We start from the raw sequence: 68,566 nt of genomic DNA, 5'->3' as shown, positions 1-68,566 counted from the left end.
AGCCCCAAAAAAGCAGTTTCCAGGCTCTCGGCCTCACATAGAAAGGTGCTGGCTCAGGTAGTAAACGGCCATCAACTGTGATTGGATGGCCATCAGCTGTGGCTAGATGGCCGTCAGCTGTAACCAGTGAGCCATTGGCCACTAATATAACTGCTGTGGCTACGCTAGCAAAAAAAATGGGGGATAGCAAGAAGATGGTGGCTGGCAAGTGCGGACTGCTGTTAGGCATATTATGCAGATCCTGCTTCCTGTGTCTCCAGCCCAGCCGCCAGCGAGAATATATTGGTTTGACTCCCCTATCTATGGCTCCATGGGTGTTCCTTTTTGGCCTCACCAGGTCCTGCGTTCTTATGTGGGGAGCAGGAGCAGAGACTCCGTGTCGTGCGGGGTGTCCGGCGGGGCGGCCTGCGGGGTCTCTGTTCCCGCTCCCCACATAAGAACGCAGGACATGGTGAGGCCAAAAAGGAACACCCACGGAGCCATAGGTAGGGAAGTCATACCGCTATGGTCTCACTGGAGGCTGGGTTTACACGACGTGCGATCTGCTGTCCGCTTTGCTGCCAACCGACCAACTGTCCTCGACTCTCCTTACTCTCCTTCAGTCTCCTCCTTCACTCTCCTCGGCTCCCCTCCATAGCCGAGGCAGTTATATCAGTGACCAATGGCTTGATGGCTACAGCTGATGGCTAAACCAGCCACAGCTGACAGCCATCCACTATCCGAGCCAGCACCTCTCCACATGAGGCCGAGAGCCTGGAAACTGCTTTCTGGGGCTCTGTCCCCACACTCCACCCCTACAGGTTCTCGCCTCATAATCTACACAACAAGCGTCTTCTGCGAGGGTCCCTGTGCCATAATAGACTATTGACACCTACGGACGAAAAGAAACGGTAGTCTTAGGAACCAATAATGGCAAATCCCTTCCATCTGGGAGGATACACGCTAGCTTTTTGTCCTGGGAAAGGAGGGTCGCTGCCACTGGCACCTTTCCCGGTTTATGGTACCAGACTTTTATGGCAGTGCTTGGGATCCCCTGCATAGTTTCAACATGTAACAGTACAGGGGACCCCATAATAGGCCATAGTGAGAGCACATAGGTTCCCTGCAAAATCATCCCGGTATCAGGACCTCCATATACTACAGTCACTTGCGGTGGCCACTCAGCCACCACCCCTGGCATCACTTGCAAATCATGAGTCAAACCGGCCCCCCATGGGGCTATCAGGCCCAACCATCGACAGTGGGGGCTTTTGACCTGCCAGGGCCAAGTCCATTGCTGCCGTTCCCCTGCTTTCAAGCATGTGGGTGCTGGCAGCAAAATGTTTCCATTTCTGCCGTAGCCTGGCTTTAACAGAGTCTCACTGGTGGTAACTTGTAATTGAATGGGAGCGGCCGTTCGATGTAGCAGAGCTTCTACTGGTGCCGGTCCTCCCTTCCGTGGTCTCTCATTCAGGACTCTCAGGACATCCCATAGACGCGAGGCCCAGTCACGCATCGTGGGAGGGTGTTTTGACACCCGGAGGCCTTGCTTCAAAAGGCCATTATAGCGTTCAATCATGCCAGCTGCTTGTGGGTTACACGGAGCATGAAACAACCATTGTATGTCCATCCTGGCAGCCCAGCGCTGCACCTCTTGCCCCGTAAAATGGGTACCCCTGTCACTTTCAATGACTTGGGGGCGCCCATAAAGGGCGCACAGCCGTGTAAAAGCGACGACTGTATGCCGCTGATCCGCGGCCGGACATGGCCAAGCAAACATCAACCCCGTAGCAGTGTCCACTGCAGTGAACGCGTATATCGCATTGCGGGCCTTAGGCAGGGGTCCAATGTAATCCACTTGCCAGCGAGTGAGGGGCACCCTCCCTCGCGTTATCTGCTGTGTCTCCCAGGGGAGCCTCCACCTTTGGGGACTGTCCTGGGCACAGACGGCACAGTCATAGCAGGCATCTGCTATCTCCTGCCATTTCAAAGTCAGACCCCAGCGTCTGCTCACCTGCCACATGGTTCGGCTTCCAGCGTGCTGCAATTTCCTGTGCAGCCAATGGGCCACATCAGTGGCAGGAGCCCGTTCTAACCATCGGACCCGTGCTAGGGCATCTGCCTCGTCATTACCTGGGGACACTAAAGGGGAGTGACCTGTGACATGTATTAGGGTTACCTCCTTTCTCTGCCCTAGGTCCCAGAGGTCCTGCCACATGGCTTGACCCCACAGTGGACGGTGTCCTACCAACCAGTTTTGGTGTTTCCATGTAGGGAGCCACAACGTTAGGCCCCGGAACACCGCCCAGCTGTCAGTACAAATAACCAGGGGCCCAGGCTCATGGCTGATTACCATCCACACAGCTCGTAATTCAGCCCATTGGCTACTCTGGCCTATCCCAGTATCAAACCAAATGGTGTCTGTTTTGGGCTGCACACCAATAGCCGTCCAAACAGCTGCAGCCCCTCGGCTAGAACCATCAGTAAACCAGGCATCCTCAGGCACTGGGGACTGTCCTTCTTTGTAGGGCGAGGGCTCCAAGTCCTCCCCTTTAGGCAGAGCGCTTGGCTCAGCCTGGGCTACAAGCTCCACAGGCCCCAGGACCTGTTGTAGCTCTGTGCTCAAAGGGCTTGAGCTAAGGGTGCTACGTTGCTCCAAGTAGGCACCCCACTTGGCGAGGGTCGTGGTCTGTGCCACCCCCGTTTTTGGTCCCTGGGTCCACGTACGCACCCACCCTTGGACAGGATAGGTTGTTCGAACCACTACCCGTGCCGTTCCTGTAATGGCTTCTGTGGCCACTAGGGCTGCGTACACAGCGGCCAGCTGTTTCTCTATCAGAGAGTAGCGGACCTCCGCTCCTTTCCATAATTGGGACCAAAATCCCACTGGCAACCGGAGACGCTCCTGCCGTTGCCAGAGGCCCCATCCGTACCCCTCTTGGCTTACGTGAACATCAAGTTCAAATGGGCGGCCAGGGTCCACTACTTGCAGAGCCTGTGCCTGCTGCACTGCCCGTTTCGTGGCAACGAAGGCTTGCTCTATAGCCTCTGTCCAATCCCATGAGGCCCCCTTTTTAATCATGTTGTACAACGGCCTTGCCATTTGTGCCATGTGGGGTACAAATGCCCGCCAATATCCTAGCAGACCCAAATATGTCTGCAGTTGGGAGACCTTGGTTGGCCGGGGAAAGGCTTGTATCTTATCAATAATTGCCTCGGGTATAACCTTTGTCTTACCCGACCACACGACACCCAAAAACTTGACGGATAAGCCAGGGCCTTGGACCTTTTCCTCATTCACTGCCCAGCCGCGTGACTTCAGGTGGCGGAGAAGAGAGGGAGCTGCTTTCTCTAAATCAGGAAGAGAATCTGATGTTAATAGAATATCATCGACATAATGAAACAAGGCCACAGAGGACGGGTGATCCCACTGTGCCAAATCCTGGGCCACGAGCCCGTGGCAGATAGTGGGGCTGTGCAAGTATCCTTGCGGAAGGACTTGAAAAGTCCACTGCCGCCCGTCCCAAGTAAAAGCAAACTGCTCTTGACACTCGGGTGCAATGTCAATGGAAAAAAAAGCATTGGCCAAGTCCACTACATAATGATATGTCCCCAGGCTGACAGTCAGACGATCCATTAAATCATGTACTGAAGGCACTGCAGCGTGCAAGGGTGGTGTCACTTTATTTAACTCCCTATAGTCCACAGTCATTCGCCAGGTCCCATCTGGCTTCTTGACAGGCCATACTGGGGAGTTAAAAGGACTGTGCGTTGGCCTCACAATATGTGCCTTCTCCAACTCCAATATTGTACGACCAATCTCCTCCTGCCCTCCTGGCAGGCGGTACTGTCGCACTGTAACCACGCGCCAGGGCTGTGGCAACACTTGAGGAGGGTGGTGAGCATGCCCGCGTGTCACCGCTTTCACCACCCGGATCCGGAGACGGAACTCTCCTACCGACGTCTGTAAGCTGAGGCCATGTAGCACATCCACCCCTAGAATATACTCCGGAACAGGGGAGACATAAACCTTGTAGGTACGAGGGGGAAGCCTTCCTATACCCAGTGGCAAGGAAACGGCTTTCACAGTCACAGTCTTTCCCCCATAGCCATCAATGCAGATTGCTGGTCCAGGGAACATTTCTGGGTTCCCATAGACAAGACTGCAGTCTGCGCCAGTGTCAACTAGGGCCAAAATCCTCTGCACATTAGAAGGGGACCAATGTATGGACAGTTCCACATGGGGCCTCCGGTCCCTGCTCGTCCCCTCAGACCGGGTACCTTGGCCCCGCCCCTAATCAAGCTGAATGGAGTCGTCCTCAAGTGGCGGCATAAAGTCCTGGAGGGACACGGGTCGTGCTTTCCCAGACTTCTCCTTTTGGCTTCGGAATTGCTGTTCTGGACGCAGCTGTTTCCAAAGTTCCAGCAGGAGTGCATTGGGTTGTTCGTCTATTTTCTCCTGATCAACCCCTGCTGCCACGAGATCACTCCACATCTGTGCGCGTGTTACTCTCTGAGGCCCGCGACCTCGCCCCTTTACCTTTGGTTTGGGCTTCCAGGTCTCAACTGTGCGGACCTCCTGTCTTAACTTTCTTCGCCTCCGGCTTTCAACATCCCCTAGGGTGGCCATGGCAGTTGTAACTTCATGGATCCGTCGCCCTACATAAGGTGTTAGAATAGCAACCAAGGATCCAAAAGCACTCTCAGGTGCAGTATCCAAAACCAGATCTCTCATGCTGGCTGTAAAAAGCTCGTCATCCGGCCCCTGCATGTTAAGGTTAAAAATAGCATTTCTCATTCCCATTTCACGGACAATTTGCATGAGATCTGTGTATGAATGCCATTGACTCACCGCACCTGGCAGTTCACTAGCCTGTCCCCATACTGTGCGTACTGCAGCAGTGAGCCACTGCATTAGAGAGTGGTTGCCCTGGTCGTGGGCCAACCTATGGCAGTTCTGTAACCTCTGTCGCAGGGATGGATGCACTGTCACAAAGGCTAGCTTTTCCATCTCGCCTGGGGAGCAGAGAATGTTGTCTGCTCCCTCATCCCATAAACGTAGTGGCCAAGCCGAGACTGGCTCTCCAGGGCGCTGTCGGCACCGCCCCTCCAGCTCCTGCAACTCAGTGGGAGTATAAGGGGTGTAGGTCGTGAACTCAGTCACAGCTGGGTTGCCGGCAGCCACGCCCCCGGGGCCCAAAGGTTGCTCACGTTTTACCCTTTGCTTCAAGATTGGCCGGGCTTGGGGGTTGGGAGCTACATTGTCTCCACTGTGGGGCCCCTCTTCTAACAGGCGGACCCGGGCTTCCAGCTCCTCCAACCGGGACACCTGGTCCGGCACCTGGGCCATTTCATTAAGCGCATTTTCCGTGTTAAGACTCAAGGCCCTGAGGAACATCCAGCCCACGCGGCCGGCTGTAGCCTTCTCCTCCTCCGGCAACTGCTCAGTCAGATCTTGCAGGGCCCTTTCCAGGCTGGCCGGAGAGCCGTCCATGTCCTCCCACCCCTCCTTGGGGGTCCAACTCCTGAGAACAGTGGCCACCGAGCACCACACACTGTGCGGGGGCCACATGTCCTCCTGCCCAGAGTCAGACTCCATTCCTACCTGGTCGGAATCTTGCTCATCGTGCCAGGTGTCTGAGTGGGTGGAGGCCTCCGCGGAAGATATCCACAAGCCTCGGAGCCTAAGGCAGCAGCAGATCACCAAAATAAGGACAACGACTTCCATGGCCAAGATGGTGGTGTGCCAGCTGGAGGCTTGAGTCTCCCAGGCAGACCGCGCCTCCCGTTCCCGGTGTTGCTTCTCATGGGCCTCCCGAAGCTGGGCTCTCATACGCACAAACCGCTCCACCATACTTTGGTAGGATTTGGCTTGCACTGTAGGCTGCTTACGAAACTGAGATTTTATAAGTGTAACCTGCTCCAGTATATTCCTTAGAGTTTCAGCCGACACCATATCCTGCCGACTACGCCATGTGTCGTGCGGGGTGTCCGGCGGGGCGGCCTGCGGGGTCTCTGTTCCCGCTCCCCACATAAGAACGCAGGACATGGTGAGGCCAAAAAGGAACACCCACGGAGCCATAGGTAGGGAAGTCATACCGCTATGGTCTCACTGGAGGCTGGGTTTACACGACGTGCGATCTGCTGTCCGCTTTGCTGCCAACCGACCAACTGTCCTCGACTCTCCTTACTCTCCTTCAGTCTCCTCCTTCACTCTCCTCGGCTCCCCTCCATAGCCGAGGCAGTTATATCAGTGACCAATGGCTTGATGGCTACAGCTGATGGCTAAACCAGCCACAGCTGACAGCCATCCACTATCCGAGCCAGCACCTCTCCACATGAGGCCGAGAGCCTGGAAACTGCTTTCTGGGGCTCTGTCCCCACACTCCGCCTGACACCCTGCATGACAAATGGCGCAGCGAGCAGGGTCCCCGCACGACAAGCACGCTGCAGGACTGGGGATTCGGGCCAGGTGCCCTGGGAGCCTCCACCCTCCACCCAGGTTCCTGGGCAGGTCACTGACCCTGATCGCCCAAGAGAAGCTCATAATACCTGCCCTGGCTAGTTCACGGATTTCAAAGCCTGACGAGATCAAATGGCATCACATGTGCGAGAGTTTTGGCAATGTCAGATTAGCTGCAAGGTGTTATTGCTGGTATGACCAGGATTAGCACTGAGGACCTAGTTGACTTCCTGGCCTCCTCATCCCTTCCCCTGCTCACACTGAGATATTCCCACTGGGCACGGCACCTCCTCTGGCTTCTGGTGTCACTCAGAGTGGCTCCTGAGAGGTTCCCTCCCTGTCCGGGCTCTTGCAACACCTTCCTTACCTCTAAGGTGACCCCAGATGTCCAGGTTTGCCTCGGGCTAAGGGGCTTCTGGAAGAAGGACTTGCAGTGCTGAAACAGGCTCAGTTCCAGGCACACCAGGACCAGTGGTCACCTACCGCTCTCCCTACTCCCAGGTTACGTCCTCTTCCCTGCAGTGACCATGGTGTCCCAGGCATGTCAGTGTGCTGTCTCTCATCCTGGTTGCCCTCTCCTGCCTTGAAGCTTCTAGTCTGGGGCACGCCACCCAGAGAGGGGACACACCACTCCCAGCCATTCCAAAGGCCCTTCCCTCTTCTCAGAGGGACTGGTCAGCTCTTACCAATCCCTTAGCCTCTGTCCTTCTCTCTACCCCTCAAAAGTGGGCCGGACCTTTCCCTACTTTTCAAGGGTGCAACCCCCCCCAACACACCTCAGCCCCACGAGAGGCCCCAGTGATGAGCTTCAAGGGAGGAGAGATCCTGTCTTGCCTCTCTGCCTGCCCAGAGGAAGGAGCACCCTGGGCACCTGCAGGCAAGCCTGGCCTGCTCCCCACATCTGTGAGCACCCCCAGGCCTGAGTCCTTGATGCTCTCTTGGCCTCTTCCCTCTCCACTGTGTCCACCCCCAGCCACGCTCGGAGGCCTCCAGGTCACTCTTTTTTGCCCTCCCCCCCCACTGCTCTGTCTGGTCCAGACCCCTCCCTCCAGGTTATGGACACTGTCTCCTACTTGTGAGCTGTTCCCCCCGCCCCCATGTCTCCCCTGGCTGAACCATTCTGGCTTCGGCTTCCTAAAACATGTATGGAATCCTCTGCCCCTGCTGCAAAACCTCCAGCAAACCCCTCTGGACCACCTTACACACCCCCACCCCTGGGGTGCCCTTCAATGGCCTCCTGGGTCTGGTCTGTACCTTCCTAACATTCTCTTGCTGGTAAGAGCCAACACCACTTCCCATGCTGCATTCATGGAATGCTCCATTATTATCATCCCCTTGTTGAGTCTTGCTCATTCCCTTGAAGCTAATCTCCTAGAAAACGCCTTCTCAGTTGGCCTAAACCCTATGCTGCCCCGGCCTCACTCAGCTAACTTGACCTGGTTATTGACAAGTGCCTCTGAAGTGCAGCCTGGGGCTTCACTTTTTTGTTCCTTCATTGCCTCGGCCAGGTGAAGCACACAGTAGGTGCTGCCGCTGTCATGGGCAAACCCTAACAGGGGCAGCACTTGGCCTCTGGTGTAGGCAGCTCTGGACTGGGGGTCAGGAGCAGGTGGGGGCGGACCCTGAGTCACTTTTTTGGCCACCAGGGAGAAGAGAGCCCCCAATGAGGGAGACCTCAGGGGTTCAGTTCCACACCAGGGTTCACCCCCCACTGTTGGGCCTGGAGCTAGAAAGCTTGAGTGTGTCCCGGAAAGCAGAATGGAGGGGTAGTGGATCCCCAGACCAGCCTTCCTTCTGCCTCCTGATGCCTCAGAGGGCTTCAGCCCTACCCTGCTCTGGCATGTGTGTTCTTGGGAGAGGCGGGGCCCAGACTTTGTCCCTGGCAACTGGAGCCTGGTGTTTCTGGCCTTGGGCCCTACCTCATGTACTCTGAGTCCTTCCCACCCAGGGCCAGGCCAGGCCTGACCTGAGAGGCCTATACATATTCTTGGAGGTAGGAGTTAGGACAGCAGTTTCTTGATCCAGGAATGGCCGGGGGGAGAGGGGGAGGAGTAGGAAGAGTGGGTTCGCAGGAAAGGAACACTGGCTTTAAGCCAACCTCTTGCCCTTTCCCATTTGAAGAGCCACCTGCCTAGTAGGAGCTGGGCTCTCATGGAATCCAGCCTTGCCCACCCTCTTCCTCAGTACTCGTCCAGAGCTGGCGAGTGGCACCAGACCTCTAAGGGCTAAGCCCGAGCCAACAAGAATGGTTCCCGGGCACCGTAAGCCTGGAACTAGGCCCGGTGCCATATAGAGGCAGGTGAAGCACAGGGGCTGCTTCCAGGAGCACCAGTGCGGGCTGGAGAGAGAGGGGAGCCAGAGCTGGGCCTTCAGAGGGGGCAGGGACGGGGGAGGGGAGCAGGCAGGGAAGACTCTTTGGAGTGAGTGGGGCAGGAGCCTGGCCTTGCAAGATTTGCTGGGCAGGGGACAATATGAAGGAAGGCACAGAGAGGATGCTGAGGGGGGGCCCCAGGATCTCTCCCACCAGTTCACAAAAGGTCCCCATACCCTAGAAGTCTTCAGTGTGTTCAGGCCCCAGCAGGCTGGGAGGAGGCAGCTTTTGGGGGAACTCAGGATGCGGTGGCGGTAGCACCCAGAGGCTGGCTATGACGGTTACCTGAGGTAACCGTGGGTCACATGTTGTCCTGGATGTTACCGTGTTCCTTCCTTTCATGTGCCCATGAGTCAGTGAAGTAGATACACCTCATTTTACAGATGAGGACCAGAGACATAGGGATTTACCTAACGTCACACAGCTAATTTGGAATCCACCGTCTACTTTGCCTCATCTTATGACAAGGTTGAGGAAGGACAAAGGCTGGAATGCTTACACTGAATGATCAGCCATCCACAGGGACAGCCATTCTGGAAACGGTGAAGGGGTCTGAGGAGTGCAGGCCGCCTGGGTGGCGCCCCTGCCAGGCCTGTGCTCCCAGTCTCAGCACGTGGTCCAGAGGGGCTTTCTTCCCTTGCGGGACGCCCTCCTCTTCCCTCCTCTTCCCTCCTCAGTGAGACTTGCAGCTATTTCGCTCTCAGAGTTGGCTCCGGGTCGGTGCGCCACAGACCAAGAATACGTTCTAAAAGAGATGCGACCTGGACCGGTGAGGTATGGGGGCAGCTGGTACGGGGGTTGGGGGCGGGGGAAGAGTCCTGGGCAGGTAGGCATCGACGGGGTCGCATCTGTAAACAGGCTGTGCAGCCTTGGCAGGTGATGGTGCTACCCTCCTGGGCCTCTTCAATAAAATAAGTCTTCTACAACTGTGTAGCTTCTCTAGTCTGATGGGGATAGGAGGCGGACATTACGGAGACTTGAAGGAGGGGAGCTGGGGGAGGAGGAAGGGAGAAAGGGACTCCCCCCGCCCCCCCGCCCCCCCGCCCCCGCTTCCCCCCTCCCCCCCCCCCCCCGCCCAACCAGGCTTGTAACTCTGCTGCCCCCTCGTGGTTGCATAGAGTGAACATCACGTTCCTTACCTCCCAGCCTGCCCTAGACAGGGAAGGGGGTTCACTCTTAGGGGCCTTTAACAGCCACCACCTCTCTCAGGGCTGCGTGCTTCTGAGTGAGAGAAAGGCAGTTACAGCCTGTGCACAGGATATTCACAGCTGTGCCTAGGATTGCCTGGGTTATTCGATCACGTATTCATTCTGCAAGTGCTGTGGGAGGGTCTGTAGTTTGCAAGGGCGTTGTGCCAGGCACTGGAGGTCTGGAGGCACTTGGCACACCATTTCTGCCCTCAGAGAGCCTCTCTCCAGTGGGAGAACAGACCAGCAAACCACAGACGCTGGAGAAAATAGGAGAATGTGGGGGCTGCTCCAAGGTGTGACATATTGTGTGAGTAACACTTGGGAAGCACATGGACGGCAACTGTGGGGGCCTGTCTGTTGGCTTTTCCTGGGCACATGGGCCTCCAGCATGATAGGTTGGGAGGCTCTTCCACTAGGTTAATGGGTTCTCTCCTGGCAGGCCTTCCAGAAGAGCTGGGTCACCTTCCTCATGTAATGGCTGGATTTCTACCTGTGCCTCCTGCTCCCCTGTTGCTGTCCAGCCCTCACTTTGGCTATGAATGGGGGTAGGGGGATGGCAGACCTTGCCTCACCCCTGCAACCTCTTCCGTTTACACCCCTCCTCCTCAGACCTGATCTAGGAGCCTGGGCTCCAAAGATGGCAGAGAACATTAGGTCTTAGATGCATCTCTCCCTCCTAGGCTGGTGCTCCGAAGGCCTCCAGCTTTAACAACACGGGGTGGGCAGGTGATGGGAAGCCAGACTGCCACCCCACCAAGGCTCTGCCCCTAGCCTTTAGAGGCTTTGCTGGAACTCAGTAGAGTGTGTGCGGCAGCTCAAGAAGAAGGTGGAAGATGGAGTAAGTATGTGTGTGAGGGAGAAGCCCAGGGCAAGGAGCCTGGGTGTGTCACATTGCTGGGAAAGTAGATGCGTCTGACTCAGTGGGAACATCCGGCAGGAAAGGAAGAGAGAGCGCAGAGGCCTTTCCAAGCAGGATGGGAACTCTGGGGCTGCGAAGATTGGGTGTGGGGTCAGGAGTGAAGGCCTGGCCAAGAAAGAGGCTAAATGTGGTGGTGAGGAGAGCACAGGCAGGAAGGGGTACCCCAAGGGGTGCAGAGGTTGTACTTCTGGCTGCCTGGGCTGGTCTCGGAGGACAGAGAGGGCGGTGGGGCTTTTTGCTCTGGTGACCGAAGGGGACAAGTCATAGCATGGAATTAGGGAAACTGAGGCCTGATTGATCAGGGATGTGGGGAATGCAGGGAACTCTGACCCTCCCTTCAGTTTCCAGAGATTGGGGCCCTGTAACTACTGAAACAGATCGCAGGCATGCCTAATACAGACACCCCTTTCTTCCCAGCATCCAAACCCCAGGTCCCAGAGGTTCTCAGGGTGGGACTGCCAGGCAAGCTGTTCCCCTGGGCAGAGGAACCAGCCTTAGCTGTACAGGGAAGATTTGGGGAGAGACTTTCCCAAGAATACCTGCTTCCTTTCTCTGGGTCAGAGAGGATGAAAAGGCCAGCCCGAGAGCGCAGGGTCAGGAAGGGCCCAGAGTCAGGAGCCCGAGAGGGGAAGGCTGGTGGCTAGCTGTGAGCGGTGATGGCAAGGGCCCTGCAGGAAGGCCCAGCACCCCACACCAAGGGGAGCTCCGAATAGCTAAACCTTGCAGGAGTGGCTATACTTTAAAATACAGGGAAGACAATGTCCAACCCAAAGGAATGAATGACAATGGTGTTATTTTAGGTATGTGGTAGTATTTGGTGGCCTAGGGCAGATGACCTTCTTGATTCCTTCAAATTATTTAGACCAGCACTAGTGAGGAGAGGGAGGGGCAGCTGGTTTGAGGTGGTGGCCCACAGGTCAGGGAGCCCGCTGTGTCCTGTAGGCCTTTGTGTCTTGTAGGCCTTTCTCTACTAATGCGAGGGACGAAGGCATACGTTGTCTGCCCAGACCCAGGCTGAGGCACAGGGCCTTGGGGTAAGCAGGGCCTGGGGCAGCCAGGTCCTCCACCAGGGAGAGGTCTGTCAGTCTGCCTGGGTACGCTGGGGTAGGGCAGGGAGAGGTATTGGGCAGGGCCAGCTGGCTGCCCGTGCCTTGGTCCTCGCCCTCTGAGAGTGGATGGGTGGGGGCAGTGGCCGCAGCGTTCCTGGCTAGAAGCCCAGAGGAGTCTTTTGTAATCACAACATGATCTCGTGTGCTGAGCAGCGAACCGGCAGGGAGAGGCCGGCAGAGGCCCTGCTCCGGCGGCTCCAGCGTCCCTCCTGCTCTGCCTCCCCAGGGCTGCTCTGGAATTCTCTCTGTGCTCGCTGTTGCCATGCACTCGGCTGTGAGTGGCACCTTGCCCTTGGTCAAGGGCTTCTTGGGGCTAGGAGAGGGTTGGGACACCAGGAATCCATACTCTGGGGGCATCTGGGGACAGCTGGGCCTGGGAGGAAGAGGGCTGTGCCTAGGCAGGTGGGCGGAGGGGCTGGGCAGGGGCATTGGTCACAGTAGAGACCCTGCAGCCAGATAGGGAGCTGGGCCTGCCTGCCGAGCTGGCTCTCTTCTGTCACCACCGCCAGCAGCTTACGGCCTGGAGACGCTGGGCCCCTGGGAGCGGCTCTTTCCCACAAGCTGGGCACAGGCCTGAGGAGTGGGGTCCAGGGCCTGGGAGCTCAGGACGGACCCGGGGCCTCTCTTTTTACTGTGCTTCTGGGCCTGGGAGCCAAACAGCTCCCTCCTCGACCTCCTGAATCCCCTGGCAACTTCCCAGTCACAGCAGGTTCTGCTGCCAGAGCCATTTATAACTCCCATTCCAGGCTCTGCTTGTAGCGGAGCTCCCTGGAGAGCCGGGGGATGGGCAGCTCACTGCTGGGAGCTTTGGGCCTGGGTATCAGGCCCTGACCTGAGCCTTTGGGGAGGCAGAGAGATGGGCAGACAGGCCTAGTGGGGTGGGAGCTTGGGGCCTTCTATGTGCCATCTACTCTTGTGACTGTTGCTCTCGGTCTGGGGTTTGTTCCTTGGGTGATAAGAATCTGGTTGGGTGGGAAAGTTGGGGCACAGGTACAGGATGGGGGCCAGCAGTCAGGGTCTTAGGGCCCCTGCCCTCTGCAGGGGCCTCACGGGGCCCAGTCCCCGAGGAGCAAGCAGGAAGATAAGGACGCTGAGCTGGACCGGAGGATAGTTGCCCTTCGCAAGAAGAATCAGGCCTTACTACGCAGGTACCAGGTGAGTGGGCTGTGCCAGGGGCTGGGACGACCAACTGGGTGGGCACTATCTGTCTGACCCTCAGACCCTGTGTGGTGGCCTCTCCCTGTAGGCGCAGCCTGGGTACAGGGTGAGGGTGGGTGTGGTCCACCTCAGAGGCTCTGTGAGGGTCTTGGGGACTCTGTGATGGGGTGCCTTTGCCCTCTGGTGTCCCACTGGTGTCTCTCTGTGTAGGCCTGTTGGCGTCTGTGTCTCTGTGCGTCTGGGGGGCCGTGGCCTGTGCTGACCCAGGGCCCTCCCACAGGAGATCCAGGAAGACCGTCGACAGGCAGAGCAGGGGGGCATGGCTGTGACCCCGCCAGAGCTCCTCAGACCTGATGGCCTCACAGTCACTATCAGCCAGGCTCCCGGGGTGAGCGCCCCTGGAGATAGGGTGGGGTGACAAGGAGGTGGACGTCCTGCCTGTGTCGGGGGAGGACAACTGCCCCTGCCCTGCTTCTCCCACTTACACACCCTCCAGCTCTCAACCTCATGCAGCCCAGGCCATTGGTATCTCCCAGTCCCCAAAGGGCCATAGCTGAAAGGCTACAAAATAGAAGTTTCCTCATACTTTTCTAGTCCCACAGCCTGTACGTATACCCCAAAGCACTGACTATTTCTAAACCCCAAGCCGCAGGGGGACAGAGAAGTGGGGCTGAATGCCAGGCACAGTGGCTGAGGGACAAAGCCCCACTGTCCAAAGTGCTCTGGATTTCCCAGCTCAGAGATGACGAGTCACTGTGGCATCTTGGGCCCCTGAGTGGCCCCAGGCCCTGGATAACCTGATTGTACTGGCATGTGAATGCCCTGTGTAGTCAGCTCCTCTGTGGGCATACCAGGGAAGGCCAGGGCTGGAACCCAGCCTGGGGAACCATGCAAAGGACCGAGCCCCCAGCTCCTGCCCAGCACTGCCCACATGGCCTGAGGGCACAGCACCTCATTCTGCAGGGGAAGCGGGTGGTCAGCCAGAACTGGGTAAGAAGCAACCTTGGACCTGGAGCAGCCAATGAGATGCTGGAGAATGAGGAGGTAGAGGACCTCACTGGTACTTTCTGCCTGGAGGAGCGGGTGGAGCTGGCGGTGACCATGGAAAACAAAGCCAAGGTAAGCAGGGTGGGCGGGGGAAGCCCAGGTACCAGACAGTACAGCTGCTCTTCTTCCCCAGCTCTGCATACTTCCCGTCCTCACCTCGCCTAGGCCAAGCGGATTGTAAGTGAGAAGCCCACAAGAGCAAGGAACCAGGGGGCAGAAGGGCCATCTGGAGAGGGCTTGGGCCGGAGCCCCTCCAGGCAGAAGGCCATCAACATGGATTCTGCACGGAAGGTACATCTTCAAGATGGGATGGGACATGAATGTGGCGGTCCCCATTTGGTAGAGGCTGAGAAGCTGAGTCACGTATGTCCCCTATCTGTGGGGACATGCCCAGGCAGCACCAGCAAGAATTCACACCCCTTCTTCCTTTATTGGGGCACTCTTCATTTTAGATGGGGCTTGCAGTGATAGAGTGTGATCCAGCCCCTTCCTCTACCCGGACCTCTAACGGCCAGTGGGCCTTGGGTGTGGCCAGGAGGGCGCGGGGGACTGGCCATGTGCCAGGTATGACCTCTAGGTGGCAGCAGCCCCTAGTCCTGGTTCTTGCTCACAGCCACTGGGTGTCACTGTATTCTGGGTCTGGCCACACACCCCTGCATCAACCTTGTGGACAAGTGCTATTATTATCCCCATTTTACAGATGAGGAAATGATATACAGAGAGGTTAAGTAACTTGCCCCAAAGACACAGCTAGCAGGTGGCTGAAAACTGTGCTTATGGCAAACTGCACATTAGAGATGGAACGTATCTAATTTTTAGATGGGAACATCGAAACCTTGAGAGAAGAAGGGGTTAGTAGACTCTGGATTTCCATTCCAAGCTCATGGCTCTTTCTGGTTCTACCCTGTAGTCTGAGTGTCTTCTTCTGGCAGGGTACTTGGGAAGCGCGGAGTGCAGGCCTGGTCCCAGGCCCAGCTCCCCACCGGCCAGTGTGGGGGCCTCTGGAGGCGGGCTGGGATTATGCCCAGTGGAAGCAGGAGCGGGAACAGATAGACCTGGCCCGCCTCGCCCGGCACAGAGACGCACAGGGTGACTGGCGCCGCCCGTGGGACCTGGACAAGGCCAAGCCCACGTGGGTGGCAGGGATGGGTGTCTTGTTGGGCTGACATGCTTGTGGGCTTGGGGTAGGGCTCACTGTGGGTGCTTATTGGAGGGCTAGTGGGACCCTCACCACCCTGCGGCTTTTGGATCAGGGCTCTGTATGGGCACTGGGTCCCCCGTCTTTCTTGGGCCCACCATCTCCCTGCTGTCCTCAGTTCTGGAGCTGGGTTTGGGAGAGGGGGTGCGGGATGAGTCTTGCTGCAGCCTCTGTCCTCCCTGCACCAGCAGCCTGACCCCCTGTCTCTGTCTCCACAGGCTACAGGACTTCGGCAAGCCTCGGGAAGAGGGCCAGGGCAGGGCAGGTAGCACCAGGGGTGAGCCAATACCTGCCCCAGCCTGTTCCCCTCCTTGGCTTTTTTCACCCTTTGTCCCTCTCTTCCTCCTTTCTCTATTGCTTGGTTTACGATGTATTTTCAGAGCTGGAAGGAAGCATGGAAGAACATCTTCCTTCCTCTTCCTTGCCCATGTCCTCCCTGCCCACCCTACAAATCCACAGCTCCTGCCTGGGGTTCTGACCCCAGGTCTGGGGAGATGGCTCATGAGGAACACTATGGTGGCTTATGGGTGAAAGTCCCATTTTCTCTGCCCCTGGACTGTGATAGGAACAGCTCTGTGAATTAATGGCCCCCAGAATTCACAGAGCTCCGCTCCTGTAAGAGTTTTTACACATGCGAAGCTGGGGCTGCAGAGGCTGGCTAGACACTTAGCGAGGAGCGGCAAAGCAAGCACAGGGACCCAGCTCTCCAGGTCACGGCTCTTTTTGGGAGCCAGAAAACCGGCACCTGGACCAAGGGAAGGACCAACAGTGTTCTGGTCCTGGAAGAACTGGTTTTCCTGCTTTGGAGCCTTCGTCACTCCATCCTTTCCCCATTTCCTTTGTCCTGCTTAGGTTCCAGGAGCCCCCGGAAGTCACAGCCCCCACCATTGCCCCCTGATGGCAAAGGTGAGTTAGGAGAGGAGGAGTCCCATGAGTTGGTGCAGGAGCAGGGCTGCTAAGGCCGTCTTCTCTCCTTGATTTGTGGACCGTTTCTTGCAGGTGGTACTGTTCGGGGTGGGCAACCTAGCAGACCCGTGGTGACACCAGCCACACGCAGCAAAGCCCGGGGGACAGAACGGCTGACTGGCAGAGCTCGCAGGTAATAGGTGGCAGGGGGCAAAATCAAGAGAGGCACCTGGGCTCCTGATTTCCTGGTCTGCCTGGCCCCTGGGAGGTCAGGTGCCTGCTCTGTCACCCCCACCCCCAACCCGGCCCCGGGGAAGGGGGAGCCTCTGCCTCCTGGCTGATGGCTGCCTAGTGGCAAGTTAATGAGATCTGGGAAGAGGCCATCAGCAAAAGCAGCAGCAGCAAGAGCCTGGTGCCCAGGGAGCTGGCAATAATTACAGCAGTTACGTCCCCGGGGAAGTCAGGCGCCTTTCCCAGGCAGCACAGGCAGGGACATGCCTGAAGTCCCTACAGAACTCACAGTGGGACAAAGCATGGCCATAGACAGCAGCCAGGGACCTCGGATGGGGCTGAGGGGGGTAGTGTTTAGAGGAAACGGTTGGATTTGGGAAGCAAGGTGGGCTGGAAGGGAAGCATCCTGGAGCCTCATTCTGGCTCTGAGGCTCCCGAGACCGAGACCTGGGGCTCTTGCTTCTCTCGGGGGAACATGGGCCACTGGCTGTGGTGCAGGGGATATGAAGCCCACCGTGTGCTGTGTTTCTGCAGGTGGGAAGACAGCAGCAGGACAAAGGAAGACAAGCAGGAGGTAGAGAGCCAGGAAGTGGGTGCCTGGACAGAGGGTGGGCCGGGCGAGGGACATGAGCCCTGGATTTGCCAGCCAGCAGGGCCAATGTCTTGTTTCAGGGACGTCAAAGCACCAGCAAGACTCTGAACGGGAAGGAACATGCACAGACGCAGAACAGGATGGAGCAGGGCAAACCCCCGAGTGCCCCAGCAACCCCAGAGGGGCCACAAGAGAGTTCAGGAGCTTCAACAGCCAGTTCGGTCCCTGGCTCTCCGCAAAACATGGACTTGGTTCCCCTTGACCTCTCTCTAGGAGGCCCCAGCGGCCCTGGGCCTGGGAAGAGCGTGTGTGTTCTCAGTCCAGGGCCTGAGGCCCCGGACAGCCCTGTGTCCTGGCCGGATGGCTCGGAGCAGCACTTGGGGTGGAACAATCCCCAGGCTGAGCCAGAAGTCCAGACTTGCTCTGAGCCACAAAGAGGAGCAGGGCCCCTAGAGCACAGAGAAGACAGGTCTGGCAAGGCTGGGCCCCAGCAAGGCCTGGCACCACGAAGCAGGCCCCCCAGAGGAACCGGCCACAGGGCAAGGGGCACAGGAGGTGTGAGGAGCAGGACAGGGTGCCCTGGTCCCACAGGGAGATGCTGAGCACGGGGAGCAGGCTGGGGACAGGTGGAGGGAGGACACAGTCAAGAGCCTTCTTTACGGTGGGCGTCTGCTTGCTGGTAGCAAACAGTCTGGCTGAGCAGTTTGGCAAACTCTAGCACAGTGACACTTGAGGGCAGAGAGCTGTCCTTCCCTGCACCTCCTGTGCATATCCCTGTGCACGTGCTTTTTCACCAGCGGGTACAGCCCCTGGTGTATTCCTGTGCCACAACTGGTCTCTGAGGCTGGTGAGCCCTGTCCTGGGCCCACGGCTGCTTAGGTCACAAACTTCCCCTCAGGGGGAAAGAGCAAGGCCAGAAGCACTTAGCACTTGGATGGCCTGGCCTCCCTCTCCAGGGGCCAGCTGCCAGCTCCTCAGGTGCAGGCGGCCTCAGCAGCTGGCACGGCCAGCCCAGGCCCAGGCCCTTTCCCATGCCTCTGCCTTGCACCCAGGTGGCTCAAAGGGTGGCCAGAGCAGGGGAATCTCACCAATTAGTTAGAAGCCTCCTGCCTTTCTAGAAGAGGAGGCTGAGGCCCAGAGAAAGGCAGCCCACAGCCGGCAGGGGCTGCGTTGGGGATAGAAGAGCAGAGCTCAGATCTCCTCTGCAAAAGGGAGGATCCCCGGAAAGTCTTCCTCTCTGTAATGGGGTGAGGTTGGCCGGGAAGCGGACAGCCTCCTCTCCTCACAGTATGGGGGGTGGGGGAGAGCTTACCACCAAGGACCCCTTCCCCTACATTCAGATCAGACATTGAGTGTACCCTGAATAGGGGTCAGGGCGCAGCCCTGCAGCCCGGGGTCATTTCCTGCCATCTCCTACTTCCTCCCCCCACCTGCCATCTCCTACTTCCTCCCCCCACCACCTCCTACGCCATGGTCAGGCAAAACCAAGGACTCAGAGAGGACAAACGGCTACTCCAGCTAAGTATGACATTAGGACTTGTCTTTCCTCCTTAAGTCTCCATTACTGCCCCTCCCCTGAGGCCCACGTCTGGTGAATTATCCAGACTCTGCACAAGCTGTGGCTTCCTCTCAATTCAACAAACATTTCCTGAGCACACAACACCAGCAATGTAGCCAGTGGGCGATGGTGGCTTTGCCAGCAAGAGGGAGGGAAGAAACCTAACCATCCGGCAGATCCAGGCTGCACAGCAACTGTTTTTGGCTGTAGGTGCCCAACAGAGGCTGGCGATGGTGGTAGGAGCCCAAAGGGAGCCATCCCACCTCTGCTTGCAAAGGCAGGCCCCCTCCCTTTCTCATCATGTGTACCCTTTGCCCCCAACCTCTTGCCTGGATCTCCTCTTGCTTGGTCCCCTCTGCTCCCCTCCTCTCTGGTCCTGTCACGGTTGTTCCTCTCTGCTGCGGGTCCCAGACCACACCAGCACCCCTAGGTTCTCTAGGGATTACCCAGATCATCCCCAGGATTTCTCCACTGGCAGAGTGAGGCCCTCACCGTGGGGTGGCAGCCTGGGATTCCTCACTGGCTCTTGTTCATTCTCTACCCCTCTATTCAGGAAGCCTGAGGAGGGAATCAGATTATTTAGAGCAGTGCTTCTCACATATTAAGGTGCAGAGTAATGCAGATTTGAATTTAGTAGGTCTTGGGTGGGCCTGGGAGTTTGCATTTCTAATGCATCTCCCGGTGCCACCTATGCTGCTGATAACCACACTTTGAGTAGTAAGGGTGTGGACTGGCTTGTAGGGAGGGCTGGGGGCAAAGATAGTCTCTAGACTCCTCACCTGTTGCTGGCTATGTTGGGGGGGGGGTGCTGCCCCTGTGTGTGGGAATTTCCTGGCTTCAGAGCTGGGTGGGAAGCTGAGGCACCTGGGAAGATGCTTGATAGGCCAATGAGTGATGGTACCAACTTCCTATAGAAGAGACTGAGAAAGCTGGGTGGGAATGGGATGAGGAGGAAGCGGGTGGAAGATGTGGGTGTGGGGTTGCTAAGAGGGATTTTGGAAAGGCTTGAGAACATTCCTATGTGTATGGGAGGAAGCCCCTGTGAGACACGAATACGCAAAGGGTGAAAGAGTCCCAGCTCAAGCTTTCCTTTTGCCTTCTAGTCACACTCATATGGCTTTGGAGCATGGCTCTGGCCCTGGAACCCAGGTCTCCCAAAGGATGGAGCTGGGCTAGAGCAGGTTCAGGCAAAGCCCTTGAATGCATGTCTCAAAAATAACTGTGATCAAGAATTTGAATTCTAGGATTCACAAACTGCTTCCAACCCCCAATACTGCCAACTGTATAGCTGTACCTTCGTTCAAGGTCATGTGCCCAGGCATGTGTGACTATGGGATGGGGACATAGAATTTGGGCAGCGTTCTGTTTCAGCCTCACGATAGGACCTAAGCAGGAGAGAAAGTTGGGCAGGAGGGCTATGGAGAGAGGGCTTCTGTCCTTCTCGATATTCGGAGAAAGGATGACATGGGACTCACGAGGGGCCGCAGAGGATAGAGATTGGCACAGGATGTCGTCACTAGAGGAAGAGCGTAGGGCAAGGCAAGTATCACTGGGCTTGTCTCAAAAACGGGAGCCCCTCAGGATCAAGGGAACCAGCAGTTATGGGGGCCACCCCTTCTGCTCTGGGATGGAACCAGCTATGGAGCAGGAGGGAAACATGGTTCGACACCCCTCCACAAGCCTTGGGGTCATGGAAAGCCACCTCTTTCTTCCCTGCTCCTTTGTTTAAAGGCCTGGCAGCCTTCCTCTTGGATGCCCTTCTCCTCTCCAACCAACAGACCAGATTACTCTTTAAAGGTGGGGACTTCTTCATGAGACACAGCTGTCAGGAATGCAGGCACAGAGCTAGAGAAGCTGAGAAGGGAGGGCAAACAAGACAGCTGCGAGCCAGTGGGGAGATGACAGCTTTATCTCAGGCCTCAAAACAAGGAGGGCAGAAAGGTGGGACCCCGTCCTGGGCCCAGATCACCTTGCAGAGAGGAGCAGCAGGCCATATTGCAGGGGAGGGATTGTTTTTGATAACAGGCAGCACGGCACAATGAAACAAACATGGGCCTTCGAATCTGACAGACTGAATCTGAATCCTAGGTCTGCTATCTGCTGGCTGGGTGAACTCGGTCCACTTTAACCTCTAAAAGCCACGGTTTTCTTATCTGCAATGTGGGTCTAGTAAAACCTACCATAAAGGGTTGTTCAGAAACTTAAAGACAAGAGTATGCAAAATATACCTGACACACAGTAGGCACTCTATTAACAGTAGCCTGGCACCCAGAAGGCACTTAGTAAATATTTGTTGAATAAATGAAGTAGCTGTTTGATGTGATCTCTATTTGGTTTCCTGTTGTTTCCTTACCTTGTCCTCTAGTCTCATCTTCACTGGGGTCAGTACACTTTCCCGGAAACAAAGGATGAGTTGTAAAGTTTACCAGCCTTCTAGGTCAGTGAGCGGCTTTAATCCCAGGGAGTCTCATGGAGTCAAAGCGTCAGGAAGTGACCCTGCTCTTACAGGGAGTGCCCTGCCTCCATGCCCAGTGGGACCACAGGGATGTCCTACGCGTTGCCCCTGACGTCACACACTGGCTCCCACGGCTCAGATCGGTCCCGCGTTTCCTCTGTTCGCATCAGTAGCGAGCTCATCAAGTCCCACCAGGTTTTGCTTCTTTACTATTTCCCTCCCAAACGAACGCCTTGATGGTTTTCTTCATGCCGCCTCGTGTTAAGTTTTGTCACCCAAAGGAGCAGCATGACAGTATTTTCTTATGGTCAAGGGATGAGTAAGTGGAGATCTCTGGAAGCAAGGCACAGTTCCAACCTCACCTCAGGGACGGGAGTAACAAGAAAAGACAGTACTCCTCCCACCCCCAATAAAAAAGAGGGGCAAAATCCCCGTTTCCTATTTTTGGGTCTAAACTGAGGTGGGGTGGGAGTGGGGCTAAGGGGATAGGAGACACTGAAGACACCAACCACTTTCTTTCTGACTGTCGCCATTTATCAGTGTGCACACAGCCCGGCAAGCTCGTCTCTCTGAGTGAAGGTCACCGGGGCCAACAAGGACTGACACTGGGGGACACAGCCTCACTGAGGGGGTGCTCAAGGCTGGGAAAGGCAATGAGAGGAGACAGCAGAAGGCCCAGACTGAGGCTGCTTTCTCTCAACGAGTCTGCTGGCCCACGTCACAGCCTCTCATTAAGCCTCCACTTGACGCCGGGGAAGTGAAACAGCCCAGACCTGGCACCAGAAAGAACAAACGTGGCGCCCACTGCTCCTTTTAAGGACTGGCTGGAGGAGCAGCAGGCCCCCGGGTAGGAGGTGAGGCAAACACATCGGTACCTTTGTGGGAAACGGAGGGAGGATTGGCAGGCCTGCGGCTTCACAAGCTCTCCGGGGCAAGTTCTCCTGCAGCCCTCAAAAACAACCAACAGTGGAGACTTTCCCCCCTTTTCTCACAACCTCTGAGGACACAGTGTTTCCTCTCTCCTCAGTAGGGCAGCTGCCTTCAACAAGAAAGAGGATCAAAAGGCCACTCGAAAACTGTCAAAACAAATTCCCTAAACCTAAGTTAAGGATCAGAGGGAAAGTCTCTGCCAGTGCTTCCCAGGTTTTCGTGTGCATCAGAAGGACCCCAAAGACTAGTTCACACACAACGCCGAGCTCCATTTCTCATTCAGCGGGTCTGGGATGGGGCCTACGACATGGCATTTCTACCAAGTTCCCAGTGAAGCTGCTGGTCTGCGTGCTGGCATAATGCTTACTACCTGCCCCTGCACATTTCTTTCCAGGCATCAATTTTGCCCAAAGGGACGGACATCCCCTTGAAAATATATTACCTCATGTGTATACTTTTATTCCCAAGATCTCCAAGCCCCGTCACGTCTATTACCTCCATTTGCTCTCATGAATTCCCATTTGGTTAGGAGGAAAGAGAGGGGTCAAAGGCCATAACCAGTGCCCTGACTGAGTCCTCAGATTTATTTCCTATTTCCAGTTTAGGGGTCCCTCCCAAGAATGCGCTGCTTCCCACCCAGGCCCTCACGATGGTGTGAGCTGTCTATGGATGAGACTGGCGGCTATGACACAGCACTGCCCAGACTGACCCGCAGGGAACTCAGAGGGCAGGGGGCCTCCAGGACACAATCGAGGGGGAGACCTCAACTCGTGACACAGAACACTGAGGTAGCAGAGAGGTATATTTAAAAGGAAATGTTTGGTAATCAACGTAATTGCTTTTTTGGACAAGCTGGTTTGGGGACTTCTGAGGCTGACGTGACCCACTGAAGGCACTAAATAAATAGTTCTTGAATTAATGGTGGTGGCTTATGGAAAATATTCTAAGGAAAGTCAGAATCGTATTGCTGTTTAACTAAGGAAAGTTGGAATCTTATTGCTGTTAAGCTATTGCAAAAACAGATTACTGAAGAAAAAGGGGCAGTAACAAGGGTAGATTCTTGTTGGCATGACTATAAATTCCTTGAGGGTAAGAACTGTGTGGTAGTTTTCTGATCCCTTAGTAGTACCTTGACAAACGTCTATAGAGTAGAACAGAGCAACTGGTATGGTCTAGGTGCTCCTTACTGACCACGTGGCTCACGTGTACTGTGGAAGACATGGCTGTTTCTACACGTAGAGGATGGAGAGTTTGGTAGAGTCTGCGTGTGTGGTAAAAAGCAGCTTTTTGTTTTTGTATTGTTAAAATTAGCTACTGGAGGGAACAAAGAGCATAACTTAGGTTTTCTGGCAGTAGAAACCCATGGGCTATGCCAGCAAGTAAAACAGATGTGACCAAAAAACTGCCGATGGAGCAGGTGTATTTATAGTTCAACATTAGGCCAGGACCGAGGAGACAACGAATGGGTCACATCTTCAATGCTGCCTCCATCAAGCACCACATGGAATACAGCTGTGGACTCTGGTGCCTGGAAAGAACAGGCAGGCCAAGCCCAAGTCCCTCAACTTGGAAATAAAAAGACTGCGGCTGGAATGATCAGGGCAGCTGTGATTTGCAGGGCTTCTCTTTAGCAGTCCACGCCCTTCAGCCAGATTACGGGCCATGGAGGTGGGTTCACAGGGGATTATGCCAGTGATACCACAATGACATGAGAGAGAATGCTATCCAACAGTGATCAACAAACGCAGAACACGTACTACTGTGCCAGGCATTGTGAAATGAGCAAAGCCGCTGTGGTCCCTCCCTCCATGGAGGGGGACCAAAAAGAGAAAAAAAAAGTACAGCTGTAGCCCTTTTGTTACTGCGTTGCAGTTCCAGAAATACCTCCATTCTCTGCAGACAGGAAGGGGAGGGCAATTATTACTCCGTTTAAATAGCTGTGGTAGTCCTACAGTTCCAGAGCTGACCTTTCAGTTCCCCTTAAAGAAACATGTAGAAACAAGTAGATGCTCTCTACTCAGCATTTTAAAAGAGGATATATAAATACTGAACGAAAGAACACACTAGCTTAGAATTCCCGAGTGAAAACTGAAAACAAGGTAGACAGAAAATGGTCTCATACGAAGTGGGAAATCTAGAGCTCTTCGAAAGAAAAATATTTCTTATGCTTAAAACTTCAGAGAAACACTTCCTGGCACCTCCGCACCCACCGGGGAGAGAAATGATATCTACTCGGTGAGGCTCTCTTCCTTCAAACTCAGGCTGTGAAGGAATAGGTGCACGCAGTAACTTCTAGTATAAGCAAACGCCTAAAAATGGTTCTGGTGGTACAGGTGCAAAGCAGTGGCAGGAAAGTAATCCCCTTTGCACAGACTTCTTCCTGGCTCAAAATTTGATGGACAATTTTGCAGTTAAGTTCTAACCCCTGAAAGTAAAGCCATTCTGACCACTGTTCCCCACCAGCTGGGCCTTGTTCTGGTGGAACAATGCCCTTCGCATCAGCCAACGGGTTCCTGCTGTACACACTGCTGTATGTGCCCACCATGTAAAGCTGCAAAAGCCACATGTCACCATCTACAGAAAGGAGGGGCTGACTAGAAGAGCCTCGAAACTCTTCCCCTCCCCTTCTGCTCTGCCTTACCAAGCCCTCTCATAGAAAGCCATTGTGTAGGCTGAAGAGGTAAATAAAAGAAGGGCGGACTTTTTCCATGCTCCCCTGCAGACTACAAGGTGATGTAAAAGCGCAGCAGCCACCCCCCCAACAGCTCTGGAGAAGTGCAGGCCTCAGGGGGCCCCACCAACACTGGCTTCTCCCTTGGTGTGTACTGGGCAGCATTGTCTAATAACGAGCTGAGCTCAATTGCTTGCCATGGATTTTGCAGCATAACTAATCCCTTATATTTGTGCTTTTCACCCACGTCTTTTGTTTGCTTTAGGGGTAGAAAAAGCTTCACCTTTGAAGCAATCTACAGCTTCTCTCAGCCCTTTGGCTCTCGCCTCCTCCACTGTAGACAAAGCTCTGACCAACCACTGCAGACTCCTCGGTGTGTCTTTCCCAGTGTTAGCACTTCTTGAGCAATCTAGGGGCCAATGGCTTCAAGGTGAGAACAGTTATGCTATCAAGCGGCTTATCCTCACCTCAGCACTTCCCCAGCTCATGTTTGTAATAATTCTTAATATGCATGCTGACTGATCTCTTAGCTTCCTCAGCTCGGCATCTGTTTAGAGCCCTGTAAAAGCAGAACTTCTTTCAACCTAAAGCTAGATATCACTGTTCTTCCGACCCCATCATTGCTTCCTGACTAAGATGGATTCCTGCCACCCCGTACTAATCAATTCAGTCAAGCCATCCGGCACAGAAAACACCAGGGCAATGACTTTTTCCTCCTACACTAATTCATCGCCACCCATCTACCACATCTCAGACCATTTCCTCTTCCAAACCTCTGCACTCCTTCCCCAAGAAGTTCAAAAAGAGAAACAATCAACTTACACAGAGTTCTTAGAATGTATTTTTGTTCACCTGAAAAATAAAACTTTTAAAAAATATACAAGACTTTTTGAGTACAGGTGTATCTTAAATGGCTGAATTATAAATAATGTCTCTGGTCATGTTCACAGCTAGAGCTGGAGCTAATGTCCCAATTCCAGTGAAGGCTTTAGAGAGTCAGGAGGCCAGCAGCTGGACCTACAAGTGGTCTCTCTAGACCCTTTGATCCATCCCAAAGTGGATTCAACAGTCCAGAATACAGGGGTCAGGATGGGGACAGGGGATTGGACTCCCAGATGGTCTCCTGCAAGTTCAAAGGATTCTTGGAATAAGATCAATTTACAAATATTAAAATATAGGACTAAAAATTCACACAATAAATATAAATCACAGGCTATTATTGGAGTTATAAAGTGGCATTTTATGTTTCTTCCCTCCAGACCCCCACCAAAAATTTAAAAAGACCTCAGCGGCTTTCTAATGACAAAAGTCAAGTAAGCTGCTCAGAAGTCTTCTCCAGCCAAAGACACCTTGGGGGTGCTACCAGCCTGCCCCTAGGCTATGACAGCTCAGCTGCTATCTTGCCCAAGACAGGACATGGCTTAAAGCAAGGCTGTTTGTCCTATAAACTTGGATCAAAGCTAACTAGAGTGCAGGCCAGAAAACTGGAGAGACAAACTGTTTCAGGACTCAGGTGGATAAATTTTTGTCTTTTTTAAAAAAAGTGCCTCATTTCCCAAAAAGGAAACACTAAGGGGTTTGATATCTTGTCACGACCTACACTCAATTGCCTAAAAGCAAGTGGCAGAAGAAAATGGAATCTGAATTGAGGGCGTATAATTCTTGCTGTCCCAGAGCTATACATATGTCATTTCCCTTGATGTTACTCATCTCAATAAAAATATAGGCTGCATAGAAGTAGGGTTTACTGGGAGAGGTAAAGACAAGCCAATTTAATGTTCCCAAGACTGGTCTACTAACTGGCTATCAAAGCACAATCCTGAGTTTGAACCTTTTAGCCTTTACTGCTCCATAATACAACTCAAACCCAGAGAACATGCTCAAAGCTCTGGTTTTATCCTAATCACAGGGCTACATTATCACTGCAGGTTCAGGACAGAGGGAAGGCTAGGGTGTTTACTGGAACAAGACAAGATCTTGAGCAGGAAAAAAAAGATAAAACAATTGTGAGTCACTCTACTTACAAAAGCTTGCTCTTTCTAAAAAACTGTGAGAAGAAGGTCAAGGATTGAAGCAGAGGCATTGCTCTTTCCCTTCCTTCTTCCCTGGCCCATATCCAGATACTTAGGGCTGCAACAGGAAACCGCTTGGGTGAGGGCACTAGGGTGGGAAGAGGAGGGGATCAGCACACACTGCACCCTCTCTAAACTGCTTCTACTTCTCTCCTAAGGGTTTCCATTGTCCTTTCAATAAGTCCAAGAATGATTATACTCTTTTGTGTCATAAACCTATCTTTCTGAAATAGGAAGGGGAATAGGGGAAAGAGTGGGTGATGGAAAAAAGTGTTTGTGCCCTCTGGCTAGCTGCACTTTGGGGACCAGCAAATAGCCCTTGCTTGACCCCATCAGTCAGTAGCTACCCGGGGTTTGGGAGGATATATATATTTCTATGTAATTATAGCATCTAGTGCATATGTCAACAACTATATACAGGGATCTATAAATTAAATGCATTTGTGGCCACTGCAACTAGGTTGACGTACCTGAGCTCCACTACTTTTGGTGCCCTCACCCTTGCGAGAGCGTCAGCTTATTTCAAAGCCCCTACAGCTCCCTCCTTCCCCTGAGTCTTGGGGGTGAAGCCGGAGTCACCCCTGCACGTAGGAGACACAAGAGTGAACCGAGCCGCGCAGAAGGGTTCGGTGCTGGGACCTCCCCACCCCTCCCCCCACCCCCTTACGGCTCAGGGCCCTGGCGCCGCAGCGCGATCCCGGGAAGACCAAACCCCGAGTCCCTGGCGGATCGTGGTCCCTCGGCTGAAGGTCGGGCTTCAGGGCACTCGCCCCCGGGGCGAGCTGGCGATCGTCGGGGGAAAGGGGGCGTTCACTTCCTGAGGGTCACTCCCGGGGCGCCCCGCCGCGTCCCGCTGCAAAGTCCAGTCTCCGGGCTCGGGGAGGATGGTTCCCGGCCTCCCCCGGGTGGTGGGGTTCAACGACTCCACGGCGCCGCCGCCGCGTCCTCCTCGTCCTCCTCGGGACCCCGCGGCCGCTCCAGAGGCGCGGCCCGGGGGCTGTCGGCAGAGGGCCCGGGAGGCTCGGGCCGCGCCGCCTGCAGCGGGGGCGCGTCGCGCGGCGCCTGGCGGCTGGACGGCCCGGTGGCACTGGGCCCCGCTGCAGTCGCCCCCGAAGTCCCGGACGGGCCAGTGGCGTTGGAGCCGCCGGGGGGCGGGCCGGCGGCTCCCCCCGAGGTCCCGGCGCCCACCGGCTGCCAGATGAGGCTGTAGTAGACGGCGAGCACGATGGCGGCCAGCGACACGGAGAGCACGTAGGCGAACACGGTGGCGAGCCGGACCCACTTCTTGTTGGTCTTGGCCGCCATCTTCGCCTTCTTGTCCCCGGTGTAGGTGGCCGGCTTGCCCCGCTCGGCCGGAGCCGCGTCGCGCTCCTTCATTGGGGGGCCCCGGCCTTTGCCCCGGTGCTCCACGGCCCCGGCGGGAGGGGGCCTGACGGCCAGCGAGGACTGAGCAGGGGGCAGCCCGGCGCCCTCGGTTCCGGCCGCTCCGCGCTCCGCCGCCGCTCCTCACGCCGCCCGCTCGCAGCCCGCCACCGCGTCGCCGCAGCTGCCGCCGGGGCCTGGACCAGTCACCGCCGCCAGCGCCGCCGCCGCCGCCGGCCCGTCAGCTGCTTCCCGGCCGCCGCCACAGCCACAGCCGCCACAGCCGCCCGGCTCCGCGTCCCCATCCGCCGCCGCCGCCGCCTGCCCGGCCGCCGGCCGCCCGGTCTCCAGTGGCCGCGCCGACCGCGCGCTGCGCTCCAGCCCGGCTCCCCCGCCTGGCGCGCCGGCCACAGGGGCGGGGAGAGCGCTGCTGGGGGCGGCCTCTTAAAAGGGCGACGCCGGGGTCCGGAAGTGCCGCGCGGGGAGGCGGGCCTCAGTCCCGCGCCGCGAGCCCCGCCGGGACGCCCCGTCACGAGAGAGTTAAAGGAGGCTGGTCCTTAAAAGGGCGACGTCGCCGCCGCTCCGCGCGGGCTGGCTCCGGGAGGGGGGGAGCCTGGGCGCTGCTTTAAAAGGGGAACCGTGTCGTTCGGGGCGGAGTGCGGGACTGGGAGGGGGCGTGGAGGGGCGGTCCCGGCGCGGAGCTGTCAACCCCGCCGCCTCTCCTTTCCAGGACTGTCTGGAGTGACAGGTGGGAAGGCAGCAGCGGCTTCGGCCCCAGCCCTCACTTTACCCCCGAGTGGTGGTGATGCCACGCTCGTGCTGTCGGCGGGCGCCCCGCTCCACATACTCTTTTACACCTAGCGAGCCTGGGCCGGAGGCAGACAAGCACCCGGAGCTGGGATCCCACGGCGGTCACGGCTGGTCGCGCCCCCTCCCCGCCGGCGCCACCCCCGTCCCGGTCCCGCCGGGGCTTCCCGACTCCTCGTTGTCTGAGCCCGCAGTCGGGCTGCCCAGAGCGCACAGAGCTTCCGGGACAGCACCACGCGCTCAGCTCTTCTTCCAGGCTCGCCTCCCACCCGAGCGCCCAAGTTGGCAACGGCTCTCAGGACCCGCTTTTTGGGGCTTCCGACTCCCAGGTCAAGGGGCGGCCCCGAACCCGCGGAGCCGCTCCCACAGCGGTTCCCCTCTCTGGTCCTCACCGGGCCTCAGAGCCGGCGCGGTTCTTCCCTCGTCCCTTCCTTCCGTGGGAGGTTTGTCCTCCCTCGGGTCGGTGCTGACGACCCCCTCCAAGCTCCGTCTCTCCGTAGCCGGTGTCCCCTGTGCCTTCCTGCTCCTTCCGCCCTCCTCTCTCCTGCCTTCTCTTCTCATTCCCTCTCTACAAGGCTTTCCAGAATTTCTGACTCCCCCCTCCTTGAATCCTACTTCCTGTGTTTCCAGAGCTGGGTGTGTGGACCGCCTGGGTGTCTCGTGGGTGTAGGAGCTGTGCGTGTGTGTGTGTGTGTGTGTGAGTGAGTGCCTGTGTGTGAGTGTGTGTGAGTGTGTGTGTGCGCGCGTGTGTGCCTGTGTGTGTGTGTGTGTGCGCGTGTGTGTGCCTGTGTGTGTGTGTGCGCCTGTGTGTGTGAGTGTGTGTGTGCCTGTGTGTGTGAGTGTGTGTGTGTGCCTGTGTGTGTGAGTGTGTGTGCCTGTGTGTGTGTGCCTGTGTGTGTGCCTGTGTGTGAGTGTGTGTGAGTGTGTGTGTATGCCTGTGTGTGTGAGTGTGTGTGTGCGCCTGTGTGTGTGAGTGTGTGTGTGCCTGTGTGTGTGAGTGTGTGTGTGTGCCTGTGTGAGTGTGTGTGTATGCGCCTGTGTGTGTGTGAGTGTGTGTGTGTGCGCCTGTGTGTGTGCCTGTGTGTGTGTGTGTGCGTGTGCGTGAGTGTGTGAGTGTGTGTGTGCCTGTGTGTGTGAGTGTGTGTGTGTGCCTGTGTGTGTGAGTGTGTGTGCCTGTGTGTGCGTGTGCGTGAGTGTGTGAGTGTGTGAGTGTGTGTGCCTGTGTGTGTGTGCCTGTGTGTGTGCCTGTGTGTGAGTGTGTGTGCCTGTGTGTGTGCCTGTGTGTGTGTGTGCCTGTGTGTGTGCCTGTGTGTGTGTGTGCCTGTGTGTGTGAGTGTGTGTGTGTGTGTGCGTGTGTGTGGTGAAAGGACTGTGGTCCTGATGGGCGTCAGTGGGCGAGCCCCGCCCCCCAGTCCTGCCCCCTGGCTCCTGACCCCGTGCGGCAGGACCCCCTCTGCCTTTCCCACTTCCCCTCCTCCTCCACAGGAACCTGTGGCTTCCGGACACCGCGCCCCTTTATGAGGAAGTCCCTCCCCAACACTGCTGCCCTGCCGCCTCAGCCACGCAGCAGTCAAGTGGCCGTCAGAGCCGAGAGCTGATGGCCAAGGGAACCAAAGGCCTCTCAGCCAGCCCCTGGCTCTCAGGCCGGAGTCCCAGGTGTGAGGGAGCCGCCAGCAGTGGCCGACTGGATGCTATTTCCAGGAGCAGCCTGACGTTTCACTCTCTGAGAAATTTCAAGGACATTGGCAAAGTGGAATGTGTATTGTCTTCTGCGGGCTGATGGAGGAGAAAAGACAACCACTCCTTCCTTGTCCTCCTCCCAGGTCAGTCAGAGCCCATCGAGCAGGGTGGCTTGTTCAGCGAAACTTCCTGAATGGCCTCTGTGTGTTGTCTTCTCTTCTCTCCCCCGCTCTCCGGCTTTCCCGGCAGGACCGATCATACCAACTATACCACGGTGAATTATTCTGCAAGATCCCAGGTGAGGCCAACCCAAAGCCTCCCGATACCCTCTTTCGTGAACGCACTCTATATTTCTTCGGTTGCAAATTAAACTTTCCTCTTGCTTGGTTCTCAGTACTTGCAGAAAACAGCATGTCGCTTTTCTATACTAAGAATAAATATACTTGAAGCCGTTATTCAATTTCTCCTGCCCTATTTTCCCCCAAACTAAACAGTGCCAGATTCTTTAACCTATCGTCAATAAGCCCTATTTATTATGTGGATTTACACAGTGTCTTTTACCCTAGGAACTCAAATTGCTTTCAGATATAATTGAGCCTAATCTCCCTGGTGCCTGAGCCATTAAGAAACCATTAGTATATTCCTCTCGCAGGCAACGAAGTGGCCCCCTGGTGGCCCGAAAGTGAATATGCTTCTCTGAGTGCCTCCCCCTCCAAGGGTAGGCAGAGTCAGAGAAGTCAGAGAATCAAGTCACTGTGGGGACAGAACAGGCCCCAAAGGTCATCTTTTGTAAATGCCTCCACCACCCTAGACTCTCCTCCACAACACCCCTATGGAGCACTCTCCAGTGTCGGCTAAAAGACCCTCCATGGTGGTATACCTGTCTGCTCCTTATGGCAGCCTTCTCAGGCTTTGGAAAGTTCTGACCAACTGTAATAGCAGCGACATGCACACCCTTATTATGTGCCCGGCGCTTACCTTCCTTGTCTCATTTGTCTCACAACAAGCTATCAGGTAGTTACTCTGGAACAATTAGTGATTCATCTTGACTTGAACTGGCATATATTCTAGATACGGGTTTCTCTTTCCTGCTAAAGGCCTCAACCAGCACCACTCTCTGAGGGCTTAGAGTGTTTGATTCACTGACATGGGACCTCACATCACTTTGCGTCAGACCAAGTGTCCCACGTCATAGCAAAAGAGTGGGCACATGGTCGTGGAATCTTCTTGGTATGTCTCATACTTTGCTGCCCGCTGGTGAATAGAGTTGATAGAGTAAAAGAACAACTTTTCAAAGATGACGCTGAAGCACTATTTTAGAGATGATGGGACTCCGTGCTCTGGCCTGCAGTATGCACCCTATTCACTAACTATAATATGGTGCTATGGCTCAACAGCTAAAATAGAGAGGTCTAGGAAATGAGGGGTGGAAGGAGGAATAACCTCACTTACCATCACTCCCAGTGACCCTTGGGGGAGGGCAATTTGTGGTTCCTATTCATACAGTTCCAGGCTCTCTGGGTTTAGAGAATCTGGGTCCCAGAGGCAGAACACTTCCACAGGGGACAGAACAAGAATCCCATAAACATTCAGTGTGGCTGCTTTCTGTCCTTCAGAGTCCTTGTGCCAAGAGACCAGCAGGCAAAGAAAGGAGTCACTTCCTGGCAGGGGCGCTTGACTCTGATCCTTTAGAAGAGATAGAGCTGCTACTACATAGGGGGATTAGGGAAAAATATGTTTGGCACCCAGGTGATCCACTGGGGTGTCTCTTGGTATTCCCTTGCCCAATTTTGATAGTAAGTGGACAAATTCAGAAGCTTGGTTTGAGAAGGGCATGGTAATCGGGGCTTAGATCCCCCGGGAATGCCAAGTAAGCCATCTAGACCAGCACAGGTACAAGCTGAAGGCAGAATCTAGAATAGGTAACGGGGTGGGGAGAATGCTGAATGTCAGTTGTGACACCAAGACAAGCTTCAGTAGTGGGGGCGCTATTTCCTCCTACTTACCTTCCTGTAAACTTCCCAGAGAAAGTGGTCACCAGAACTGTGCAGAGTGAGCTCGCCAAATGAGGCCAGTAAGTCGGAGCTGTGCCAAGAGGGGTATGTCATTGGTGCTATGGTGCATCACCCAGATCCTGCCTTTGGGACCAAGAAACTTATCTCCCAGTTGCCAGGAATGTAGGCTGCTAATGGCGCCTAGCTGAGTCTCTCCGTGGGCATTTCCAAAGGGAACTGCCTTACCGGGCTTCACGAGCCCTTCCTAGGGTTCATCTGCCTGGTCAGTGTGAGGATTCAGAGGTCCAGCCCTCTTGCTTCAGTCGGGGCAGCTCTGAAGGGTCATCCCAACCCCAGACGTCCCTGTGGGGACCTCCTTTGCTGTGGCTGCATCACTCATCAATTTCTTCTTCTGTTCAATCCGGACTCCTCCACTGCCTCAAATGTGTTGCGTTGTGTTTGCGAGCAGCTCCCAATAAACTTCTTGCAAGCAAATCTCTGTCTCATAATGTGTCATGAGAAACCTGATGTAAGACAGTCACCTAAGTCACCTAAGATTCTAATCTTGGGACCTCAGAGAACAAGTCTCATCCATCCGAAGGTAGACCTCCTGGCCAGCTGTGTCTTCTATGCCATGGTTCCCTTCAGCAGTCCTCACAGAGCATTGCGGGAATCCTAAATTCCACCTGCCCTCCACTAAATGTCCTCTAGCTGTGTGTTTCCCCACAATGAAGCAACAAAATCAAAGTGCCAGAGTACATCAGATGTGGTCTGACATGTCAAGAATGAGAATGGGACTGTCTTTGTTGATTCTAGAGCCCTGGTTACACATTGCAACCAAGAGTGAAACTCTGTGGAAATCCACACTTCTCACTTTCCTTCCCCTCTGCCCATACACCCATCCCAGGTCCTGATTCAGAGGGTCTCTGAACAACAAGGAATGCACAGTGTTACCAGACAATTCTGATTGATGTCAAGATGGAGGATCACTGGGTTCAGTACTCAACTTCAACTCAGCAGGTTAAGAGTCCATCAGCTTTTCTGGCAACCTTTTTATTTGACTCATGGAACTGTCTGTCAGCAAAAATACTCAGTTTTATTCACACATGCTCTGCTAAGCCACCACTTCCCCACCCTGTGTTTGTACAGTCAGTGCCTTGGAGCCAAGCCCAGATGTCTCAGTTAAGCCCTGTTCATTTCACCTTTGGGGTTCAGGCTGTTACTCCAGCAGGTTAGGATGTTTGGGGATCCTGAACGTGTCTCACAACATATTTCCTGTTCTCATTGGCTTCATGCTATTCACATAGTTGAGGGGCTTGTTCACTGTGGCTTTGCCCAGGTCCTGATAAAGAAAGAGATGGATGAACAGGAGTAAGGATAGAAACAATCAGTCTGTTCTGGGGGCATTCCACATGTGCAATGCACCATGCCTACCTGGAGAAGGACATCGTCTAATGGGCCCATTTCACAGATAAACAGAGGCAGAGAAGATGATTCTTGGACTGTGTCCAAGAATGCCCTGCTAGCATAGGGGGCAATCCTTTCCTGCCATCTGTACCTCTCATTTCTAGGTTTGCCATCTCTCAGAGGAACGGCAGGAAATAAAAGTGACAAGATTGGCCCTTTGGATTGGAAAGAGAGATTTTTAGAGCTGGAAAGAATCTTAGAAATGATCAAAAGCTTAACAGATCGGAGAGTTCAGGTAACCTGCCGAGATCACACAGCAAACCTTTGCTCTGGTTGAGACTAAAATGTGGGTTTCCTAAAGGTGGATCCAGTGTTCACTTAGTTACATTTCCAGGTGAGTTTGATCCAAAATGGCACTTCAAAGGGAAATACACACGGGACTGATTCCTTTTTGCTTCGAAGTCCCAGATGATTCCTTCTATGATTGTAGAAGGGCTGGGCATGGGAAATAGGCAAAATCTTCCTCCTGGGCTTTTGCAGAGAACTCTTGATTGTCTCTCCCTTCCTACCTCAGGGGTTAGAATCTCAGCACCTGCTACCCCGCCTTGTCTCTGCCTCCATCCACACGCACCTCTCAGCATGCAGAGGATGGCTTGATCTGAGGCCACAGCTGGACGTACAGCCAGACTGATGGACAGCTCCTGGGCCTCATTCTCATGCCTGCTTTATCACCTGTGGGGATTGTGCTGGTGAAAAGGTGGTGAGAGGTTGGCACTTCATGAATTTTGGACACTTGGGGGACAGTCTACAACCAGGAGCACCCCTAACTCAGCCTGCCTGGGGAAGGTGGGTTCAGCCTCTGATTCACACAAAGTGCTGGACAAACAAAACAAAAACAACCAATCTCCAAAGAGCAAGTTAGTGAAGATATTTGTTATGGAAAGAGTAGCATATATACTGAGGAGGAAGTACTGAAAAACTACATATCTCCTGTCAGGATCTGCTTAAAAAAATACTACTATTGAGCTCATGTGCAGGTACTGTATTAAGTATTTTACATCCATTATATTATTTATTCCTTACAACATCCCTTGAGACATTATTATCCTGATTTTATAGGCGAGAGAGTTGAGGCACAGGAAGGTTAAGTATGATAAGGCAAACCAGCTAGTAAGTGGCTGGGTTCACAGAGTCGTGAGTGTGGCTCCCTGGGTCCGACTCCGTCTGAGAAACAGACTCCAGAGGATGTAACAAATGAGCCGTTTTCATTCCAAAAGTAAGCTAGCCATTGGCCCAACACCTACAACAGGCTTCCAGGCTTCTGAACCCCACTGTTGTGTCAGGTAAAATCATGGCATCAGGCAAGAAAGCCACCTAATCTGACTCTTGTTTGGCTTGTAACTGGGTCACCTGAAGATCTGAGTTCAATTCCTACCACTGAACTTCTCTGATGAACAGAATGGGAAACCAAAGCACAAGGTCTCCACACAAAGCTGCCAAGTGAGCAAGTGAATTCTGGATCGTCTCCCAGGCTCCAGGCCACCAGCATCTCCCTAGGAGACAACAGCGAGTTGCCTGTAAGTTCTTAGTGCTTCTATGGCCCAACACTTACACATGCCAAACTCTACAGCATATGCCCCTCCGCAGATCACAACTGACACACACCCTCCAGCGACTTCCCTAAGGGTCTGCTTTCCCTGGATCCCAGCCTTTCCCCAGGAGGCACAGTGCTTCCCAATGCACCCAGCAGGGGGCATCCTCGCCCTTCCAAGTTCTGCCCTGGGAGTGCGATTTGCAGACTGTTTCCGCCCCCCACCCCACCTCCCCGCCAGCCCAGCCTAAGAAGCACATTTCCCAAACTAGTTATTCGTGTGACCTCCTGATTTTCTCCATATACATTCTACCATTATTTATACAATATTTTTTGTGTCAACCCACATTTAAAAAAACCTAACAGTACTTTTAAGAGGAAAAAAAGCCCTTTCAAGAAGGTTTTCTCATCTTCCCTAATGTGTGGATTTCCTGCATTCTGAGGGCTGCTTTGTAGGATGTGAGCAGGAGAGTACAGGCCCCATGGAAGCTACAGCTGTGTGGGGGGGAGGGGTCTCAAGAACTGGGTCCAAGCAGTACTATCCCTGGGTAAAAATGGGTGAAGATTTATTCTGTGGATTTAGAGCCTCAACCTTCAGAGAGTGAAAGGATCAGAGTAAAGAAATCGAACTCCTTGCTTTCCTGTGGCACCCCAATCCTATAAAATGAGAGGAGCCCGTCCTTTCCCCTCTCCAGGCCAAGGGGGGTGGTTTGTCTTTCCAGGCCCAAAGAGGAGAGAAGGCTGGTGGCTGCAGGGCAGATAAGAGGGAGGGGAATTTGGGTGCAGGATCAGGGCTGGCTGCAGGTGACAGGTGCAGGGGCTTTGGGAAGGGGCAGGGATTTCCCTTGCAAAATCCATTCAAACAGACGGAGGGAACCTGATCCCAGGGAGCGGCTTGGAACAGCTAAGGGCCCCCAGAGGGGCCCCCAGCTGAAGGGATGGGGGAAGAGAGATGGGAGACATTAGGGTGTGGAGGGAGGGGAGAGAAGAGTCCTGAGGGCAAAGGGCAAGGAAACTGGAGGATTTCCTTGCTGCTTCCACAGGCTCAGTCAGGCCTCGCTCCATGCTCCACCCCAATGGCCCTAAAATTGTCTTCCTAGTCATTATTTTTGTGCTAGGAATCCCCTTAGCTTCGGTCCCCACTGGCCCTTATCACCCTGCCCTGACCCAGACTGGCCAGCAGAGACAGTTCTAGGGCCTGAGCCAGGGTCCCATAGTTGTCAGGGGGTGGCACAAAGGCTGTGGCAGAACCTGGGACAGAAAGCCAGGCCCTGAGAGGGGAAGGAAGTCCTGGGCAGAGCTCCTTGCTCCCCCAGTTGAATTAACAAGGGTGATAAGCAGATCAGGTTAAGCAAGAGGAAGTGGGTTAGCTGAGCTGGGCTGGGACTGAGCTCCCTGGGCCGAGGCCACGTTAGGGCCATACACCCTGAGCAGGTAAGCAGAGCTGAGGCCTCTCCAAGCAGCCTCCTGCCTCAAGTGTTCTCACCGCACGTCTGTGCATAGAGCGGAGGAGGGAGCCTGGCAAGAGAGCCCAATGGAAGCTGGTGGCCAAGGTTGCTCAAACTACTGTGTGTTGAGGGGTCAGTGGAGGTTCTAGGTCTCAGCCAGGCCCAGACGGCCAAGTGGAGAGCGTCTCATGTAGTAGGTAAGGGCGTGATTGCCTCACTTGCACCTCATTTTCATGGGGAGGAAGCATTGAGAAAGAAGAGCTGGGTGTTCAGCAAACTTTGCTTATTCAAAACACTCGATCCTACCTGGGCCCTGCCCCACCCTCAGCTCCCACCTCCAGCTTGGTCCCAGCGCCCTCAGGCTCTGGGAGAGACCCCTGTGTTTTGGACCCAACCTCTGTGGGGTCCCTTCGCCTGTGACCTTGTTGCGTCCTCCCCTCAGTCCCACCTGGGCAACAGTATCCCTGCTGGCTCCATGTTGTTCCTTCTCCAGCCCCCCAGCAGCTTCTGACCAGGGACCACCCTGGGGGCTGGGGGGCCCCTGCTGCGAGCTGACCAGGCCTCATGACCCACCTCGCAGTCCTGAACAGCAGAGAGAAGGAAGCCCTGAGCAGGAAGTGCTGAGGCGCAGGGTGAGGGCGGGGGTTTGAGGAGGGGAGCCCAGCCTCCCAGGGCAGGAGCAGTGACCACAGGCCCCCACTGTAGGCAGGTGGGAGGAGGCTGATTTAAAAGGCAGCTGGGCCTCTGGCCGAAGCACTCCGCTCTGCACCCAGCCCCGGACACCCATAGGCTGTAGGAAAACCCAGACTTCCGGACCAGCTTAGAGCGGGTGCCATGTGAGCCAGCTTGGCTGTCCTCCTGCCAGCCCTCCTTCTCTCCCTCCTGCCCACCTCTGCCTACCCAGCTTCTCCAAAGAGGGAAACTTGGCACCATGTCTCTGCTCAGTCCTGTCCTGCTGCCCCCCAAGGTGAAGGCCTATCTGAGCCAAGGGGAGCGCTTCATCAAATGGGATGATGTGAGTGGGGCAGGGGCCGTGGGCTGCTGGGGCACCGGGGTGACGGGGCCGGGCTGCCAGGGGCTTTGCTAGGGCGGATGGGTTGGTTTATGTCTAACAGGACCCAGGCGCCTATGTGACTTGGCCAGGCAGCTGACACAACTGCCTGGATAAACAAACCTGGGGGTGGAGTGTATGCCCCAAGCATATGTCCTTGGGCTGCTGGGGCTAAGGCTCTGTCTGAATGTGAGAAGAGGGTGGGCCGCCTGGAGGGGGTGTCGCAAGAGCAAGTTTCTTTGGGTCTGTCCTCCCCTAATGCCCCCAAGAAGAGCAGGGTTTGTTGCTCCTGTTCCTGCCCTTAGTGGGAAGAAAGTGTGCCCCCGAGTTGAGGCAGGGCCAGAAGCAGAGATGAGCCAGGCCCCGCCTCCCAGCACAGACACCCTCTCTTGCCCCATTAGGATGCCCAGACTAGAATCCTTCACCCCTCCCCACCTGGCCCTATCCCTGTTCCAGTAAAGCCTTGCTCTCCCCTGAGCTGCTGTGGGGCAGTCACAAAAGGCCCCTGGACCCAAGTGAAAACTGGAGGCTTCTGCTCCCAGGGGCCTGGGAGGAAACGGATTGACTTCTGCTTCTGCTGGCTGCTCTCAGCCCAGCTCCCTGCTGCCTGCCTGTGTGCAGGGGAAGGGGGAAGGCACTCTGCCTGGTACCTCTGTCTCCACTGTGTCTGCTCCTTCCCAGACTGGGGCCTGCTTCCCAGTGTTGGTCTTCCCAGATATCAGAGGCCAGGGCTTTTCTTGGGCAGGTGAGGAGAACAATGTGGGGCCCCTTCTTCAGGGAGGGGAAGCTGTGGGCTGGCCCAGTGTGAGAGTCAGAGGGACTGGTCCCAGGAAGGGAACATGAGGGCTTTGGGGGTGGGTGGTGGGGTGTGGAGGTCCTTCGTGGGCGAGGGGGCTCTGGGTCTATGAGTTAAGGCAGCCTGGGGCTCTCAGCCCTTCAGGACTGGGCTTGGCTGAGTAATCTAGTTGCCATGACTATGGGAAGAGGGCTGTGGCGAGCCGCTTTCTGCTTCCCTAGGAGTGTGTGGTCAATATGGCATGGTGGTGGCATGTCCCAGGAGCCCATGGAATGAAGGAAGTGTCTCAGAATGAAAAGTGAAGTGGCCTCTCTCAGTTCCTCTGTGAAGTGTGTGTAACCTGACTGGGCAGAGGGTCATTAAGGGTGGGGACATCTTTATGGCTTTCTCTGCAGGCCAGCACCTGGGTACCTGGCTGCCCCACTCCCCTCTCCAAATCACGGAGGGCACTGCATGGTCCTCCACCCTGACTTCCAAGTGCAGGAACCTCCCAAACCTAGTCACGGGGCACATGCAGCTGTGAGCCAGGCCTCTGCTCTCAGACTGCCTTCAGCCCAGTTGGCAGATGACTTGAGTATGTCGTGCCGTGTTGAATAAGCACAATGCATAGGATGTAATCGACTCCCAACTTAATTTTGTCTCCTGCTCCCCTTCACAATGGATTTGGTGGGAGAAGCTCTACTCCTGCCCATGGAAGGAAACTCAGCCAACAGATGTTCATTCCATTTGCTCTTGGGGAATAGATAATTCTATGGTTACTTTTCCTCACAAAACCCAGTTTTATGTCAGAAACTAGTTATAATTCAAACCTCCAATCTTTACTTAGAATGACATTTTCTGCCCTCCTCACTCTAGGAATGGCTTCAGGTGGGCTGCAGGCCTCTGGTGGGATTCCCTGCTCCTCCTCCATGCTCCTACAGGAATGGGGTGCAGGGAGGGAGGTGGGAAAGGGGTACCAAAGTGCTTAATTGATCAGGTGCCATTATCACATCAACTGGTTCCTACTCTCTTAGGCTTATTCATTTTCTGATGCACATTTTTGAGGAGACCCTCCCCTCTTGAGCTGGGGTTCTCTTGTTTAGGGTCCTCCTGCCATTTCTATCTCAGGAGGTCAGTTACAATGACTTCTTCTGCCCCTCCATATCCAGTTACCACATTCAGCTTCCTGCAGCTTTGGACTCTTTGCCCGTCTCTCACACAGGCCCACTCTGATCCCAGCAAATAATCACATGTTTGTTCTGGGGTTTGGGCTCATGGAGCACATCAGCATCTCCTGCCTGGAACAGCTAGCCCACCTGTCACCGACTTGGTTTCCTGGGCAGGACTTAGACCTCAGTCTGTTATGTTCCACAACTGCAGGGGTGACAAAATCTCTCCACGTGCAGCTGAAACCCCTCACTAGGCTTAAGGTGAGGGGTCAGGCACCCCCAATCTTCCTTTGGGTAGGAAAGGGAATGGAGCTCACAACACAGCTTTCTCCAAAATTAGTTCCTCACCAAGTATTCTCTTTCCTCTGTACTTGAACCACCCCTGATCTGAGAACCTCTTTTTGGATCATTTTCTGTGTAAATTCTGCATTTGGTCTGGTTTGGTATGCAGGAACTATCATACCTTGTTGGAAACTTCAATTTTAACATCTTGTATATCTTTATCTGTGCATATAAAGACCTTTACAATCAAAGGTAGCCTGTGTGCCCTGCGAACGGAACAGGAATTTAGAAGTGAGTTCATTCATCATGCACGTGGTCCTTCAGCTAACCTGGGGCACCAGCTTATGGTCTCGTACACGCTAGTTTCTTGGGAGTCCACGAGCCCCTGGGGATTTCCCAGATGGGCTTCTAGGTCTGGGAACCAGCCTTCACCCAGCATGTTTCAGAAAAGGCTTTTCAGAAGAGGTGAGACTTGGGCTGGTCCTTGGTATTTCAGGCAGGGGATGGATAGTTGGGTGCTCAGGCTTGAAGGTGGGAACGTACTTGGTGGCTATGGGACAGGTGGATGGATGGAGTCCATGGAAGGGAGGACTGAGCATGTGGGAATCTAGGTTGTGACTAGATTGTACAGGGACTTGGACACAGGCACAGGAGTTGGGCTCTCTGCTCTCACTGAGCAATCCTGGAGGTAGTATGGAGATTGTGGAGAGACAGTCTATCCATGTGGCTGTGCTGTGTTCCTTGAAAACAGGGTGAGGTGGGGGCCAAGACCCTAGTAGGCATCTAGAGGGAGAACCTCTCTTTGGGGTTTAGAGGAGAAACCCTCTCCTCTTCCAGAAATACCATCTCCAATCCTCTACCCCTCCCGACCCCTGGTCCAAAGCTTTTAATGCTTATGCCCAGCCCTTAGCTCTGGAGAACAAAGGGAAATGCCTGCAGATTCCTGGGACAGCCACATCCTAGGGAGATGGTGAGCTCTGAAACCACTGGTGGGGGCCAGGGAAGCTTGGCCTGAAGGCTCAGAGCAGGGTGCTCATTCCTTCTCTCTACAGGAGACGACCACGGCCTCCCCCGTTATCCTCCGTGTGGATCCCAAGGGCTATTACTTATACTGGACATATCAGAGTAAGGTGAGGCGTCTCCCACTATGGCCCTGAGCTCCTGCTGATTCACTGAGTCAAAGCAGCCTCTTGGCATGCGGGGGTGGAGGTGTGGATGCTGGGGAGTGTAGAACAATCTGGAAGGGTGGCTCTGTGGTATCTCCTGTGGGCAAGGGCTATTTGCTCTGGCAGGCAGGAGGCAGTCACTCCAACCATGGCTGCCTCGGGCCCGGGTGCTCCAGCCTTAGCGTCCTGCGGAGATGAGAGAAAGGCAAAAGAGCTGCTGCTGAAGGCTGATTCTCTGCCTATGATTCTGGGTGCACTTGAGGGCTCAGAGAGATCAGAGAATGGCCTCAGCACCTGGGCAGAAGGAAGGGAGGGGGAGCCTGGGGAGAGTTTAGGAGGCTGCAGAGACGGTAGGCTACAGCTCCCTGAGTTACTCGAGTGGCCAGGAAAGGAGCCCATAGAGACGAAGGGTGAAGGGTCACCATGAGTAGGGAGAACCTGATTGTTGGGGAGGGAAGGCTGGGGTCTGGGTGCCCCCTCCAGTTTTGGCATCAAGGGAAGGCAGCTGATGGAGACGTGAATGGATGTGAAGCCCCCTCCTCCCTGCTTTTCGTCCACATCCCTTCTTTGCTCCCACTGGGCCCCTTCCAGGAGATGGAGTTTCTGGATATCACCAGTATCCGGGACACCCGCTTTGGGAAGTTTGCCAAGATTCCCAAGGTACGTAGGCCCAGGCTCAGCATGGCCACCAGCGCTGTGGGGCTGGGGTAGGAGTCCCCGAGGGGTGGGAAGCCTGATCGCTGGAGCAAAGGGAAAGGTTCCTGGGCAGCAGGGCCTCCCTGAGTCGAGGAAGGGACGTGGCTGCTCCTGGGCTTGCTGGGGCTCCAGTGCCAGGCCACCATCCATAGAGACGCTGTGAAGCCAGCTCCTACCCCTGGAGCACCCCACGCTGTCTGGGAGGTGTTACTCACGCCCCCTGATCCCCTGACTAGTTTTTCTATATTTGCCCAATGCTGGTAGGAAGATTGGAGAAAGGGATTGGTGGGAGCAGGATTCCCTGAGACTGAGAGCTAAGAATCTATCTTCGAATGAAAAATGGCAACCAAAATACACAGGACTCCCAAGCCCCACAGCTTTGGTTACTCTCTTCCTGTGGGTCTCTCCCTCCCAGCCCCAGTCCCTGGAGTCAAGGAAGGGAAGATGCTGAGGCCTGTGGCTGCTAACATGGGGGTGGGATTGCACCCCCACAGGCCATAGTTCACAGGGCTGAGGGCGAGGGGAGGGAGCGCCTCAGTGGGCAGGGATGGCCCTAACCATGTCACCATTGCTGCAGAGTCAGAAGCTCCGGGATGTCTTCAACATGGACTTCCCTGACAACAACTTCCTGATGAAGACACTCACCGTGGTATCTGGTCCCGACATGGTGGACCTCACCTTCCACAACTTTGTCTCCTACAAGGAGAATGTGGGCAAGGTGCACAGGGAGACCTGGCTTGGGGCTTGGCACCTGGGGTAGCCTGGCCTTCCTGAGAGACAGGCCTGGGCCCAGGGGGGGGAGGGAGGGCGGGCACCTGTGAGGTCAGCGGGCCTGACGCTGTGCTCTGGGCTCCTGCAGGACTGGGCTGAAGACCTGCTGGCTCTGGTCAAGCACCCGCTGACAGCTAACACTTCCCGCAGCACCTTTCTGGACAAAATGTAAGTGCCTGCCTGCCTGGCCTTGGCCTGCGAGGCTGAGTGTGCCAGGCCAGGGCCTGAGACGCCGCCTTCTGTCCCACCAGCCTGGTGAAGCTCAAGATGCAGCTGAACCCCGAAGGGAAGGTTCCTGTGAAGAAGTGAGTCTCCCCTAATCCTCCCCACACTTCCTTCCAACTCCCCAAAGCCTTCCCTCTCCAGTCCTGACCCCTCTCTTTGCCTGGTGCCTTTCTCTGCTCCTTTAGTTTTTTCCAGATGTTTCCTGCTGACCGCAAGCGGGTAGAAGCTGCTCTCAGCGCCTGCCACCTCCCCAAAGGCAAGGTGAGTGCTTCCCCCTTCCCCAGCCCACCCCACTATTCTCCTTCTCACCTGAGCTGGCCCTGACCAGACGGAAACTTGGCCAGGCCTGGTGGGGGGTGGGGAGGGCAGGACTGACAGCACAGTCCCAGCCAACAGCCAGCCCCAAAGCCAGTAACCTCGAGTTACTGGTTTCTGATACAGAGACAAAACCAGGGTGAGGGAGGTGCGGTGCCTGGGTTCTAGCAGGTCGGTCTGCAGGGCAGGGTGGGGGTGGGAGAGGGTGGAGGGGAAGAGAGGGGGGGTTGTCAGGGCAAGCAGCAGGGGTGGGTGCATTCCCATTCTTAGCCTTGGAATGGAAGTGGAGATGAATGTTTTCAGCCTGGAGGAGCAAGATAAGGTCGGAGGGGACAGGAGGCAGTCTAGTCTGTAGGGATCTGAAAGAAGCAGGAAGGGACTAGTTCTGCAGGGCGTGGGGTAAGGAATAGAACCAAGGGTAGAAGCTGCCAGGACACAGACTTCAGCTCAACGCAGGAAAATGCCTTTTCCTTTCTTTTCAGTTAGGTAATTACTTTGTCATTACAAGTTGTATGCAGGGTTACCCCATGGGGTGAGTTATGTAAATCACAAAAAGGAGCCCTCTGGGCAGATTCAGGCCTGAGCCAGGGTTCAAGCCTGGACAGGCGGGCAAGTGCATCTCAGCTCCCTGTCCCCCCTTGGCTATGCCTTAATACAGGGCAGCACCTGAACCCCATGGAGTCTTTCCTCCTGGTAAGAATATGAAACATTATAATTCAACTCAGACCTCAATGATCACCTGTCCCCATGAATCCCAGGAGGAATCCTTCCCCCACAATCACAGCTCTGTGGAGCTCGTGACCCCTGGGTGCAATCAGCCACAGGCGACATAAGCATGGGGTGGAGTGGGCTCCTGCTAAGGGCCCTACACTAAGCACCTAGAGCTGCTGTCAGTACACATCCACCCTCCTCTTTTCCTGCCTCCTGAGCACCCATCTTGGCTAAGTGCTCCTGATTTGTCAGCTCTCCTTGTGTCCTATCTTTGCTTGGAGCTGACAGATCCAAGATCCAGTTTTGGGAGATCCAGTCTAGGTCTCCTGCTCTAAACTAAGACTGATGTTAGCTTTCCAGTATGATCCTGGAGGAAGGACATTGGATGGGTTTTTCCGGAATGGAATACAAAGGCATAGAATGACACTACTTTCTGTTTCTATTTCTTTTGATTTGCCTATTCTGGACATTTCATGTAAATGGAATACAATATGTGATCTTGGATGTCAGGTTTCAGTCACTTAGCATAATGTTTTCAAGGTTCATTCATGTGATAGCTTATATTAGTACTTCATTCCTTTTTATGGCCAAATAATAGTCATGTATGTATGGCTAGTACATAACAGTCCGGATGTATCACATTTTGCTTACCTATATATCAGTTGATGTACATTTAGCGTCATGAGTAATGTGGCCAGGAACACCACATACACAATTTTGTCTGGACATATGTTTTAAATTCTCTAGGGTACATACCTAGAGGTGGAATTGTTCGATCATATGGTCATTCTATATTTAACATTTTGAGGAACTGCCAAACTGTTTTCCAAAGTGACTACACCATTTTACAATCCCACCAGCATTGTATGAGGGTTGCAATTTCTCCACATCCTCACCAACACTTGTTACTGTCTTTTTAAAATTGATTTCAGTCATCTTAAGGGGAGTGAAGTGGTATCCCGTTGTGATTTAGATTTGTGTTTGCCTAGTGACTAGAGCATCCCGCATTTGAAAATGTTCTTTGGACAAATATCTATTCAAATCTATTGCCCATCTTTCAATTGGTTTATTTGTCTTTTTACTGCTCAGTTGTCCCCTCTTGGATGTCTGATTTGCCAATATTTTCTCCCATTCTGTGGGTGGTCTTTTCACCTTTTGGATGGTGTACATTGAAGCACAAAAGTTTTGAATTTTGATGAAGTCCAATTTTTCTCCTTTTTTGTTGTTGTTCTTGTGCTTTTCTGGTGTCTCCAACTGTTATTGTTGACTTTCTATTTCTTTCTTCAATTCTGTCAGTTTGTGCTTTATGCATCTTGGGGCCCTGTTGTTAGCTGTATTATTTACATTCAAATTGCTTCTTTTTGAAAATATGTCCTCCACATAAAAAAAAAAAAAAAAGAAAAGGAAAGCTAGCCCGCTGCTCTGGCAAGCAGCAAAGCAGCACCACTTACTTCTGACCTCTTTTCCTGCCTGTTCTGGTCATTCTTAGTTCCAATCCTGCCCCAGACAAGAGACTAACCAGTGTCCAAATTCAGGAGCAAAGTAAACCAGCTAAGCACGCTCTCTGCTCAGCAACCAGGACCTTGAAAAGTGGGTGCTCGTGTTCTTGATGCTCCTGTGTCTGCCCTGAGCCCTCCCTCTTAACAGGCCCCCTTGTACAAGGCTGGGCCTAGCTGGTGGTGCTTAGCACAGAGAAGGTGTGGCAGGAAGGATCAGGTGAGTCTCTGTCCCCCCAGAATGACTCCATCAATCCTGAGGACTTCCCAGAATCTGTCTACAAGAGTTTTCTCATGAACCTTTGTCCTCGGCCAGAAATTGATGAGATCTTCACTACCTAGTAAGCGTCTTGGGCTGGGCTGGGCATGGGGGAGGGGCGGTAGCTACAATTCCTACTTGCCATACTGACAATTTTGCTGGAGAAGGGGGTTTCGGAGCTCCCCAGCCTAGGGGGTGTAGACCTGTGCTCTTTTCTCTGACCTGCAGCCATGCCAAGGCCAAACCCTACATGACTAAGGAGCACTTGACCAAATTCATCAATGAGAAACAGAGGGACCCCCGCCTCAACTCCTTACTGTTCCCGCCAGCGCGGCCTGACCAGGTGCAGCGCCTCATCGAGAAGTATGAACCCAGTGGCATCAACGTGCAGAGGGGTGAGGATCAAGGGGGCCCCCTCACCCCTTGTGGGCCTGCCCTGCTCTGGCAGCTGGGCAGTGCCCTGACAGGTATCCCCTGCCCGCAGGCCAGCTGTCACCTGAGGGCATGGTGTGGTTTCTCTGTGGGCCGGAGAACAGTGTGCTGGCCCAGGACAAGCTGCTGCTGCACCACGACATGACTCAGCCACTCAATCATTACTTCATCAACTCCTCACACAACACCTACCTGACAGGTGGGCCCTGGCCCCATCCATGCTGACTTTTCCTTTTATGGGGGCTGCTCCTGCCCCTGGCATTTCTCATGGGGTTGCCTGGGGGCTTCCTGCTGCAGTGGGGTAGGGGAGAGCAGGCCGAGTGAAGTCTCTGCCCCTCCCCCTTGCTCCGGCTCAGCGGGCCAGTTCTCGGGCCTTTCCTCGGCTGAGATGTACCGCCAGGTGCTGCTGGCGGGCTGCCGCTGTGTGGAGCTCGACTGCTGGAAGGGGAAGCCCCCAGATGAGGAGCCTATTATCACCCACGGCTTCACCATGACCACAGACATCTACTTCAAGGCAAGACTCAGAGTGTGGGGGCTGGTGACAATGCACTAGGGAAGGGCCCTGGTTCCCAAGATGTCTAGGGGGTGGGGCACATGAAGAAGAGAGGAGGGACAGCTGGGAGGCCTCAGACCAGTGTGGGGACTAGAGGGGACCAGAGGAGACAGAAGGCCAACAGTGTCTGTCCATTTCTAGGTGTGTGTTGAAACTGGGGAGTGGGGATGGGTGCCGTTGGGGGAGGGGAAGCCTGGAGCCCTGATCTCCTCTCCTTTTCTCCTCCAGGAAGCAATTGAAGCGATTGCAGAAAGTGCCTTTAAGACCTCCCCTTATCCTGTCATCCTGTCGTTTGAAAATCACGTGGACTCGTGAGTATCCAGGTCCAGTCAGCCTCCTTCTCTACATGCAGCCTCGTTCTCTGCCCTGTCCCCATCTCCTCCCATGCTGCCCTACCCTCAGCTGTCCCTGGCCTCTAGTCCGGCTCTCTCCCAGATGTCAACAAAATTACCTCGGGACCCCAGCTCTCCGGTTTGTATCCCAGCTTCCTTGACCTCTGGTGTCCCTGATGGCTCCGGCTAGGGGCCCAGAAAGATGGCCAAGAGTGGGGCAGAGGTGCTGAACGCCACCCTATTTCTGCTTCCTGTAGACCCCGCCAACAGGCCAAGATGGCTGAGTACTGCCGGATGATGTTTGGTGATATGCTGCTCACAGAGCCCCTAGAAAACTTCCCAGTGAGTGGACTTCACTGTGGGGCATGTGGGCCTGGGGGGTGGGGACCTGAGTCTCGGTAGGGGCCAGGTTAGCCACTTGCCAGGCACTGTGCTGAACTTTGGGGGTACATTAGCAACAAGGAGGCAGTCCCAGCTCTCAGACTGCTTACCCTCTAGTGGGGAGACAGATAAGGAACCTAGTCATGACAACCAGTGGCTGCTGTGGGAGTACATGGGGAGTCCTGATCTGGTCTTGGGGATGAGGGTAGGCTTCCTGGAGGAAGTGATGGCTAAGCTGAAACCTGAGGGAGATATCGGATTTATGTTGGTGAGACTGGGGAGAGGGGGTTTTAGACAGATGGAATAGGTGAGAGAGAACATCACTGAGGAACTAAGGGTAAGGGGGGTCAGGCAGGGGTGGAGCACCTGTGGGAGACAGAGGAGAGACGAGGCTGGAGAAGTGGGCAGGGGCAGATGGAGAACAGCTTGGTATGAAGGCACTTAGGCTACACCCTGACCGTGAGAAGATGCTGCTGACCCTCTCTCCTCTCCCACAGCTGAAAGCAGGCACTCCCCTGCCCAGCCCGGAGGAGCTCCGTGGCAAGATCCTCATCAAGAACAAGAAGAACCAGTTTTCTGGGTCAGCATCCCCCAGGGCGGAGCCGGATTGGGGGGCTGAGGGCAGCTGCCCACCCAATGCCCCTGAGGGTGGGGACACAGGTGAGTCAGCCTGAGAGGACGGTGGGGGGGGGGGAAGCGCTGCCATGGGAGAGAGGCGCTGGGCCTGGAGGGGCCGTGCTGGGGACCACAGTGTGGGGGTGCCTGTGGTCCCCAGTGCTGATGGAACTGTGTATGGCAGTGTGGGCTGATGAGGAAGGGGCTCAGCTGGAGGAGGGACAGGACGAGGAGGAGGAGGAGGAGTCAGGAAGTCTGGATGAAGAAGGGATAAAGAAGATGCAGTCAGATGAGGTGTGTGCACAGCCCTGAGGCCCTTCTGCCACCTTCACTCCAGGCCCTCAGGAGGGGTGGTGGGGCCACGTGTAGGCTCTGGACTCTCTCCTTCTCCAGCCTCCTCTGTCCTCCTTAGGGCACAGCGGGCCTGGAGGTGACAGCTTATGAGGAGATGTCCAGCCTCGTCAACTACATCCAGCCCACCAAGTTCATCTCCTTCGAGTTTTCTGCCCGTAAGTTAGCATGGGGTGGTGGTAAGCTGGAGGTTAGCGAGATTCAGGAGAAGGCCCTTAAGAAGTATGTCCTGATACCAGGCAGCTTGATAGGTGGGGGTAAGAGGAAGGAGGGCCTCCCCCTTTCTTGGACTGGGGGCTCTGTCTATAAATATTCAGCAGAGGAGTCAGGCAAAGGGCTTGTTTAAGTGGCAGTGGCTCCCATTTCCCAGCACAGGACTGAGGAACTTGGCACCAAGCAGAATGCTCTGGAGTGTGTCGGTGACAGGCAGCTCGTTTATGACAGGCTACCTTAGCCAGGCTGGCCTGGGACTCCTGCAGCCGCCTGCAGGTTCTGTGGTTCCCAAGCCCAGAAGCCCAGGCCCCGTGGCATGAGAACCCCTGGGAGGGGGTGGAAGGCAGAGCAACTGGTCAGTGCCCATCTGCTCCTGCACTATGCTGTTTATTTTCTCCGGACATACTCTCTGTGGGTGTTCCCAACATGAACACCTCTTTCTGTATACACCTGTGCACAATGTGTATCTCTGCAACCTTGACAACTCATCCCTGAGCCCACAGCCTGCACCCCTACCTGTGCCCACCCATGGCGTGTACCACCCTGTGTGTGTGCCTCTCATTACTACCCCCACCCCTCCTGTTCAGCGGAGCTGGCAGGCTTCAGACCCTGCCCATCACAGCATATTCCTGACCCCCTGGGCTTATCCTAGCATGTTTCCCATATCCTCCGCACCCATCCAGGGCAAGCACCCCTCACCTTCCAGACTGTGAAACACAGCCCATCCCTGTGCATATTCACTGCACATGCCCTTTACCCCCAGCACACACTGTTACCCACACAGATCTGCACATCACCCCACCCCCCGGGGTTGGCTCCTGAACCCTCAGGCCTCAGTGGAAATGCTAGGTTGGAGGCATTTCTGTGCTGGAGGGAGCTGCAGCAAAAGGGAGGGCAGGTCTCAGGGAGGGCACAGCCTGACATGGTCTCCTGCTCCTTTTTCTCCCCTACACAGAGAAGAACCGAAGTTATGTCATCTCCTCCTTCACAGAGCTCAAGGCTTATGACCTGCTCTCCAAGGCTGCAGTGCAGTTTGTGGAGTATCCTTGAGGCCTCAGTAGCTAGGGTCCCCTGTTGGAGTGGAGGGATGGGGACAGGGCTCACGGGGGGAGGGGGTGTTGGGTCTTCCTGGTGCAGGCAGCTCGGCCTCCGATACTCTGGGACAGCTACAACAAGCGCCAGATGAGCCGCATTTACCCCAAGGGCACCCGCATGGACTCCTCCAACTACATGCCCCAGATGTTCTGGAATGCTGGTTGCCAGATGGTCGCCCTCAACTTCCAGACAATGGGTGAGGACATTCCCAGGCCCTTAAGAACCCTCCCCTGCCCCTCCTACCATTACTCCATGCCTGGGGATGGGGTTAGAACAGACAGGGGCTTCCGGATGTGTGTTGAGCTCTGGGAGCACTACAGATGTGTAAGCGTTTAGGGATAGAAATGCACTAGCTCATGCCTGTATGACTGCACGTATATGAGTATGAATGTGAAGACGCCAGGGTGCTTGCCTGATCTCTGGCTGCTCTCTGAGTGGGTCTGTGGGAATGCCTGCTCCACTGGCCTCAGCCCCCACTGTGAGCCTGCTTTGGTCCTGCTGAGTTCAGGTTGTAGGCTCTTTCTGAGACATGAGACACCCTAGGAAACCAGACTGGGACGTGAGAAACCCTCATGTCCAAGGTCTGCCCAACCTCCCTGTTCACAAGACAGGAGGAAGGTTGGGAAATGTGAAAACAGAGAGGGGGTGCAGGTATAGGCTTCCTCAGCCAGTGCCCTTGTCCCCCCAGACCTCCCCATGCAGCAGAACATGGCGCTGTTTGAGTTCAATGGACAGAGCGGCTACCTCCTCAAGCATGAGTTCATGCGACGACCAGATAAGCAGTTCAACCCGTTCTCAGTGGACCGCATCGATGTGGTGGTAGCCACCACCCTCTCCATTCAGGCAAGGCCCTGAGGCAGACAAGTGGCCGGGAGGGCTGGGGCCTTGAGGAGAAAGACACAGGAGCCCCACTGCTGCACTCCCAACCCCCTCCCATGATATCCTGAAAACTTCAGCCCCAGCCAGTTCGTGCAGTAGCAAGTTGCCTTGGAAACTACCTCCTCCTCAGCACTGGAGGCTGCCTCTTCGTCCCTATGGAAACCAAGGGGAAGGGCTGAGGCTAGGATGGGGGAGGGGAGAAGAGTGGGCAGAGTAGGGCAGCAGGAGCCCCAGGCTCTGAGGGGCGGGGGTTCAGTTCCTTTCTTGCCTGGGGAGGGAGGTGGTGAGGCCCACACCTCTTCCCTGAATGCTGGAAGCACCTGGTTGCCAGAACTTAGCTGTCACCCTGGAGCCACACAGTCTCTCCGGGGTGGCCTGAGCTGAGTGGGGCTCTTCACAGTACTCAGGAGTGGATGCGTCAGCTAAAGGAACTAGAGGCCCCAGGTGCTGGGGAATGGCCCGGGTGGGGCAGCTGATGCTGGTCTCCCCCGCACCCCCACCTCCAGGTAATCTCTGGGCAGTTCCTGTCAGAACGCAGTGTACGTACCTACGTGGAAGTGGAGTTGTTTGGCCTTCCTGGGGACCCCAAGAGGCGCTATCGCACCAAGCTGTCACCCACTACCAACTCTATCAATCCAATGTGGAAGGAGGAGCCCTTTGTCTTTGAGAAGGTAGGGGCCAGGGCAGGGCAAGGGCTGAGGTCTGGCCCCAGTTCCTGGCCTCTTCTTATGGAAAAGAGGAAATACAAAAGAGGAAATTCATCCTACTCCTCTCTCCACCCTTCACTCTGTGCCCTCCTGAGTTTCAAGAGTCCAAAAAGCAAGTTTACAGAAATGTGCTTAGTGGGAAGGTGTTTTTCTTCGTGTATGTGCGTGCGCGTGCATGCTCATGTTAAGATTAGAGGCAGAAATGTGAATTCCCAGACCAGTGTGCAGCGTCCCATGGGATCACGGAGTCTTTTGCCCCCACTGGATACTTGTTGGCAAAGCTGCCACAGCCTGTCTGCACCAGGACCTCGCGAGCCCTGAGCCGCATATCCAGCCCTTCTGCCCTATGTGGCCTGGCCATGGCAGGAGGGGAGAAGATGCCTATATGTGTGACCTAGAGTGTGCCCTCTGTCCTCACCAAATCTGGTCATACATGCCATGTTCTCACAGTGACCCTAGACTTCTGGAACCCGGGAGAGGAGCACCTTGGCCACCCTCTCCCCTCCCCAGCGTGTCCTTTCCTGAACTCTCCTTAGATCTTGATGCCTGAGCTGGCCTCTCTCAGGGTGGCTGTGATGGAGGAAGGCAACAAATTTCTTGGACAGCGCATCATCCCCATCAATGCCCTGAATTCTGGTAAGGTTATGGGTCCTTCTTTGCTGTTCCCAGCAGGTCTGAGACCAAAGCCACCATCAGGAGCCTGTGTGGAGGGTGGGGCAGTTTCAGGGAGGTGCTCCTGAGACCTTACCTAACCCTCTCATGTCCTCAGCCTGAAGGAGCGGGGCAGGAATAGTGCCTCTGCAGGAAACTGACAGAGGGGAGGACTCGGCCTACCTAACAGAATGTCTGTTATTTTCTGGAACTACTGGGCAGTTTCCTAAGTAGCTGACACTTGTTGGGTACTTCAAATGCTTTAAAGGCTTATAATACATTCTCACTTAATCCTAATAACAACCGCATGAGGTAGGAACTATTCTCCCTATTTCACAGATGAGGAAAGTCTCAGAGATTGAAAACAACCTGCCCAAGGTCACAAGCCAGACTTGGACGCTGGCCTCTGACTCTAAAGCCATAAGCCTTGCGTACTGGGCTGCTCACATGCAGTGCTGGGTGCAGTGGGCTCTGCTCAGCCCCCACCACGTCATCCCCAACAGGATATCACCACCTGTGCCTGCACAGTGAGAGCAACATGCCCCTCACCATGCCTTCGCTCTTTGTCCTCCTGGAGATGAAGGACTATGTACCTGACACCTGGGCAGGTAGGAGACCTATGGAATGCTCGGAGCCCGGGCTATCCACTTTCCCTCCCCCTCCTCAAGCCAGCTTCTAGAGTGGGGCAAGACAGGGTCTCCTAGGCTAGGTGAGGATGGGGGAGGTTTCCAGGTATGTCTCCATACCAGGCCCATGATGGCCCTGTGTACCCAGATCTCACCGTGGCGCTCGCCAATCCCATCAAGTTCTTCAATGCCCACGATAAGAAGTCTGTGAAGCTCGAGGAAGCCCTGGGAGGCCTGCCTGAGGTCTGTGTTGCTGGGTCCATTGCCAGGGCCCCCCAGGAACTTTGCCCTCTGCGGGAAGATGAGGGAGGGGGCAGAGTCCCAGGCTCAGGGAGAGAGGGCCATTGGAGCCATCTTCCTAACACGCTTTCCCTACGCAGAAGCCCTTCACGCCTGAGAGTCCAGTTGCTGGCCAGGTCAATGGGACAATAGCCTCAACAAGCAACGGGTCAGCAGGTATGCACGCAGGGTCCTCCCACCTACTGGAAGGGTCTAGACTTCTCTGGGGGCACCCACAGGCACATTCCCTCCTGGTGGCAGATTTTTTTAAAAAAGACTTTTACCTGGGGAGGGAATACTGTATCTGAAGCCTCCTCGACTGAGAAAACGCACTGCAGGGGGTCCACACTGCCACCCCCAGCGGGCAGGGAGGAACAGAGCTGAGCCAGGGCACCCCAGGGCCCCTGTCAGCCCGTCCTGTGGCTCTTGCAGCAGTTTGGGCCAGGGCCAGGGAGGAGGCCACGAAAAAAGCTGCGGGTACTGCCTGCTGAGTGGTTTTGGGGACGAGCCTGGGGAGGGTCCGGGACCCGCGGGGGGGGGGGGGGGGCTCCTGGGCAGCGGGGCCCCTCACCCGGGTCCCCGCAGAGCCGCGAACCACCAGCTTGGAGAAGCTGCGGGAGCTGAAGGGCATCGTGAAGCTGCAGCGGCGGCACGAGAAGGAGCTGCGGGAGCTGGAGCGGCGCGGGGCGCGGCGCTGGGAGGAGCTGCTGCAGCGGGGCGCCGCACAGCTGGCTACGCTTGGGCAGCCGGGCACAGGGGGCGGCGCCGGGGCCCGCAAGCTCGGCCCGGGCAAGGGCTCCCGCAAGAAAAGGTAAGGGTGGCGGCAGCATCCTGCCCTCCGAGGTTCGGACGCCCGTCATCGGGGGGCTCAGGGCCTGTCCCCACGTGGCCTCCGCAGGACCCTGCCCTTCGAGGAGACCGCCAGAGCCACGCCCAGCGAGGGCCCCGAGGGCGCAGACACACGCGTGCGTGAGCTGAGGGACAAGCTGGAGCTGGAGCTGCTGCAGCAGGGCGAGGAGCAGTATGAGTGCCTTCTGAAGCGCAAGGAGCAGCACGTGGCCGAGGTGCCAGGCTGAGGGAGGGGTGGGGGTGACAACCCAACCAACCCCACGCCCTGTTCACGCTAAGGCCATCCCCTAAACCCATCCTACTCTCCCCTTAGCAAATCGCCAAGATGATGGAGCTGGCCAGAGAGAAACAGGCTGCAGAGCTTAAGACCCTCAAGGAGACCTCAGAGAAGTATGACTGCCTCCTTGCCACATCTGACTCTCACCTCCCAAGAGGGCTCGGGCCCTACAAAACATATTCTTGATGACTGTCTCTCTGCAGTGACACTAAAGAAATGAAAAAAAAGCTAGAGGCCAAGAGGTTGGAGCGGATCCAGGCCATGATCAAGGTCACCCCGGATAAAATGGCCCAAGAGAGGTGAGTCCTGGAGGAGAGGCCTAGGAGTCCAACTCCAGGCCCAGTGCCGAGCAGGAACCACTCCAGGTGGGAAGAGGCCTACCTACAAGTGGATCCTGACTTGATCCCCAGAGATATACCTGTCCCTTGGCTCTTGAAAGTTAATCTAACTTCTTTCACCTCTGATCAGAGTGTCCTCCTTAGACAAAACACAGATGCCAACACTATTTGAGCAGAGAAGAGAATTTAAGGGAAAATTAAGCATGCAAAGAGGGCGGTGAAACCTTGGGACAGTAGCTTCCCACTTGAGCTTCCCCATGCAAGCCTTGAAGCACAGTGAGGATTAGTAAGGAAGCCCTTCCTTCACAGCCCCCCACCCCCCCTGGGGCTTCCAACAGCCCTTCAAATCCTCCTTGGGTCTCCATGATTACCCCTCTGCCTGGTTCCTGCCCCTTTGGCGTATTTCTCGTTTTGCCTACACCCTGAGGAATCTTTGTCTCACCCAACTCTTCCCAGGGGCCTCCTGCCCTGTCTGAAACTTTGATCACCAACAGGTTGAAGAGAGAGATTAACAACTCCCACATCCAGGAAGTGGTGCAGGTCATCAAACAGGTGTGTAGGGCTGTGTCCTTCCTCAACACGCACACATACGCTCTCCGTAGGAATGAAAGGGTAGCCCCTGGCATTTACTTTGCCCTTAGGAAATATACTGTCCAGAGCAGCCCATGCAGCGAGGGGCGGGAGGAGGCAGTGCCACAGAAGGGGAGCCCCTAGGCCAGCCTGAGCTTCTGGCCTTTCTGTGGAGCTTAGCGCGCCAGCCTAAAGGGGTCTGTGTCTGGCCAACTGTCCTGGGTAGAACGATATGGGCTGGCTGGCTAGGGGTGGAAGGGATTGGAGTGGGTGCGTGAGAGGGAATGAGAGGGTCTTCCTGAGGCTCCAAGGAGCTGAAAGAGGAAGGAACGTCCTGCTGAGAATGGACCTAAAGCTCCCCTGGGGCTTATTCGCAACAGTACAGAGCCACCACCTCCTGGGTCCTGACCTTGTCCCAGACACTAAACCAGGGGCTTCACATAAACTGTCCTCTTACAATCCTTAACAATCCAGTGAGACAGGTGCTATGGTCCTCATTTTACAAATTAAAAAACGACAACAAAAAAAACGTGTAAAGGTTAAGGGATTTGTCCAAAGTCTTACAGCTGGTTAACTGGGATTGTAGCTGGACGCCAACCCAGATTGTGTTGTCCTGATTCTCTGCCTCTCACTCCCACCCAGATGACAGAGAGCCTGGAGAGGCATCAGGAGAAGCTGGAGGAGAAGCAGGCAGCTTGCCTGGAACAGATCCGGGAGATGGAAAAGCAGGTAACAGGCACTACCACCCTGTCCCCCAACAGTTAGCCTGGCTCCTGGGTGTAAAAGGAGCCCTGTTCCTAGGAGCTGCCAGTAAGGAGCTCAGGGGAGGGGAGACTCACCCCTCACCAGTGGGTCATAGGCTCGAGTTCCCACGGGGTCCTGGGACCCTTTCAATTGAGGCAGCTCTGCAGATCTCTGCTTGGTTGGCACCCCATCTCCTGAGAGGCTCCCTGATGGGCTCCAGTATGCCCCACCTCCCATTCCCATCTCTGAAGAGCTCTAAAAAGACCAGGCATCTCCTTGTTCAACTGCCCGGGGGAGGGAGCGTGGGTAGGTGGCCCCTCCTGAGCCAGGCGGTGGTCCTTGCTGTCCCCACAGTTCCAGCAGGAGGCACTGGCAGAGTATGAGGTCAGGATGAAGGGCCTGGAGGCTGAGGTGAAAGAGTCGGTGAGGATCTGCCTCAGGACCTGCTTCCCCTCTGAGGCAGAGGACAAGCCTGAGAGGCCCTGTGAAGCCTCTGGGGAGCCGTGTGAGCTGGACCCACTTACAGCAAAGGCAGACATCCAGGAGAGCCACCTCTGATACCCCCAGCCTACTGAGACATTCTACAAGGAGTTTCGCCCTTCTCTGGGACAAGGCTCCACCCACTTAAGAGGAATGGCCCCAACAGCCTCAGCATTCAGAGGCTGTGGAAAGCTGGGGCTTCCTTGGACCCTAAAGACCCCTCCTCAATAACCAGGCTAGAGGAGGAGGCAGAGACCAGATACCATCAGGGCAGGGGCCCATCAGGGGCACTGAGGTCCTCTCCAAGCTGACTTCCTCCTCCTCATCCTTCTCTTCCACCTTGAATAAGTCATATATGTGTTGAGGGCAAAAGAATATGGACTGGGAGGCAGGAAATGGGGTCCTAGCCCCACCCTGCCTTTCTTAATATGCAACTAGTGGTGCCTCATTCTGGACTCAGTTTCCTCACCTGGAGGGTTAGGCCTGGTCACCTGAAACCTCCACTCTAGCACCTGTAGATTACGCAGAACCAAATTCCAAGCCCTTCTGCCATAAGGCAGGCAGCTCACCCAGGCTCCCGGGCCCCACCTCAGGCCTGCCCTGAGAGGGACTCATTGTCAGCTTCCTGGTACAGAGCCTGCACTACCTCCAAGCAACCTGGGGTCTGGACAGGCTGCTCCTAGGATCCCAGGCTGAGGTCCTGTCATGCAGGGTCTCAGCTCCCACTCCCCGCATAAGAACGCAGGACATGGTGAGGCCAAAAAGGAACACCCACGGAGCCATAGATAGGGGTCATATCACTATATTCTCGCTGACGGCTGGGCTGGAGACACAAGAATCAGAAGCCGCTTGATCTGCAACCTGCCATCTGCTTCTCTGCCAACCAACCCACCTCTAACGTAGCCACAGCAGTCATATTAGTGGCTAATGGCTCACTGGTTACAGCTGACGGCCAACTAGCCACAGCTGATGGCCATTTACTACCCGAGCCAGCACCTTTCCACATGAGGCCGAGAGCCTGGAAACTGCACTCCTGGCTCTGTCCCCGCATTCCACCCCTACAGGGTCTTGTCTCACAATCTACACGACAAGCGCCTTCTATGTGGGGACCTATGTCAGGAACCAAGCACACGAGAAAAAATTTCAGTCCAGTTCAAGTAATGTCCCGGGGGGGTGTCCCTCGATGTCCACCTATTTTCCTACTAAATGGTGGTTTGTTCCTAAATAGTCAAGCGGTTCATCAAATCAGGGATAGAAGGCAATTCCCCATAGTCCACAGTCATTAACCAGGGCTGTGCACCGGCCCCACAACGTGTGCCCTCTCCACAGGGCGAGGGCTCCAAGTCCTCCCCAACCTGGGGGTGAGGGACGACCTTGACCTCACCCTCATCTCCCACCAAACGTTTCCTCCTGGGATTACAAATCCCACATCCAGGCTGCCCCAGCAAGCACTTCCCAGCCCGCAGGGCCACAACGACCTTCACTTTCTCGGGCCTATGCTGGTCGGAGAACCGTCCATGGCTTCCCACCCCTCCACGGGGGTCCAGCTCCTGAGAACAGTGGTCACCGGGCACCACACACTGTGTGGAGGCCACCTGACCTCCTGCCCCGAGTCAGACACCATTCCTACCTGGCCGGAATCCTGCTCGCTGTGCCAGGTGTGTCCGAGTGGGTGGTGGCCTCGGCATAAGATGTCCACAATTCGAGGAGCCCAGGGCAGCAGCGGACCACCAAAAAGCAGGTGATGCCTGCTATGGCCAGTAGGGTGGCTTGTCATCTGGAGGTTCGAGAAGACCACCAATTCACTGAGGGGTCACGTTTCTCCCAGGCCGATCGTGCCTCCCGCTCCTCCTGGTCTTCCTGAGCCTGAGTGTTCATACACACGAACTGCTCCACCGCCTTTCGGGGAGCTTTGGCCGGCACCGTATCCTGATCGCTGCGCCGTGTGTCATGTGGGGTCTCAGCTCCCGCTCCCCACATAAGAACACAGAATATAGTGAGGCCAAAAAGGAACCTCCACGGAGCCATAGATAGGGGAGTCACACCACTATATTCTCGCTGGTGGCTGGGTTGGAGACACAGGAAGCAGGAGCCACACTATCCGCAACCTGCCGTCTGCTTCTCTGCCAACCAACACCCCTCTACCATAACCACGGCAGTTGTATTAGTGGCTAATGTCTAAATGGTTATAGCTGATGGCCAACCAGTCACAGCTGATGGCCATCTACTACCCGAGCCAGCACCTTTCCACGTGAGGCCGAGAGCTTGGAAACTGCTCTCTGGGGCTCTGTCCCTACAGGTCACTTCCCTGGCTTCCTGCCTGTGGAGGATGGAAAGCTGACATGGAAAAGCTGCCTGAGCTGTCTGGTCCTCAGGCGGCTGAGACAAATGGGGCTGTGACTGGTGATGAGGGGAGAAGGACAGCTTTTTGGGCCCTCTCCCAGCCAAAGCCCGGCTCGCCCCTTTTCCTGGGCCTGGGGGGAGGTACTTCGTGGCACATACCCCCAACCAGGCTGCCTGACAAGATCTGCATCATTTTCTCTCCTGACTTTATGAGGTTTATTTATTTTTCTCCTTCTTAGTCCTACTAAAGGACCCTGTCCCAATATTTTCTGCCTAAGCCTGGCCTCTGTTCTACAGCTAAGAAATGGGGGGGGGGGCAGGGGAGTAGAATGCCCCAAAATGAAATGGGCTGAGGGAAAATCGTTGGGAGCTGAACCCCAGGGTGAAGTGTCCTTCAGAGCCCAGCAGAATGGCCCTGCCTCTCGGCTTGGAGGAGATTCACTTCCCTTTCTGCCGGCTCTGATGCCACAACCACTAGAAAATGACATCACTCCTCTTCTCCACCTCCACCCAGAAGTGGCCCTTCCTTGTCTCCACTCTCAGGGCTAGAGCCGAGGAGCCTAGTGCAAAGGTGTCCCCCACCCTCTTGGGGAGTTGCAAACCTTCAGGCCCCCTGCACCCCTTTAGGCAGACTTAGAGTGGTCAGATTCTCGGGCCTTGTGGCATTTATGTTTGATCCCAACACTGTAGAGGGGCTTGTGGGAAGTCATTCACTGCACCTAAGGCATGGTCCCAAATCCCAAATGGGGACAGGCACCGGTTTGGGAGAGGCAGGGTCGGGTCTGGTTCTGGGAAGAGGTTGTTTTCTTATCGGAGAGTTATAGTAAATGCTATTAACTATGAGCCCCTGTGCCTTCGGAACAGAAACAGGACGCCCGTATCCCTCTGGGGGCCTGACCTCTGGGACGCTAGCTGTAGCTGGCTGCAGGGTGATGCGAGGGCCCTGCTCATCCACAGGAATAAGCCCTGTCATACATCAGCACGCCTACATCCTGCATACAACCAAGGGCAGTGCCCTGTCTGCAGTCCTCCAGCGAGGCACTCAGCTGTCCCACCTGCATCCTAGCCCAGGGGTAAAACCATGCAGGGATGGGAACCCAAGCCTAGAGGAAGTCACTGACGCAGGCACAGGGGCATAAGCCAGAGCCAGTGCCAATTAGAGCCCACAGGACAGCCCCCAACTGTGGCTAATGACTGCTCAGGGGAAGGAGAGGCTATCTCTCCCTCACCTCTCAGCTGGCCAGGCATTGTCTCTGGGACCCTAGCATGGAGCTGGGAAGCCCAGGAATGGGGAAGCAGATGCAATCCTGCCTCCTAGAGAGGCCTCTGAATTGCAGGTTTGGGACTTCCCATGAGGCCAGGCCCAGCTGCCCACCTCCCTGCTTTCTGTCCTTTGAGAAAAGGGCGGGTGCCCCTGGGAAAATGCCACAGTCTCTGGGCCCTGGAGATGAATTAATGCCTGGCTTCAGGGGATGTGCAGAGGAAGCGTTGCCTTCCCTTAGGGCACTGGGCAGGTGAAGGACACTAGCGTGGGAGTCCCATTCCTGCTGCGTATCTGTAGGGCTGGGGTTCCCTGTCCACCGGTCATGCCTCAGTTTTATCTTTGCATAAAGGGAAGGGTCCCTACCCCCTTTCCAATCCCACTGCTGATTCAGATGCCAGAGTCCCCTGCTGACTCACCCCATCCCCTGCACCTCTCTACTGCACCCCCCACCCCAAGCTCTCTGGATCTCCCCAGCCATGTGCCACCAGGCCCAACCCTGCTGAGCTGGTGCAACGTGACAGGGTGAGGGGGTTGGTGACACTTAAGGAGGAAAGAAGGGGGCCTATGGGGTGGGGGCACTGCAGACAGAGCGACAGACTGCAGACCTGAGCAGCCTCTGGGAGGAAGCCCTTTTGCCAGCCTGAGGCCTGCATGGGGAGAGGCTCAGCAGGTGGGAGGGGAAAGTGGAGTCTGCTTGCCCCCTGCTTGCCTCTCTCTCCTGTCAGCCTTCAGCTCCCAAGCGACAGCTTCTAATTCCGGCTGTTGGTACCTCTGCTCTGCAGCAAAGTCTCAGCTTTTTTTCAGCTTTGCTATTTCTTTTCTGTTCAGAACATACTGAGCCCACAGGGAAGTCAGAGCAAAAACTCCGGGGCCTGAGACCTGGCACCCCTCCCCACCCCACCCTTCCACCACAGGCCTGGCTGGATTGGCGAGGCCAGCTGGGGCAAATGGAGCCAGCTACTTTTCCCAAAGAGCACCTAGCAGGGGGCTCTCTGAAGGAGACCTGCCCCAGCATCTCTTCCCTGGAACTGTATCCATCCTCCACCGGGAACAGGGACATAAACGAGGCAGTGTTGTCTTAGGGAGGCTCAGCAGGGAGGAGGCAAAACTTTTTACAACCAATGAGGTGCCCAGACCATGTTCTTGTTGTTTTTCTCCTCCGTGTGTGTGTGTGTGTGTGTGTGTGTGTGTGTGTGTGTGTGTAGGGGGCTCACTGCCTGGCTGTAGGATAGCCTGCCACACACAGATTCTGGGGGTGCCCTCATCCCTGACCCTGAAAACAGAATGAAAGGAAGGAGCAATTTCTCTCATGCTGGAGAAAAGGGAAATTGAGTCATGAAGGGAAGAAGAGCCTTTCTTCCACTACCTGAGTAAAGAGGGAGAACATTCCTGCATTCTTACAGGGGTTGGAGTGTATACCCACCCCTGGGTGACCCCCAGGAGGGGTCCTCAGGTCTGGGGGCTGAATAACTGCAGCCCTGACACTCTCCAGAGTGATCTTGCATGAAGCAGGCAGGGTAGTAGTATGTGAATCAGTGTCATTTTGCAGGTGGGAATATGCAGGACTGAAGCCACAGTGCTACATAGTAAATGGCTTCAAGCTGGGACTTAACTCTGACATAAAATACTGTGCCCTTTCTATGACACCATGAGAGAAAATTCCCCCAGGGGGATTAAAAAATGCAAAAAGAAAAAAGAGGGGCTTCACAATGTGCGCCTGCTCTATGGCTGGGTCCCATGCCAGGCAGACATCTCTGCAGTCTGGGAGCTGGAAGAAGGTCAGGTAGCAGGGCCATGTGCCCACTTTACCACTCACACATGGTCTTCCTCCGAGATGTAAATCCTCTCCATACCATACATCCCTCCCCCCCCATCTGCACCTCCTGCTACAATGCTTCTTGTCAGTGAGGTCACTTTTATTCTTCCCTTAATTTCCCGTCTTTCATAGAAAGGGACCCCTTAAAGTAGTCCTCAACTCTGTCCCTTCAAGGTGCTTTTCCTGACTCCATGCCCTTGCAGCAGTAACCCCATCTGCAATGTCTTCCTTGTTTCTTAGCAGCCAGATCCCATCTCTCACATCCTTGAAGACCACCTCAGAAGCCCTGTTCTTAGAAGACCCCAGAGCCCTCTCCTCCCCACAACTCCACCTTTCCCTCTAAGGACCGACTCGGTTTGTATTTAACAGATGGATTCAGCTCTCAGGTGATAGCCTCCATTTTTCACGTCCCGGCCTTTAGTCCCCTGCTTGAGAAGAGAGGTCTTTTCTATCCAGAACTGCGCTTCTGCTTCTGTATTTCCCACAGCTGGGAACACAATACCTGGCTCACGAAAAATCTCAGTAAATTCTGTAGTTGATACCTGATTCACTTCTTACTTTACAAAATATCCATTCCAACCCTACACATCCTCCCACCTCCGTTCGGCTCCGAGGCGCCCTGACTCCCCCTCACCGGAGGCCTGCGGAGCCGGGGATTTGCTAACACAGCTGAGCACTCCGGGATCCTAAGGCGCCCCACTCTGGCCCCCCCCTCAGCCTGCTTCTCAGTCTTGCGGAGCTAGCAGGCGGGACAGTTGTCGGGGTTGGAGACGTCTGAGATTGGAGAGCGCACTCTTCCCCCCACCCCCGCTCCGGTGAGCCTGTGCGGGAGGCACAATTGTGTGTGAGTGCCTGGTTCGCGACATTTCGAGTAGCAGTTCCCAGCCAGATTGAGCGCCCCGACCCCGAGCACAGCGCAGGTACCCCCGCCACCCTTAGGTCGTTTATGGTGGTCCAGTTCTGCTCTCATGGGGTCCAGTTTCCTTCCACCCGGACCGCTGAGGGCAGCCCTCGGTCTCCCCCGACGGACCTGAGGTCCCGCCAGTTTCTGAGGAGCCTAGGGCACCGACTCCGGTGGGGGCGGAGGGCGGGGAGAGAAGACTGTGACTTTGGGATTGGCCCTGTCGGGTGCATGTGGCCCACAGCAAGCAGCTCCCGCCCAGCAACCGCCGCCTCAGCCCCAGGAGAGCGCGGAGGAGGAGCCGATCTCCGACATCGGGGCCCACGAAGGAGTGGGGGTCCGGGTAGGTGTCCCCCGCCCGGGCAGTTTCTGCCTTGACAGCTCAGCCTGCTTCCAGGACAGCCATTGCCATGGAGACCCCCGAGGCTATAAAGCCAGGTAACCAGGCGCGCAGCTGCTCCGGAGCCGCTGAGCCCCCCAAGTAAGGAGCAAGCGCCCTAGTGTGGCCCGGCCCCCGCAAGAGGGGAGGAGGCGGAGGAGCGGCGCCGGCAGCTCGAGGAGCCGCGGCGCCGGGCGCCACCGTCTCAGCAGGGGAGCGGGGGCTGCCCCGGGTGCGGGTGAGTGGCGCGGCTCCAGGCCACGAGTGACTGAGGGGCGCCGGACACCCGGAAAGCAGCGGGAGAGTCAGGAGGGGGCCGAGTTTCGGCTCCCGTCGCCTTGTGGCCGGCCAGAGCGCGGAGTAGCCAGCAACCGACACCTCCAGGCGGGCGGGAAGCCCCGGGAAGGAGCGGAGACTCACCAGGCGTGCGGCCCAGGAGCGGCGGGGCAGCGGGAGCCGCGGGGGGACAAGAGTGGGAAGCTCAGGACCCTCGGTCGCAGCTTCCCACGCGCAGAGGGAGCCACACCAGAGTACCCGCGAGGGCCAGCGCCCGGCGGGGCACCGGAACAGGGGCGCCCCCGTGCGGAGCTGCCTGGCCGCCTGAGCGCGGCCGCAGGGGCCATGCTCAAGCCCAAGGACCTGTGCCCCCGAGCGGGTACGCGCACCTTCCTGGAGGCCATGCAGGCGGGCAAAGTGCACCTGGCCCGCTTCGTGCTGGACGCGCTGGACCGCAGCATCATCGACTGCCGCGCGGAGCAGGGCCGCACGCCTCTCATGGTGGCCGTGGGGCTGCCAGACCCCGCGCTGCGGGCGCGCTTCGTGCGACTACTCCTGGAGCAGGGTGCGGCCGTAAACCTGCGGGACGAGCGCGGCCGCACGGCGCTCAGCCTAGCGTGCGAGCGCGGCCACCTGGACGCCGTGCAGCTGCTGGTGCAGTTCAGCGGCGACCCCGAGGCGGCCGACTCGGCAGGCAACAGTCCGGTGATGTGGGCCGCGGCGTGCGGCCATGGGGCGGTGCTCGAGTTTCTGGTGCGCTCTTTCCGCCGCCTCGGTTTGCGCCTCGACCGCACCAACCGTGCGGGCCTCACAGCTCTGCAGCTGGCCGCCGCCCGCGGCCACGGAACCTGCGTGCAGGCCCTCACCGGGCCCTGGGGCCGCGCGGCCGCCGCCGCCGCGGCCCGGGGCTCCAACTCCGACAGCCCCCCTGGCCATCCGGCTCCCGCGCCCAGCCCCGAGCGCCGACGACCCAGCCCCCGCCGCCTACCTCGGCCTCTCCTAGCGCGTTTTGCGCGAGCGGCCGGCGGCCATGGTCACGGCGGCGAGGCTGGCTCAGGGGCCAAGAGCTCGGGCCGGCACCGGGCGCAGGGCAACGAGCGGCCCGAGTTAGGCCGGAGCATGAGTCTGGCTCTGGGTGCAGTGACAGAAGAGGAGGCGGCTCGACTGCGGGCGGGGGCCCTGATGGCCCGACCACACTCGCCCCAGTCCTCGGGGACCGGGAGGTGGCGTTCGCATGAGGTGCTGGAGGGAACGCCCCCAACCTCAGTGCAAGCCCCGGTTGGCCTTAGCCCCCACCCCGAGGGCGGCCCCGGCTCTGGCCGCTTGGGTTTGCGACGACGCTCCACAGCTCCAGACATCCCCAGCCTAGTTGGGGAGGCACCAGGCCCGGAGAGCGGCCCGGAGTTAGACGACAACGGTCTGGCCCACTCGGTGCCGGGGCCCCGGCCTTGGCAGTCAGGCACGGAGGCCGTGTTGCTGCACGCTCAGCGGTAAATAGCGTGGAGGATGAGCCCCGTTCCCTGCACCTTTCTGTCTTTGCTCCACTGGGATTTCTTTCTTTCAGGTCCCTTATTTCCCTGGCAGTTTCCTACCCTCCATGAGCCTAGAACCTGTCCCCACTGCCAAGGCGAGTTGCCCTCTCTCTGAAAGGGACTCCTGTTATTTATTTTTTGTGCTTGTTGGTATTTTTGGTATTTTCTGCCTAAGTCTCTCACCTTCCCTACAGCCTGCCTTTCCTGTCCTGGAAAGGGGAGGAGTAGAAGAAATGGTTCTATGGGCTTCCAGCCAGGAAGATGGACCTCCTTTCCTCTGCCTAAGGCTCGGTCCTGAGTCTGGCTGGCTCCTGCCGGTCCCATTCCCGTTTCTGGGTTTCTCCACACCCTGGCAGTCAAGTGGGCAGAAGAGCGGACTTGCAGAACAAGGGCCTATCCCCCCTTCCCTCCCAGTGACGCTGACAATAAAGGCACACTCGACCTAAGTCTCCCTTCCCCTTAAGGGTTGGAGAAGGGGACTGAGACCTGCCTTAGAGCCTTTCTGGACAGGAGGGCTGATTAGGAAGGAATGTGAAGGTTAAGTTTTTCCTGGGGAGAAACTCCTGCCTCAAGACAATGAAAGCATATTTTGGACATGGGAGAGCCCCCGGTGTTGAACACCAGTTGTCCCTTGAACCAGCTTCTGGGTAATTACAGCTTACCCAGGCCCACCCAAGATTCAACTTAATTGACAATGTGGCGTTATTGGCCCACACCTACCCCTACCCAGCCAATCCACGGGTTGCATTTGAGTACCATCTTTGAGGTCTCACCCCTCCTGGCCCAGCCTTACTTCCTCTCACTGAAATGGAAAGGAGTTAGTGTTTCCCCACCCCCATCGCCTCCCAGCTCCCCCATCCCGCACGTGGGTGCTCCTGCAGGGTGGAACGGTTGCGAAGCCTTTGCTTAATTGTACTTCTTCCAATCCTCAAAGAACTCGTCTTTTGAGCCTTTGTATATGAAGCAGAAAGCAGCAGGTCTGATCCGAGGCTTAAGAACTTGACAATGTCTCTTTAAATAGAAGCTCCGCGAGGGGGATAATTGACTGAAGTGTTTGCCACGTTAAACCGCGGCGCGCGGGAGTCGGAAGCCCACACGAGCAGCAGGTCCGGGTTTAAATTACATCAAACTCTGGCGAGAGCTGGGAGAGGGCTGTTAAACGGCTCTAGCTTCTTGCTGGGCGGTTAACAGAGGGTCGGGCGGATGATGGATGCTAGAGGTCGGGACCAAGGACCCCTGCCTCTGCCTGACACGTGGGACGCAGGCCCCGCCCAGCGTCATTACTGGGCAGATTAGTGAGTCAGAGGCAACCGCGGAGAGGTAGTTAACGGCCCTTTCCCCGCCTGGTCCTTCGTTCCCTCCCTCCCCGCCTCCTTCTTTGTGCCGGCCTAACGTGGGGGAACTAGCGGTCTGATGAATTGCGTACCCTAGGACATTTCGGAAGCGCCAGCACATGTATCTGAGCGGCCAGCCTGCGTGGTTGCAGAGCGTGGGGGCTGTTGCTGTGAATCCCGAAGGCTGAGCGTGCACCCAACTCACCCACCTGCGTTGTGGTCTTTTCAAGACGTCGAGCTATTCATCTTTGCAGAACGGAAGGTTTCTCACCAGTAACTCTACGGGAACTGCCTAGAGAGAGAATGACCTGTGCTGAGAAATTGGGCCTGGGGGTGAGGGGTGGGTGATGAGGAGCGGGCCTGGTGTAGGTGTCAGACACCTCCCCAATCCTTCCACCGCTCCGGGCCCGCGAGGCCGTTAGGGCCCCCACACTGGACGCGATCTCTGGTGCCCCCTGGTGGCAGCACTGCGCTCTTCCTCGCTGCGCCCTGGCTGGGAGTTCCCACTTACGGTTTTATTTGGGATCACCGCTGTGTACTTCTCCCTCCGTGTGCATTTACCAATGGAATCCTCTAACTCTTGTAGTATATTAAATCCTGATACTTGAAGTCATTTCATAGCAGTGAAAGGAGGGACAATGAATAAAAAATTCACATTTGGGGTAGCAGGAGCCCAGACCCTTCGCTAAGGACCCCAAGATCTTCCAAGCTAAGGCTCCTATGTCCTGAGAGGTCCTGCTGTCTTCTGAAAAATTAGAGCTTCCAACCCCTTCCTTATGATTTCTGAACCTTGGGACCTACTCATTACACAGTTTTCTTCTGATGAGTTTTGCTTTCGTTTCTGGGGGTGTTTTGCCCTTCCCCCACTCCTTGCTCCTCAGACTTCTGCCTCCCCTTAGTCCCACTGTCTGGGTGGTGGGTGAAGGATACAGAAGGGCCTGAAAAGCAGAGGGAGAGTATCTGGGGTGGGATGGGGGTAATTGGATACCTCAAGTGCAAACTCCTTTTTTCTGATCCTTGCTTGCTCACTCCCTTTCCAACTGTGTTTAATTTTCATGAAGTTTTTAATGGTGTAAGAATACAAGTATTTTGGCTTTTTCAGAACACCATGAGGTCTGGGTTGCACATTGTGCTGAAGGTGCTGTCATCTTTCAAGTGTTGTGATGTAGGGCTTTCTGGGTGAATGTCACATTGGGCTCTCTTTATTGGGTAAACAACCACGAGTGCTCCTCTCCATGGAGCTGCCAAAGGCTCAGTGGTTGAAAGTGATGTTTCTAAAAAAACCCACAGCAGATTGTTTCTGTCTGAACTTGTGTGTTTGACTGACTTGCTGTTCTTGCAGATTTCTTACCAGGCCCAGCTCTGTGCAGAATTTAAACGTTTCACCACATTTCGCTCTCCTGAACTTCCTCTCATTGTCAACCCCAAGGCGTTGGGGTTGGGGTCATCTCTCGCTCTCTCCACTTTAGAAGAGACTTTTCTAAACATGCTTTTCCAACTCTTGTTGCTTTCGTCGCTGTGGAGTCACCCATGCCACTGGAGCTCAGTGCCAACTCAGCACTGGCCTGTGTGAGGCTGAATGACATACGCATATGCTTTTGGAATGACCCTGTGTGGTGGAAGGACTGTTAGAACTCAGAAGAATAGTTAATAAATCCAGTCTTGTTCAGTTGCGAGAAATAGCCTCTCTTTGCCTTACCAACCACTCCTGACCCTGGGCTCCCTCTGCAGAGGTGGAAGAGTGCACTTGGTTTCCTGGGAAGGTTCCACCTTCCTTCAGCCTCTATCCCTGCCTGTAACATCTAGAAGGTAAGACTCAGGTGCTGTTTCTGACTGAGTTGGTGGGACTGGGACCCTCGGACCAGGTCAACTGGCTAGGCGTGAAAGCTCTGGGGAGCAGGAAAAGGTATGCAGGATTCCTTGCTCCTCTTTACACGGTTTCAATGAGCCGGTGGTTAGTGGGTAGGAGGAGCTCTCTGGAAGGAAGTATAGGAATCAGTGTCTGAGCTAGAAGTTTAAAGATAATTTGATCCACCTCCCCCACCCCCAGGACTAGAACCCAGGTTTCTTGATTTCCAGCCACTGCACTGCTCTTTCACAACTCCTCACTGTCTCCCTCGGTTCTGAGAACTGAAACAGAGACTGCTTTCTCACAGGAAGCAGTTCCAGGCCCCTTCCTATTGAGGCGAGTAACCTCTGACTTTCCAGGGAGTAAGAAGCAAACCAGGGGAGGGAGAAGCTGCTGCAGAAAGTGGTTGTCAGCCCAGGTGACTTCCCCAAGAACCCCTGTGGCAC

The 68,566-nt window shown here is 55.6% G+C and overlaps 4 protein-coding genes across 4 annotated transcripts; 3 read left to right on the top strand and 1 right to left on the bottom strand.

Moving 5' to 3' along the window:
• Positions 1 to 12,163: 12,163 nt before the first annotated feature.
• Positions 12,164 to 21,044, top strand: CCDC9B (coiled-coil domain containing 9B; the record flags this gene model as incomplete). The annotated part of the gene is given in 13 exon segments (XM_081050085.1): positions 12,164 to 12,185; positions 12,188 to 12,247; positions 12,250 to 12,305; positions 13,073 to 13,186; positions 13,470 to 13,577; positions 14,153 to 14,308; positions 14,402 to 14,527; positions 15,169 to 15,368; positions 15,653 to 15,711; positions 16,287 to 16,340; positions 16,434 to 16,533; positions 17,106 to 17,160; positions 17,244 to 21,044. Coding segments are annotated over 13 exon segments (1,632 nt in total). The 3' UTR covers positions 17,766 to 21,044.
• A 4,553-nt stretch (positions 21,045 to 25,597) lies between these two features.
• INAFM2 (InaF motif containing 2) lies at positions 25,598 to 28,687 on the bottom strand. The gene has a single exon (XM_081049861.1). It carries the CDS (start codon positions 28,224 to 28,226, stop codon positions 27,765 to 27,767), a length of 462 nt encoding a protein of 153 aa, XP_080905987.1. The 5' UTR covers positions 28,227 to 28,687; the 3' UTR covers positions 25,598 to 27,764.
• A 9,279-nt stretch (positions 28,688 to 37,966) lies between these two features.
• PLCB2 (phospholipase C beta 2) lies at positions 37,967 to 58,973 on the top strand. Its single transcript, XM_081048304.1, has 31 exons — positions 37,967 to 38,153; positions 41,468 to 41,545; positions 42,173 to 42,241; positions 42,855 to 42,995; positions 43,137 to 43,216; positions 43,300 to 43,353; positions 43,459 to 43,534; positions 46,036 to 46,136; positions 46,283 to 46,449; positions 46,539 to 46,685; positions 46,843 to 47,000; positions 47,268 to 47,350; positions 47,629 to 47,713; positions 48,250 to 48,412; positions 48,552 to 48,661; positions 48,780 to 48,876; positions 49,887 to 49,971; positions 50,098 to 50,222; positions 50,715 to 50,869; positions 51,412 to 51,576; positions 52,149 to 52,248; positions 52,767 to 52,871; positions 53,038 to 53,132; positions 53,270 to 53,345; positions 53,754 to 53,979; positions 54,067 to 54,232; positions 54,331 to 54,407; positions 54,498 to 54,593; positions 55,127 to 55,184; positions 55,845 to 55,931; positions 56,301 to 58,973. The coding sequence occupies exons 1-31, from the start codon at positions 38,070 to 38,072 to the stop codon at positions 56,502 to 56,504; spliced, it is 3,513 nt and encodes a 1,170-aa protein (XP_080904430.1). The 5' UTR covers positions 37,967 to 38,069; the 3' UTR covers positions 56,505 to 58,973.
• A 4,067-nt stretch (positions 58,974 to 63,040) lies between these two features.
• On the top strand, positions 63,041 to 67,888 carry ANKRD63 (ankyrin repeat domain 63). The gene has a single exon (XM_081048909.1). The coding sequence runs from the start codon at positions 63,751 to 63,753 to the stop codon at positions 64,897 to 64,899; it is 1,149 nt and encodes a 382-aa protein (XP_080905035.1). The 5' UTR covers positions 63,041 to 63,750; the 3' UTR covers positions 64,900 to 67,888.
• Positions 67,889 to 68,566: the final 678 nt, after the last annotated feature.

Source organism: Rhinolophus hipposideros (genome assembly GCF_964194185.1).
Source record: "Rhinolophus hipposideros genome assembly, chromosome: 5".
NCBI lineage: Eukaryota > Metazoa > Chordata > Mammalia > Chiroptera > Rhinolophidae > Rhinolophus > Rhinolophus hipposideros.
Note: the sequence above shows the minus strand (reverse complement) of the source record. Positions and strands in the feature narration are given on the sequence as shown.

Excerpts from the sequence above, each read along its gene's own strand:
- INAFM2 (XM_081049861.1), bottom strand. The coding sequence starts at position 28,226 with ATGAAGGAGCGCGACGCGGCTCCGGCCGAGCGGGGCAAGCCGGCCACC.
- PLCB2 (XM_081048304.1), top strand. The coding sequence starts at position 38,070 with ATGTCTCTGCTCAGTCCTGTCCTGCTGCCCCCCAAGGTGAAGGCCTAT. Across the intron at positions 48,413-48,551 it reads CCCTGAGGGTGGGGACACAG|TGTGGGCTGATGAGGAAGGG; the intron begins GTGAGTCAGCCT and ends TGTGTATGGCAG. Across the intron at positions 53,980-54,066 it reads AAGGGCTCCCGCAAGAAAAG|GACCCTGCCCTTCGAGGAGA; the intron begins GTAAGGGTGGCG and ends TGGCCTCCGCAG.
- ANKRD63 (XM_081048909.1), top strand. The coding sequence starts at position 63,751 with ATGCTCAAGCCCAAGGACCTGTGCCCCCGAGCGGGTACGCGCACCTTC.